A 70,059-nucleotide genomic window follows, 5' to 3' on the forward strand; every position below is an offset into this window, starting at 1 on the left:
TGCCAGATGGAACCTGATTATCTTTTAATAATAATAATAATGTTGGTATTTGTTAAGCGCTTACTATGTGCAGAGCACTGTTCTAAGCACTGGGGTAGACACAGGGTAATCAGGTTGTCCCATGTGGGACTCAAAGTCTTAATCCCCATTTTACAGATGAGGGAACTGAGGCACAGAGAAGTGAAGTGACTTGCCCACAGTCACACAGCTGACAAGTGGCATAGCCGGGATTCGAACCCATGACCTCTGACTCCAAAGCCCGTGCTCTTTCCACTGAGCCACGCTGCTTCTCAACCTCAGTGCTTAGCACATAGTGTTTAACAAAAACCACTACTGTGATTATCATTATTATTAATTGGAATTTTTATATTTCAGTGTTATTACAAGTTTTCATTACACAAAACTTGGCTATGAAAACGATGTAAGAATTAGGGAATGTCGTCCCCCCAGCACTTAGAACAGTGCTTTGCACACAGTAAGAGCTTAACAAATACCGCCATTATTATTATTATAACATAAATTTGTTGTGGCATGTAACATGATCCCCAAATTGGTGCAAATTGATGTGGTATAGGAAGAAATGTGCACACTCGTGTAGGTCGAGTTGTGATGCTGTAATACTTCCTGTGCTGTACTGGACAGATTCTTGTGTTTTATCAATGTCACAGCATGTATTACAGTAAAATAATAATGAAAGCTAAAGATGTAGTTGTCTTACCTCCCTGACTTGTCCTCATCTCATTTGCTGGTTCTTCCACCTCCTCCCCTTATGGGGTCTGGCAAGGCTTCAGCATGGTGTAGTGGAGAGAGTGTGGGCCGGAGAGTCAGAAGGCCATGGGTTCTAATCCTGCTGCTGCCAGTCTTCTGCTGTGTGACCTTGGGCAATCACTTAAATCACTTAACTTCTCTGCGCCTCATCTGTAAATTAGGGATTAAGACTGTGAGCTCCATGTGGGACAGGGTCTGCGTCCCAACCTGATTTGCTTCTATCTACCCCAGTGCTTAGTACAGTGCTTAGCACATAGCAAGTGCTTAACACATACCACAATCATTACTATTTGTTCAGGCTGCTTTATTTTATAGGTCTACACTGACACTGAGGCTCAGGGGCCTCGTCTATTTGCCCGACTTAAACTTGAGTTTTGCACTCTTTGTGTAGAGTTAGGATTTTGGGTTGGTCTCCTTTGGAATTTCACATTGTCCCACTGTGTTCTCTTGGATGGTCTTGGAACAATGAATTCAGAGAGATCACTGTAGTTACAGAGGAAGTGGTGAAACTGCGTAACCCCAAAGCCCCTCCTAGATTAATTTTGACAGCATAGGGAAGAGAATAGGCATGTACTTTAAACTGAGCAGGCATCTATGCCCATTAGATGTGCACCAAGTTCTAACCAGCCTGTAGGACTGTTTAGGATGTGTGACATACCACACTGTTCAACTTAAATATTTCCCTAATCCTCTAGACAGTGTGATTAAACTGGTGTCCAGGAAAATCCATTTAAATCCCGGGGTGTAGTCACTTAGGACACAGGTTACTGGGCATCTTCATCTGAACTAAGCCCTCCTGAAGTTGTCACCCCAAGGCCGAATAAATAGCTAACACACTCGCATTTTGTGACCTCTAAGAATCAATAAATCAATCAACAGCATTTATTGAGTGCATACTAGGTGCGGAGGACTGTAGACTAGGTGCAGAGTGCTGTACTAAGTATTTAGGACAATATGATATTCTTGTCTGCTGTGTGACCCTGGGCAAGCCACTTCAATTCAGTTCCTCGGGTAGGGAAGCAGTGGAAAGAGCTCGGGCTTGGGAGTCAGAGTTCATGGGTTCAAATCCCAGCTCTGCCACTTGTCAGCTAACCGTGGGCAAGTCACCTAACTTCTCTGTGCCTCAGTTCCCTCATCTGTAAAATGGGGATTAAGACTGTGAGTCTCACGTGGGACCATCTGATGACCCTGTATCTACCCCAGCGCTTAGAACAGTGCCCTGCACGTAGTAAGCGCTTAACAAATACCAAGATTATTATTATTATTACCTCATCTGTAAAATGGGGATTGAGACTGTGAGCCCCACGTGAGACTGGGACTGTGCCCACCTCGATTCGCTTGTATATCTACCCCAGTGCTCCCTACAGTGCCTGGCACATGGTGAGCGTTTAATAGATACCATTATCACCAGTGGTCATAGTGGCCAACCCCTGCCCTCCAGAAGTCTGTAACGTAGCAGGGGAGACCTATGAAATGAAGTTACAAGTAGAGGAAGAGGATGAGAGGATGAGATGTTCATCCCCTTGATTCTATTTATTGCTATTGTTATCTGCCTGTCTCCCCCATCAGACTGTAAGCCCATCAAAGGGCAGGGACTGTCTCTACCAGTTACCAATTTGTACATATTCCAAGTGCTTAGTACAGTGCTCTGAACATAGTAAACGCTCAATAAATACTATTGAATGAATGAATAATAATAATAATGTTGGTATTTGTTATGAATTAATGAAAAGAAGGCCACTGGATTTCAAGCAAGGTGCAGAAGGAGCGCCAACCTAAATGTGGATTTCAAACTAGGCGCGGAAGAGACGCCAACCTAAATATGGATTTCAAGTTTCCCTTTCCTCCGAACACAATACCCTATTGTGCCCGGCCTATTTTGGAGGGTGAAACGGTGGGATGGTCCTTGTTGACCCTTTTCCTCAGAACGGTGCAATCTGGGAAACAGACCCGTCTCCCCTTGCTTTCCCTTTCAGGGCCGGAAAACTAATTCATTCAATAGTATTTATTGAGCGCTTACTATGTGCAGAGCACTGGACTAAGCGCTTGGAATGGACAAATTGGCAACAGATAGAGACAGTCCCTGCCCTTTGATGGGCTCACAGTCTAATCGGGGGAGACGGGCAGACAAGAACAATGGCAATAAATAGAGTCGAGGGGAAGGACATCTCATAAAAACAGTGGCAAATAAATAGAATCAGGGTGATGTACATCTCATTAAACAAAATAAATAGGGTGATGAAGATATATACAGTCGAGCGGACGAGTAAAGTGCTGAGGGGGTGGGACGGGAGAGGGGGAGGAGGAGATGAAATGTACATCGCCTTGATTCTATTTAGTTGCCATTGTTTTTACGAGATGTTCTTCCCCTTGACTCTATTTATTGCCATTGTTCCCGATTAGACCGTAAGCCCGTCAAAGGGCAGGGACCGTCTCTATCTGTTGCCGACTTGTTCATTCCAAGCGCTTAGTCCAGTGCTCTTGCACATAGTAAGCGCTCAATAAATACTATTGAATGAATGAATGAATGAGAGGGAAAGGGGGGAGAAGAGGGAGCCGAGGGAAAAAGGGGGGAGAGCTCAGTCTGGGAAGGCCTCTTGGAGGCGGTGAGCTCGTCCCCTGCCTTAACCTGAGGTCAAAATCATCATTTCGCGGGCTTTTCGGGAGCCCTCCAACCTCGGCATGTGTGCGGGGTGGGATCTGGGGGTTTTTTCTTTAATGCGTTTTATTTTCCAACAGCGTGGCAGGCCTTCCTGCCGCCTCGGGGGCGCGGGCCTCTGGGAGGAGACACGGGACGGTTGCAGAGCGGTGGGTGAGAGGTGGAAAGAAAGGAGGGAGTTTGTCGTCCCCCCACCCGCATTTCCGCCATCACGAGACCGGCTCCCCCCGAGGCCGACATTGAGAAAGAGACAATCCCAGGCCTCCTCCTCCCCCCCCCCCCCCCCCCCCCTCGAGGTGGCCGGCCCAGAGGGCGGGAAAACGGAGCGCAGTGCGCCTGCGCCGCGGCGCCCTCCCTCCCCTCCCGCCCGGCGCCCGCCCCTTCCCCTCCTCCCCGCGACCAATCCCCGGCCGGCGGCGCGCGGAAAGCGCGTCACGTGACGGGCGGCCCCGCCTCTTCCTCTCGGTCCCATATTGAACCCGAGTCGGAGGCGGCGAGTCCGGTCGCAAAATGGAGGTAAAACAGCCGCCCGGTCGCCCCCAGCCCGACTCCGGCCGCCGCCGCCGCCGCCGGGGGGAGGAGGTATTAGGGGGAGACGGTGTGGGGGCGGGAGACGGGGGGGGGGGGCCGGGCCGTGGTCAGCGCGGGGGCCCGGCGGGGAGGGAGGGAGGGCTGCTCCCGCGCTCTGCACTGAGGGGGCCGAGGCGGGAAGAACGGGGTCATGGCGGACGCTCGCCTTCGCTCCTCGTCTCCTTGGCGCCGCTCCCGCCGGCGGGGCCCGCCCGATGGCGCGGGGGGCCGCCGCCGCCATGGCGGAGGAGTGCGGCATGGCCGGCGGGAGCGGTTGGAAGGAGACGACGACGACGGCGCGGGCGGGGGGGGGGGAGGGGGGAAGCGGAGACATCCGGGACATCCGGCACATCCGGGACATTGGGCCGCCGCCGCCACATTGACATTGATCCTCAGCGCTGCGAAATGGCGCATTGGCCCGCAATGGCCGCCGCCGCCGCCTGGGCAGCGCAGCGCATCGCAGAGCAGAGCGCGGGAAGGACGGGAGGGAGCGGGCGGGGGGAGGCGGGAAGCGCCGCCATACCGCCTCACTTCCACCAGCGCTCCGCACATACTAAGCGCTTAAATACCAACATTTATTATCCCAATTCACTTGCACTCCAGTCGTCCTCCAGCCCGGATCCTTTTTTTTTTCTTTACTCTCCGAGGCCTCACCTTTGCCCAATTTATTGAATTTCTTTCAATCCACCGACTATTTTCAAACTCCCCCCCCCATTAAATACACCATCCGTTGCTGTTATTATGCCCCCCCCCCATCCATTACTGTTATTATCCCCCCCCCCCCCCCCCGCGTTATTAATAAATATTCGGGTTGCCTCTTGTTGGCCAGAATACGGGCCCCAGGGTCAAGACGTGGGTTCTGAGCCTGCCGCGGGGCCGTGGGCAAGTCACTTCAGCGATGAGTACAGTGCCTGGCACGTTGCGCTCAGCAGATAGCATCAGCGTCGTCCACCGCTCTGGGCCTCAGTTTTACCACCTGGAAAATGGGGATTGAGACGGAGCCCCACGTGGGACGACCTGATTTCCTTGTGGCAATCCCAGCGTTTAAAGCGTTCTTAGCACGTAGTAAGCGCTCAACAAATACCAACTTTTGCGCCTCATTTTACTCATCTATAAAATGGGGATTGAGACTGAGGTCCACGTGGGACGACCTGATTTCCTTGCCTCAATCCCATCGTTTAAAGCGTTCTTAGCACGTAGTAAGCGCTCAACAAATACCAACTTTTGCGCCTCATTTTACTCATCTATAAAATGGGGATTAAGACTGGGAGCCCCACGTGGGGCAACCTGATCAAGGGTGCTTGGCACCTAGTCAGCGCTTAACAAATACCCCCTCAGTTATCTCATCCGGAAAATGGATGAAGACATTGAGCCCCACCTGATGGCTTCATAGCCACCCCAGCGCTTAGAACAGTGCTTAGCACGTAGTAGCCACTTAAGTGCAATAATAATGAGGTGCTTTGCTCCCACCAGAGTTAATTGATGGCAAGGAGGCTTGTGAAATTGATCGTGGAGCCCAGCACATGAGCAGTGACAAGAGGAGTTGGGCAGCCAGGTTGGAAAGCTTTGTCAAAATGAGTTGGCTTTGCGGGTCTTCATGGCCTTAACCTCTCGTGCTTTAAAACCCGCTCCCTACAGCTACCGTTTTTAAAATAAGCAATATCCCGTATCTGCCGCAGGGCTTCGGGAGCGCCCCTCTCTGAACTGGGAGGATTCCCATTATCTCTTAATCCAGATTCCATCAAGAAATTTCCCCGGGATAGGGCCAAGAACCTAAATTGGAAACATCCTGTTTAAAAAGGGACAGCTTAGAGAGAGAGAAACATCAGCCTAATTCCCCATGGCAGAGGCCTTTAAATACAGCTAACCCGTTGCTAGGGCACTGATAGCGGATTTAGTAGCGACTCTGTGAAGTACTGGTCACATCCATTGGAAAATGACAACTGTTGGTCATTACTCAGTAAAATACCGAGCGGTCCTGCTTATATGCATAACAGTCAAAATCCTTGAATGCAAAGAAGACATCAAAAAGTAAAGGGTGAAACTTTGGCCTCTGCAAAGAAATCACGTGCTGCTGCTGTTCGGACCATAGGGCAGACTTAAATTGAAATAGAAGAAAGTGAAAATCAATATTTAAAAATCTCCATTTGGCAGTATTTGCTGAGTTTTGTTCACAAGTGAAAAAATGTCCTTTCTCTGTAGATGCCCCCTCCCGGTTCTTTTGACCTTGACTCCCAGATCTGCTCATCCCAAATCTTTGACACAGACTGGGAGTTCCCGGTCAGGCCCGAAAAGACGAAATGGTGGCTTTGAAGCCTCTTGATTCTCTGACCTCATCTGGCCCCCCCACACTTAAACTGAAAACTTCGTATCCTCTAAACTTTTATATTCTGAATATGTGAACAAAGAGGGAGCTTTAATGGGTTGCTAACAGAAGAGCAAACGAGCTTTTTGACCAAGCACTTTTTTTTTATTAGAAGTGCTATAGTGGCAATTGAGAGGAGAAAAAACTAGGTCCCAAGTAAAAAAACCAGTTTAAATACGAGAATCTTAAAATTAAGTGTCCACTAATTAGAAGTGAAGTTCCTAAAATGCATTAATTGGAATTCACATTTCTCAAGTTATAGGGCTTTTAGATATTGGCATATCTGGATTTGTATTCAAATATATTTGACTCTTAGGCAGCTGTTCTCCATCGCCCCGTCTCTATGTCCAAAAAAACATTGGGGTAATTCAGAGGAAATTAAAATTTCCAGTTATTTGTCATTCCAAATACTAAGTTTAGGTAGAGCATCTTTTGGGTTGGTGTTGGCATAGCTGCACCAGAAGAGTATATACCAAGCTCCAGACAAATCTTGGAAACTACTGCTTTGCTAGAGATATATAAAATATTTGTTAGCGCTTACCATGTGCTAAGCACTGCTCTATACATAGTACTACACGTTTTCTTCATCTTATACTGCCTTACTGGGCAAATTAATAGTATTTGAGTGTCTGCTCTGTGAAGAGCACTTTACTAAGCCCTTGGGAAGAGTGCAATAAATTAGTGCGCAATTCTTGCCCTCCAGGAGCCTTCCTGCCCTCGCTTCCTCCTGGACAGCAAGGACCCTGGATGGCCATTTAGGACCCACCCACCCCCAATAACGGCCTTTCACTGAAGGATCCCGACACCTAGAACCCCAGCCAAGACCAGGACCTCAAAGGCCTTTGGGTCTAAACATGGTCGGGTGGTGCCGTCGTGAGCAGTATTCTCCCCACTTCTGTCAGTCAACTCTTATACTTTTTTTAAGCCCAGCTTTCCAAAATACTGATCAACTTTAAGATAAGTTGTCTGGTCCAATAGCACTTTTTGCAGGTACCATTAGTGTACCACACAGGGCCTCTCAGCTGGTCAGTTGGCAAAATGTAATCTCATCTTTGGAGAAGCTTTTGCCTTTAATCTTAAACACAAAGAATGACACCTTAGGTTACAGTTATTAACTGCTTAGAGCACTTGAAATTGAATTCTAAAGCCGGACAATGAACTGGAAGTACTTTGTAAACAGCTCTCACCTCCTACTCTTCCCAAAAGATTTGTATGTCTACTCTACATTACATTCACTTGACCACTCACAATCCTTACCTCTAATTCTTGGAGGGGAAAAAAAACCCCACCCAATAACGGCAAGTCTTAAAATGTTACATCTCTTTTCAGGGCCATGATCCAAAGGAACCAGAGCAGTTGAGAAAACTGTTCATTGGTGGCTTGAGTTTTGAAACTACAGATGATAGCTTGAGAGAACACTTTGAGAAATGGGGCACTCTCACGGATTGCGTGGTAAGTTGCTTTAAAAGAGGGTTTTTAAGAAAAGAACGGTTAGGGTAAATGGGAAGCTTACCGTTTTTCTCTGCCTTGTAGGTGATGAGAGACCCACAGACGAAACGTTCCAGAGGCTTCGGCTTCGTGACTTACTCTTGTGTAGAAGAGGTAGATGCAGCGATGTGTGCTCGGCCCCACAAGGTGGATGGCCGCGTAGTGGAACCAAAGAGAGCTGTTTCTAGAGAAGTATGTTTACAAACTTGTTCTGTTCACGTGCCTTCAAGGAAAATGCGGGTCAAAGTGAAGTTTTAAACTTCTGCGATTTTATTTAGGATTCCGTAAAGCCTGGAGCCCATCTAACAGTGAAGAAAATATTCGTTGGTGGCATTAAAGAAGATACAGAAGAGTATAACTTAAGAGATTACTTTGAAAAGTACGGGAAGATTGAAACCATAGAAGTCATGGAAGATCGGCAGAGTGGGAAGAAGAGAGGATTTGCTTTTGTTACTTTTGATGATCATGATACCGTTGATAAAATTGTTGGTATGTAACAATTTCCCAGGATTGAGATTAGGTCAATCGGAAATAGGACTAGTGGTTTTAAAAATGATAATACACAATTGGGGGGGTGGTAGGGGGGTGGCGGGATTTGGTGGCTGTTTTTTTAAGCTTATCTAATCTTGTCTAAGATTGCGTATGCACTCTTCACCCTAAGTTTTTAGAGACCTGTGGCCATTAAGTTTTTTAATTTTTTTTTAAAAAAAACCCTTTTCTTTTAGTTCAGAAATATCATACTATAAATGGGCATAACTGTGAAGTGAAGAAAGCCCTTTCAAAACAAGAAATGCAGTCGGCTGGCTCACAGAGAGGTAAGTTAGGAAGATGTAAAATTGTAGCGGTGCTCATGTACCACTCTTGTATGTCGCTCATAACTACCTTAAATTATTTTAAGGTCGTGGTGGAGGCTCGGGCAATTTCATGGGCCGTGGAGGAAACTTTGGAGGCAGTGGAGGGAATTTTGGCCGTGGAGGGAACTTTGGTGGAAGAGGTAAGTTGACTTGGAGAAATTCAGAGCAAAGGCGCCTAAAGAACAAAGGTGCTATACCAAAATTTAAAATCTTTTCTCTCTCTCTTTTTCTCTGTTGTGCAGGAGGCTATAGTGGTGGAGGAGGTGGTGGTAGCAGAGGTAGCTACGGAGGAGGTGATGGTGGATATAATGGATTTGGTGGCGATGGTAAGTGCTAATAACATCATACTTGTTTTCCTTCTTGGAAACTTAGTTTGTTGTAGGCGGACCAGTTTTATTTATGACGTTTGACGTTACACTGGTTCTAAGGCAGAAAAGGAGAGAATAAAGGTAAGGGAAAACTAGGTAGGAAGGAAATTGGTCATACGGTTTCATTTGTCAGTTAAGTGACTAGTCGTGAACAGCAATGACTAGCCCAAATGGGAAAATGTTTACAGGAAAGTGTTTGGGATTGGGGAGAGTTGAAGCATTGAGAAGCTAATTTAAAGGCAATAAAATTCAGTGCTGGGAGCAAGTGGCATGCAGTCTAGAACTTCAGGTGCTCCGTATGCTTCTGTGTATATGCAAGATCAATCAGTGGTGTTAAGCGCTGTGTGCAGAGCACTGTAGTAAGCACTTGGAAGTGGACAGTGCAGCAGCGTCGGTAGGCACATTCCCTGCTCACAAGGAACTTAAGGTCTAGAGGGTCAAAGAGAGTGTACAAGTCTTCTCAACACTAAATGCCCCAAGTATATTCAGTGTTAATCATATACCATTTCATTAACCTTGTAAAAAGGCCCTTGGGTAATTACAGTAATTTTATTAATTGCATTTAAAATGAAGTCGGTGTTACATGTGACTCTCAATTTTTTTTAGGTGGCAACTATGGAGGTGGTCCTGGCTACAGTAGTAGAGGGGGTTACGGTGGTGGACCAGGATACGGAAACCAAGGTGGTGGTGGTGGATATGGTGGTGGTGGAGGATATGATGGTTACAATGAAGGAGGAAATTTTGGTGGTGGTGGTGGTAAGCTACACGTTTTTATTTCCTATGTTATTGTTGGCTTTAAAATGTAACTTCACTGTAGATTCACTTTAAGAGGTTAAAGACATAGTTTCACTTTGGGAATATGGACATAGTTTCTTGAAAATCTACTGAAAGTAGGTATTTCTTCTGTATGGTGCCTAATGACTTGGTTAAGATTAACATCCAGAACTGATTACAAACTGCAGGTTTAAATTTAAGCTAAAATAGAATTGTATTTTAAATTTTCTCTTTCTGCTTGCTACTTATAATAACACGATACACTGTCTATACCTGTGTTGATCCTTACTGATAGCCTGTTTTAACTTTAGGTTCTCTTTGAAAGTGAATAGGTGTGCATTTAGCATGTGGAACCTATTGAAACCAGGAACCTCTCATTAGTGAGACAGAATCCTATGTCTTGCCGAGGTGATGGTTTATACCTAGAGCCCCAAGCATATTTTTAACATCTGGGTATCTGACTCTAGGAGTACAGTGCCATTTCCGCAAATGTCTGTGGACCCCCTTGGACACAATGAGCCCTTCAGGTTCTAAGGAGACAATAGAAATACTGGCCTGACTAGTGATCCTAAGTCCACATAACCAGCTACATCCTGCCCCCATGAATTTCCTATTAAGATTGATTAGAACAGGAGTGGGTTAATAGATTTTTGTCTTTGAAGACTGCCTGCACGGTTCTGAGGAGTGGCGCCTGCCCCTCACCCACAGTTGCCACTAGGATTGGTGTAAACGGAGATGATCTTTTTTGAAGTCATTGTTAACCTCTCCATCTTTATTTCCTCTCCCTTCCTTGAGTTCTTCAAACATGGGGTGAACGTTCATTTTATTTACCTAACTGCGTGTCTACTTTGGGATTGAATTTTGCCGGGAGGTGGTAAAATATAAGAACTGCTCTAACCGTTACAATATCTACTCCGATTTCAGGTAACTATGGTGGCAGTGGAAATTACAATGATTTTGGAAATTACAGTGGACAGCAACAGTCAAATTATGGACCCATGAAAGGAGGCAGTTTTGGTGGAAGGAGCTCAGGCAGTCCCTATGGTGGTAAGTAGTCAGGCTTCGTTTTTCTAATTCCAAAAGTGCCTCTGCCAGTAAGTCTGTACTGATGTGCTTGTCTCTCCACTTGCAGGTGGTTATGGATCTGGTGGTGGGAGTGGTGGATATGGTAGCAGAAGGTTCTAAATACCCAGCAGAAAAGGGTAGGTATCTTAACACATTTATTGCAATGATAAAGAAAAAGCATCTACCTTCACTGAGTGTAATAACTTTTTTATCCTATATTATTCAACAGGCTACAGTTCTTAGCAGGAGAGAGAGCGAGGAGTTGTCAGGAAAGCTGCAGGTTACTTTGAGACAGTCGTCCCAAATGCGTTAGAGGAACTGTAAAAATCTGCCACAGAAGGAACGATGATCCATAGTCAGAAAAGTTACTGCAGCTTAAACAGGAAACCCTTCTTGTTCAGGACTGTCATAGCCACAGTTTGCAAAAAGTGCAGCTATTGATTAATGCAATGTAGTGTCAATTAGATGTACATTCCTGAGGTCTTTTATCTGTTGTAGCTTTGTCTTTTTTCTTTTTCTTTTCATTACATCAGGTATATTGCCCTGTAAATTGTGGTAGTGGTACCAGGAATAAAAAATTAAGGAATTTTTAACTTTTCAATATTTGTGTAGTTCAGTTTTTCTACATTTTAGTACAGATCCTATAACAAAGGTGAAAAATGCAATTTTGAAGGTGTTTCCTTGTGGGTTAACAAGTAGAGAAAGATCACTGCATTTGTTAAATTACTCTTTTGTATGAATTTTTTGCTAACGTTAACTGTAAAGAAACACCTACCGACTTGCAGTCTAAGGGGATCTATTCTCCCCGGACCCAAACCGTAGTTCCCAATGATGTGAATGGGACTTGACACATGTGGAGAGAATAGACATCTGTATGTTTGCAATGTGTGTTTTAGATAACAACTAGAATTGGGTGATTAAATTAGTATATATGTGACTTAAATAGCATCAAGCTTTACATTCAAATGAAAACTTCCAAATTACCTTTTGGTTTGTGCATATATTTTTTAAAAAATGTAATTCTATATGATTTAGTATGTTCCACAAGAGTCCTTGCTTTGTTTATAAAAAAAAACAAACGAACAAACAAAAGAAACCCCAAAAATTCATTCTAGATATTCCAGGACTACATTTGAGCTACTGCCATCATTTGATGTTGGATGTAGGAAATGTCTACATTCTCCTGCTTAAGTTAAAGCAGTAGATTTTTCCCCCCTTTTTCCCCTCTCCCATATTTAAGTGATTTACTGAACTGACCTACAGCAGATAGTGGGTACCAGGGATTTTTTTTATTGGTTTTTAAGGGAGAGGGAAGACCCAAAGACCTTCAAGTACTTGCCTTGGTTTCATGTCTTTAATTTATACAAGCTGTTGGAGCAAGAGAATAAAAAGCACGCATTGTGAAACACTTAGTGGATGGCATGCTTTCCTACTGATTTATTTACCCATAGCATTTGCTGGTTGAATTAAAGGATGGCCCAGGTGTAAACTTGCCAGATCAAATTTTTATTTAAAAAGCTACCTGCCCGTAGTGGCAAAAGAGGACGATTTAGCCTTTCACTTTGGGAGACGTGAACTCAAACCCGGGCTAGGGCCATGAGAGAATAAAAGTGGACTCTAGATACTAGTCTTTGGTCTTGTTTATATACCCACCTACACACTTGATATAATCCACCAGCTTGCTTGAGCAAGCGCCAGTCTAAGTGTTCCTAAGACCACAAACTTGTCAGTCTTGTGGGCACCTTGTACAGAGCCCGCCAAAACTGTCTTGCCCTGGTCAGTGCTTAATTTGTGTTGAGACTGTATATGTGCCTTGCTGTCGTCCTTCCCCTAGAGTTGAACATTGTCACCAAAACCCTCCTTTTTGTTTGCATAAGCACTAGACGCAGCGTGGGGAAGGGAAAGGGGAGACCCGAAAGGTGAAAGGACCGTGGGACCAGGTTGGCATGTGATGGCATTGCCTTTCCTCACTTTGTCATTGCAAGATTGGGAGCAGGCAATACAGATCCGATCCAGAAGTGGGCTTCCACAGGTGTGGCCATGTCACAGACCGTTCAGTGTCACAAGCAACCAACACTGCTTGCTCATGGATTACATAAAACGGGTGCATATTGAAAATAAAAATCACTTGACTCTGGAAGTGTGGAAAACTGAAGGATTACTGTCAATGTTACGAGTTAACCGTTTCTGGGGACCTGCTTCAAAAACACTGTGGAAGATGCATTCTTCAAACGTGGCTCCAGACAGTCACGACTCAAACACACCAATGGCAAATTGATGTGTGTGTGCCTGCTAGGATTTGGGGGTGATGGGGTGAAATTAACCTACTCTTTCTGGTTTGCAAAATGTAATTACTTAAAAGAAAAACCTTGACAGTATCCATTCACCAAGGCATCTGTAGTTAATCGTGATGTATTACCATTGTATTAACATTCAAACTGATTTCGTGATGATAAATGATCAAATGAGCTGTTTTGCAATCTAAGGTTAAATTTGGATGTGTAAAATTTTTTCAAGTGATAGTTTAGCTTTTGTGTGTCATGTGGAAAAATAAGCCACAAGGACAGTGACTTAACCAGCTTTAAAGAAATTAAGATGTACTTTTTAGCACAGTGTGGATCAAAGGAAACTCACTAAGACAGGACTTCCGCAGCCTATTCAGTGTGGACGAGTCAGCATAATTAAAGAATGACAAGGCAACAGCTTCAACTTCAGAGAAGTGAAGGCATAAGATACGGGGCTGATAGTGAGAAGCTTTCCAAAAGCTAGTTAAATCTGCTTATTACTGCTGAAATATCGAAGAAAGTCTAGCCAAGAGTTCTTCGCCCTTTGGAACCTCCTTGAGTGATAGCTACTTGAGTTGGCACAGTCAATAGGTCTAGCGTTTAGACCTGCAAGGAAGGGCAATAAGCCTAGGTAAGGCTTGCATTTTAATTTTTTCACCAATTAAAAAGTAATGTGTTTTTTTTTTTAAGCAAGGTAAGAGTCATCTCTTTAATTTGCAGGTTGAATGACAGCCACTTCATGCCTAAACGAGGAAAGTCTTGCATACCATCTTAAAATTCGAAGGTTTCTGGCTGGGTAAGGTTTGTAGTGTATACTAAAATGTCTGCTCGTGACCCTTTGCGTTTATGGGCCTTTCAATTTTAGCCCTTTATTTCACGCTGGTATTCTGCACGTCTCCCCTATTCCGAAGGTAGTGGGGTGACCGAAGGTCAGAAGGCCTCCTAAAATTACTCTTTTTCTTTTTCCTGGGACCAGTTAACACAGGCAATCGACCTTTGGGTTTATATTCTACAGCCGATCTGATGACTTGTTTATTAGTGCCCTTGCAATAGCATGAATATGCCCTCGAGCAGAATCAAGTTCCACAAGCAGGAGACCATTCCCTCTGAAGAGCCTATGCAAAACACCGTCAATAATCTTGCATTGATGAACTTGTTTAGCTGGGGTCAGTTTATTAATTGGGGTGGTAAAGCTTGGCAGTCTGGCATTCATATTCGTTTGAATGAGTGAGTAAAACATGACTCATTTATGCACTTAGCAGAAACTTAATTTCCAAGCCTCCTCATTTTAGCGGAGGGTGGGAGAAAGGAAAACTACCTTTAATCCACGTTAGACATTCACTCAGCATCAAGATACAAAACAGTTACACTAAAATCACGCATTATCAAAGAGGTTTTTGTTTTAAAAAGCTTATACCTATTTTAGGCTGCTCTCTTGTATTGAGTGGTACTGATCCCGAGGGTTACTTGGTTTTGGAGGAGTTGGTGCCTTTGAGTTCTGCCAGTTATCTATGCAAATGACATCCTGTTGGCCAGAAATATTTACCTTTACAAGGTGATGAGTGTACTACCCGCTTGGTGTTTACCAGCGTGCTTTGGGACACCACCTACCTGTGGAAGCTCAGTGGCATAAGTGCTAACAAAGCGCAGATTCCAAAGCTACGTTTACCCTTAATGACTTCGACTTTGAAGTATGCTGCCGGACCAAATACACGTTCCCTTGAAAAGTAACGTTCTTACATCTTTAAACACCAAAAGCTGTTCACTTGTGGTTGCTGGTTAATAAAGAAGGAAAAAGTGACAGTTAAAGTGAAATTGGTCTCCCTTAAATTTAGCTTTATTACTTTCTGGGTGCCACTGAAATGGGCAACAGCGGTGCCATGCCAAGCCAGGAGTTCCAGCACCTGACTCCTACAGGGTGGGTTCAGGTGTCGCTGCTGCTGTTGCTCAGTCCTGCTGATTACCTATGCTGCCAAGTTCACTGATCGGGCACCTCTGCTGACATGGCAGGGTAAGTGAAAGGTCTAGGGGTGGCAGCCTTAGCAAAACCCAGCTTGCTCCCTCGTTTTTCCCCCAGGCCACCTCACCTGGGCATTGTTGGACACAAAGGAAAAGCCTTGCACTTTGTATAGGTAATCCAAAGTCTTTACAGTGGTGTGAAAGTCAACAACTTCCTAATGTGGATGATCTCCAATCACCAGGGTTGAAAGGACATACTTGATTTCTGACAGGTGCATGGGTGGTGGTTTACAATCCCTAGAATTTAATTTCAGGAGAAATGAGTGTTTTGCTGCAAGGTGCCAAGGGAGCTTTTTGATCAATTTAGCAATACGTCTCCAGAGATACTAAAGAGAAAGCCATGTTTCTGCTCTGGTATGACATTGGAAACGGAAGGTCATTTTCCTTTTCCTGTAGCCTACAGTAAATAGCCAAGTTGGCCTTTATTGCCCATTAATAACGGTAAAACTTGTAAAACAACTGCTTTGTAAGTGTACTTTCACTCATTGGAAATCGAGTAATTGTATTTATTGAGCACTTACTGTGTGCAGAGCACCGTACTAAGTGCTTGGGAAGGGAATGAGGGGGTTGGTAAGAAACCAAGAATGGTAAGCAATTTCCAAACAAAGCATATAGGGGTGAAAAGTTTTTTCATAGGTCACACAGCTAATTGTTTTATTGAGAAACTAAAAACACCAGATTTGAGATTTGATTATCAGCTTTGGTTATGCAGATTGACAATCCTTCCTAAAGCAGCAGTATTCCAGCCGGTGATGTAGGAGATAAAATAAGGCTCATAATTGGGGTAGTAGAAATACTTGTTTGCATCAGTTAACCGAATGTGACCAAGACATTGCCTGTGGTGGATTTGAATGTTCAGTGTTGGTTATTTGTAGGAAAATCAAATATGTACATAAAACTTTTAAATTAAAGTATTTTTGAAAGATGTGTGTTTTGTATTTACACCACTGATTCAAGACATTGTTCCTTCAAGAAGAGCTTAAAGCAAAAATGAAAGAACGGTAATAAGTACAGGTATGTATGTGGGAGAAGGGGACAGAGGCTATCCTGGAATGACCCCTGGAGAAAGTTTGAGAGTTGTAATGGCAAATGTTAAGACTTAAGGAACCAATCACTTGTTGGTAATCTAAAATAGGCAAGACTTCCAATGAATTTTAGAAACTACCCCTGTGGTTTCAAGATATCACCTAAGCATTCTCTCCCTCTAGCAAGCCTTCTGACAATTTTCATCTTAGAGCAAAGGAATTGATGTTCTTTTAGATGTGTGGTGTTTCTGTAATGGATCTTTCAGTTTTTCCCTTAGCTTGTATTTTAATTGAACATGACCATTTTTTAATACATGGCATGTATGGGTATTTTGTGCCACCCCTGGATTTTTGCCTCTCTACCCTGGCCCATGGATTCCTAGTGAGAGAATCTCTCTCTCTGTGTGTGTATGTGTGTGTGAGAGAGAGAAAGTGCTTTGAGTTCTGTCACTACTTGTAACAGTTTTTAGAGAATGTAGTAGAGCAGGGTAAGATCATTTAAGATTAAAATGAGCCTTGGAGGTTTCTCTGTCGGGCTGTTCTCGTCATAAAGCAGTGGTGTGGTATAGTGGCTTTCTCAAACAGGTGACTGTGTAAAAGTTCTAAATTTGCGATCAGTGATTGATTCTTAACGTCACACGTGGTAACTTGTCCCAACTGCTGTACTTCTGTGAATTGAACTGTTTAGTGTGTTTCATTCTGAAAGGACTATAATGGAGAAATAAATGGCTGGAATCAAGTTACATCAACACATGCTGTGTTTCGTTGCCACTCAATGATAGACAATTCTATACTGTACCTAAATTGAGGGATAATCCCCACCGTATCCTATTGAGGCCGGAAGGGACTGGTGGGCAGAGGTAAGCCAGTGCATTTTCGGTTCTGGATGACACCCTTAATTGGTGGTTAGTGATGTGAACTGTGAGCTGAAGAACCCATCCTCATTTTCTCAAATACCAAGGAATTGTTTCATAACGTGGTCCTAGCCTGGGTCTGAGTGGCAGGTGAAGGGGAAGTTTGCGGAGATCGGTGGTGGTTGACTGCCATTTCTATTCTAGCCTAAGATTTGACTCAGATTACTGTTGACGTTCAACACCTAGTTACTGGTTTTGTCTGAATAGGAGAACTGTACCACGTGTCTGGAACCGTTTCACCTTTTAACCTAAGTAATTTTACCAGAAAGCTTTACTGGTCAAGTTTATAATCAGTGGTAATGAGCCCTTGCTGCGTGCAGAGCACTGTACTCAGTGTTCGGGAGGCTACAATGCAAAATAGTTGGTAGACAGAATCCCTGTCCCCAAAGCTTACAGTGAAGGATCTCTTGTCACTTGTATCAACTTCCCAACTGCAGTTTCCACATGAGAACCTGATTTCAGAAAGGGGCCCTGGGTAGCAGAATATTTCAACTCCATCAACCCACCACTTGATTTTAACAGTTCTTGAAAACAAATCTGTTCCCCAAGCCTCGCACCACTACTGGGGCTCAAGGGACATGGTCCTAGTATGGGTCAGAAACAGCTTAAGACAAGTTTCAGCTGTCCCATACAAATGAGTGGCTCTTGAATTCTGTCTGCTTATTCATTAACAGTTGTACTGAGGGCCTACTGCATGCAAAGCACTGAACTAAGCGCTGAGGAGAGTACAATACCACAGAGTTGGTGGACCGGTTCTCTGACCACAGTGAGCTTGCTGTCTTAGAGGGAGAGTAAGTGATTTTTAATTTACAGATGTGTACGTGGATTATCTTGCTGAGCTTGTCATTCTTTTCAGGCAAAGCCAAGGAAGGAATGTAAAGGAACAAGACTGCAGAAGTTGGTTCTGGAGAGAGAGACAGTAGGAGGTATTTCCCTGTGGAGGTCATACTGCCGTCTGAGCTGCTCGAGGAGTTTGAAAAGTGCAAAGGCAGCAGAAGCCAGACAAATGACTGTTTAAGTTGGTTAAGGGTAATGGAATGCAATTAAGGATTACAGCTTGGTGAAGGTAGCAAGGTTTGAAAGTTACTAGTTAATTTTGGGGGTGTGTTTTTTTTGTGTTTTTCTTTGGCGCCATCCTGTTTCGCATGCCTTTGGGCACCATAATGCAGCTGGCAAAAATAAGGACCTAATTAAAAAAGCAGGTGATGTAGGAGAAAGGAAGCTGGTGATCACGGAAGCCCTACTGATACATTTCATCGGGTTCTTGGTCTCCTCCTCCCGACCCGGCTCTGAAGCTTGCATCCTCCTTGCCTCTTTTCAACCCCCTTTATCAGTCTGTCGCCAAGTAATATTTATTCCTCTACAATGCAACAATTTAAAGGATCCACCCAAACGGCTAGTTGGTGGATCTGGCCATTTTACATTCTGCTTTGTCTAGTGCATCATCCTTGCCTCACAGATCTCCTCCAGTCCGTACTTTACTCTGTTCCCCGATCACCTTTCTAAAATGTCCAGCACAGATCTCCCCTGCCCCCAACCTCTTTCCAAGCGTTCAGTTGTATAATCCTTTTCCTTGTCTTGTTTCATGTCTAACTTGTACTCTCCCAAATGTGTAGTACAGTGCTCTGTATACAGGTGCTCAAAAATATTCTTGGTATCCATCCATTATTAATAGTGGTAATATGTGTTTTAGCACTTACTCTGTTCTAGGCACTATATTCAGCCCTGGGTTAGATAGAGCAAATGGGGTTGGACTCTGTCTTATCCTAGGTGGGCTTAGTCTCAATCCCCATTTGACAGATGAGGTAACTAAGGCCCAGAGAAGTGCCCAAGGTCACATTTCAACTGTACACCCGCTCATACCACCAGCTCACACCTTTCCTTTTTCCCAAGATCACCCTTCTCACTGCACCTTTTTCTGGGATCTACATCTAATCCCTGCCTCTTTCTCACCTCTTTCCTACCTCCTCCCCGCCCCCAACCCAAACTCTCCCTCCCAAATCTACCAGAGTTCATCTTTCCCCCTGTCCAAAGCCCTCTGAAATCCATGGGGTTATAGGCTATTTGAATTAAACCTGAGTTACTATCTCTAACTTTTTTTTTTTTTTGGCATTCAACCTACCCACTCTACCCTTTTTTACATAACCTTGTAAACTATTTTAAGCCCTTCTTTCTATCTATAAATTGTCTCCCTAAATTACATTGTAAGATCCTGGGGTCATGTCTCCTACCTCATACTTTTCTATGCACACTAGTGCTCAGTAAATACTATTTTTTGATTAATGTACCTGAGTGCTGTGATCAGGCTTTGATTCTCCAAATAAATTTCACTCCAGAAAAGCCATGTAAAATTAGGAATCGTCATTGAAGCCCAAGAAGGTATCCTGGGCAAGTAAAAATCCTAAAACTTTAAGCACTTGTACTACAGTGAGAAGCAATGTGGCCTAGGGGAAAGAACATGGCCCTGGAAGTCAGGGGACCTGGGTTCTAATCCCAGCCCCTTTTCTTCTCTGTGATCTTTATCTGTGCCTCAGTTATTTCATTCATAAAATGGAGATTAAGACTGAGCCCTGTGTGGGATAGAACTGTCCAGCCTGATTTGCTTCTATCCACCCCAGGGCTCAGTACAGTGCCTGGCACATAGTAAGCACTTATGAAATGCCACAGTAAATATCTTGGATCTACCCCAGTGCTTAGTATAACATCTGGTATATAGTAAGTGCTTAAATACCATTTTTAAAAGCCCAAAAAACTTGGGAACAATTTTGTAGGTAGAGCAGGGGCACTATCAGACAAATACAAAGGTTCACCAGGAGCTGGGATAACTATTTCAAGTTGCTAAAAATATTCATGGCCTAAAGATTGCTTCATGTTGTCAAGCCAACCCTTTAACTACTCACTGAAGATACTACCTTGTAAAAAACAAAAGGCTAAAATCTGCTCTTTTATTTCCATCCAAACTGCTACCATGTCAATCCAATCACTTATCTTGTTCTGCTTGGTTACTGTCTCAGATTCCTTGCTGACTTTCCAGCCTGTTTCTCCCCACCCCAGGCCATACTTCACTCTGCTGCCTGGATCATTTTTTCCACAAAAAGGTTCAGGCCATGTTTCCCCACTCCTCAAGAACCTCCAGTAGTTATCCATCCATCTCCTCATCAAAGGGAAACTCCTCACCATTGGCTTCAAAGCACTTAATCACCTTGCCCCTCCTACCTCACCTCACTACTCTTACTACAACTACACCCAAACACTTTGCTCCTCTGAAGCCAACCTACTCACTGTACCTCGATCTTGTCTATCTCACTGTCGACCTCTTGCCCACATCCTACCTCTGGCCTGGAACGCCCTCCCTCCTTGTCTAGCAGACAATTACTCTCCTTGCCCTTCAAAGCCTTGTTGAGAGCACATCTCCAAGAGGCTTTCCCTAAACCCTCTTTTCCTTTTCTTCAAGCTGCTCCTGCATTGCTCTGACTTGCTGTCTTTATTCATCTCCCCCTTCCCAGCCCTTCAGCACTTATGTACATATCTGTAATTTATTTCTATTCTGCCTCCTTGCTCTAGACTGTAAACTCTGGGCAGGGAATGTATTTGTTATATTGTACTCTCCCAAGCGTTTAGTATAGTGCCCTGTATACAGTAAGCACTCAGTAAATACAACTGGGCCCTCCTGAATACTGGATTACAGTTTCTAGCACATTCAGTATAGGCAGCTGTAATTTTCAGCCCAAGAGAAAATGGCAGGAAAGTGTGGTCCAATTACATTTTGTGGTATTAGTCATTTGTCATTTGGTCCTTATAACCTAAATGATTTAAAAAAAAAAAAAGCTCCTTGCAGGTAGGGAATGTGTCAACCAATTCTGACGCATTGTGCTCTCCTAAGCACTTAATACAATGTTTTAGCATACAGGAAGTGCTCAATAAATGCCACAGATTAATTTACAAGATCATGGATGAGATGCCCGTGAACTTTTTTCCAGAGATTCAATATTTAGACTAAATGGTTCACAGGTACATATAGCCTGCTTGGCATTCCTAGAATAGTAGATGGTTGGAGTTCATAAAAGGCCATTTACCTTTCTGATGTTGAAACTAGAATAATTGAACTCCCAAATCCATTTGGGGGCAAACTCTTCCTGGTAAAGGCCCCAAAGGAAATGTGCCAGATGGAGGGTACTTACTGCCTGGAGAATCAGATCCGGGCTCTCAACAACTGGGTTAGGAATGCTGAGGAACTGAGTAAACACAAGGCAGTGAAGTCTGGTGAAAAGAGCACAGGGAGTGGAGTCAGGAGACCCAGATCCCAATCCCAGCTCTCCTTTGGGTCTGCTGAGTGACCTTGGGCAAATCCCTTAACTTTTCTGTGCCTGTTGTAAAATGAGGGTAAAACAGCTGCTCTGCTTCCCTCTTAGACTGGAAGTCCTGTGGGTGACAGGGACTGTGACTGATCCGATTACCTTGTATCTGCCTCAGCACTTAATGGAGTGACAGACGCAGTAAGTACCTAAAATATAACAGGATCAGTAGGCTTTTCGGGACAAGCAACTGAGAGCTCACGTGCCATGTTTCTGAAGAGCTCTGTATTTCATCTTAACACTAAATATCTCTGGCTTATGGCTGGGTAAAGTTGGTTATCTGGAGAAGGGGGTGTGCTGTAGAAATAGTCTGGATTATTGTTCTGTGATGTGGGGTTTCAATTCAATATCCCCTCCCGGGCTCCCTTGTGAACAGGTGAAACTGTTCAATTTAAAATACTGAGGAGGAGGAGGGCAGCCCTGGGTTAAGTAGCCCAACAGCTCTCTTATCTATCCACTCTCCCACCACACCCCAGTTGCACCCTCCCTCTTTAATGGCCTTGTTTCAGCCTACCCTGCCCTCCAATCACCCAGGTTTGAGGGATTGTATGCCCATTCCCCAACTGTCCCCAGCCACTGTAGTAGGAACTGCGAGGGTGGGAAAGATGAGAACGCATAAAAGCAGAAAAACATTGCCAACTTGCTATTGCCAAGGCAACTTTTTAAACCAATAAACCACAACGGAGTAAGGGCCACCAGAGTTAACGGTGGCACACGGCATACGTTAGAGGCAAGGAAATGCTGTAGAAAAAAATATTTTATTTGTGCTCAAACCATTTTCCATTTTGGTCGGAAGAACTGATTCCAGTGGTTTGTGTGCGGCTCCAGTTCCACTGTGACAGGAGTGCCCGGCCCACAATTATAAACCCTAAGGGACGTGGGGAGCCGAGTGGAAGTGAGTAAAATGTTTTCAGCCACCAGCAGGTAGAGAAGGTGGAAACCTGAGTTCAATCCAAAGTTCATTTGCCATCAACAACTGGCCAGAGAGGTGGCTGTCTCACTGGAACATACACGCAGCGCTACCTGGGATTTTGTCGTACGAAGACCACCTTGTCGAGGGGACAAAAATATGTGAGTGGAAAATATCCTGATAAGGGAATGGAAATTTTGTTAATGGGATTCTTTTGAGCAAATCTACTCGGTGTGTGAGGTCTTGTAGGTGACTCCAAAAAAAAAAAAAATCATTTCAAAGATCTAACTCTTGTATATTTTTATTAATTCCAGCTCTTTTACTAAATTAAAATATTTACTCTCAAGCAAAACAATTTAAGAAAAAAGGGCAGCCAATTTCAATCCGACTGGTATTTATAAAAAAAGTCTCTGCAGTTAGTCTTGCAACAAATTGGATTTAGCAAGCCAAATCATATTTTCATATAAATCTAGGGGTGTAACAAAGGGGGAATAGTATATAAATAAGTTCTGTACTATTTACACTTACAGGAACTAGCCCAAAAAATGCTGTTAAGAAAAGAAACATCAGCTGTTAGAAAAAGGTAACTACTGATTTTTGCATCCTTCCATATGCCTTCTATTACTTGGATGCTTTCATATCTTTAGGTTTGCATTTTCTATACTAGCCTGGGATATATATATATATATATACTCATATGAGTATATGAGCATATATATATATAATACATACACACATACATATATATATATATGTATATTTGCATAGAATCACTTAGAAAACATGAGTTAATCTGCCTTTCACATCACAGTAGGAGCTCTCAGTCTAACAGTACGAAAGAACACTTGGTCTGCGGCCGGCGGAGATAGCGGGAGCAGCACCGTCCTACCAAGACGCCTTCCCGCTCGCCTGGCCTAGTTTCCGTGTTGTCCACCCGGCTTCTTGCTCTTGGGGACGAGGAACACGTGGCCGTCGCGCGTCTGCTGCAGGGAGTAGTCGGCCGGCGAGTAGGGCTGCCCGTCCTGGTCACGCAGCATGCTGAAGACCTCCAGGTACAGGCTGCTCAGCTGCTGCTTCAGGAGGCGGAGGCTAAGGTCGTGCTCTCCCTTCTCCTTGAGCAACTTCTCCTTCTCGTCCTTCAGGTGATCCAGGTCCTGCTCCAGTTCCACGATGTTTTCCAGCTTGCGTTTACGGCAGTTCTGGGCGGCCACCTTGTTCTTGCCCCTCCGGCGGATGTCACGGATGAGCGCCAGCTGGGCTTCGCTGAACTGCTCCTTGGACATCATCTCATTGAAGTCATCCACGGGCAGGTTGATGATCTTTTCCACAGGGAAGGGGATCTGCAGAGCCTTGGCCCTCTGCTCATCCCGCGTGAAATGCGCCTCCAGCCGGCCCGCGGGCCTGTCCCTGGTGCCTGGGGGCGGCCCCCGGCCGGCCAGCACCTCCTTCTTGGGTGGGTCTGCCTGTCTCCCGCCCTCGGCCCCCGCGTGCGGCCGGATCTTGGCGCCACCGGGCGGGCCGCTGTCCACGTCGTCCGTCTCCGAGTCACTGGAGCCTGGGGCAGCATCCCCGTCGACGGAGTCAGCCAAAGGCTCGGGGGAGGCTGCAGCAGGGCTCGTGTTGAGGGAGATGCCTGAGTCGGCGTCGTTGGATTCGGGCCGGCCACAGGGCCGGGGGGTAGCGAAGGCTTTGCACAGGGCCAAGTCAGCCAGGTCCACAGGCTCGTTCAGCAGGTCCGTGAGCGACCTGCTCGGAGCCCCCGCCCCCTCTGCCCCCGGCTCCAGCTCCACCACAAATGTGGTGTAGAAATCCTCACAGAAGTCAGGGCCAAGGGAGGGGCTGGGGGGCTGGGCGCAGGCGCCTGATACACTGAGGTCTTGCGTGGGAAAGGCACTGCCCTCAAAAGCGCCAAGGAAGGCGGGGCTGCTGTCGCTCATCTCTTTCTCAATGGTGCAGGCCAGCGGGGAGAGCACGTCGTAGAAGCCATAGGGGCGGTCTGCAGCGCCCGATTTGGGTTCGGGACTCGGCAGTGGGGCCGCCTCAGCTTGCTTGTCATTTTGAATGTTAAGACACTGTGTGAAGAAGGGCAAAGGTGACGAGAACGCTGAGCAACTGAAGCCCGATCCTAACGCTCAACCCATCCACCCTGACAGGAGTGCAAGGAGGGCCAGCAGGCTTTCCATCTCCTGCTCAGCCAGCCGGCCCTCCCCGGCTCCTGACTTTTCCCCTGCCATCGAGCACGCCGCACCAAGGGAGTGTAGGGGAAAGAGGAGCGAGGCCACCTGCTCTGTGGAGCGGGGCTTGGTGGTGTCAGGCCTAGCCCAGGTGGAGGGTTTGGGCCCCAAGGGGGCTATCTACAAAGGAGCCCACCAAGCGATGAGTGAGCGATCAATCCCCTCACTTCTCTTGTACAGAAGGGCCTGAGTTCAGATCCTAGGTTTGCCATGTACTTTCGCTTTGTGAAAAGCAAAATGACCGCGCCTTCACCTCCACCCAGTCCTCCCCTGTCCCCACTGGCATGAAGGGAGGGGGCACGTGTTTGGGGTCTCTGCTTGGGCCCGGCGTCACCTGTAACTCTGGAATGGACAGCAGCTCCTCCCACACTTGCTCTATGTCTTGCATAGCGGCTGAGTCCGTGGCGGCCGGCTCCAGGATAGGGGCTTCGGCAGGAGCTGGAGTCGGGCTGGGAGGGACGAAGACAGGGCTGCTCTCGGCAGGGGGTGGACTGAGAGATTGAAGTGTGGCTGGAGCAACCTAGGACCAAGCACGGAGACTTTATCACCCCCCCACCCTAGGCCAAGTCCACCCAGGGGCTCTCCCAGTCAGCGTTAATGAGGAGTAGGGCTGGGCTGCCCCACTGCCCCCAGCCTCAAAGCTCTGGCCCAGAGTTGCTCTTCCATCTGGCAGTTGGAGAGAACCAGAAAGGTTGTGCTTTCCCAAGCTCTTAGTACAGTGCTCTGCACACAGTAAGCGCTCAATAAATACGATGGAATGAATGAACTCCAAATGCTGCCTTGAGCCCCTCCGGTTACTTGGGTTCCTGTTCTGGTTGCGGTTGGGACCTGTGCGCTCTGCCCTGGCCTTGCCAGCAGGAACCCTACCTTCAAATTAATGTTTCTGGGACAACCCCCTCTCCCTGGGGCCACCTTTCTGCTAAGGCTCTTTGATCAGAATAATGAATTTCAAAATCGTTATCTTTCCCACCCTAGGAACCTGGTTTCGAAGTCTCCGGTGAGCTGGTCCTGCCATTGTTTTGCACTTTGGCAACGGCAGGGCTCCTGGGACCTTATTGCTTTTCCCACTGGAGGCCAGAGCCCTGGCACTGGAAGTGCCCACGCTCCCTTCCCTCCTCCAGCCAAGTGTGGCAGGAGAAGCAGAAGAAGTAGAGAAGCAGGGTGGCCTAGGAGTAAGAAGAACCCGGGCTTTAATCCCAGCTGTCACTTGCCTGCCGTGTAACCTTGGGAGAGTCACTTCTCTGGGCCTTGGTTCCCTCCTGTAAAATGGGGATTCAGACTGCGAGCCACCTGAGTAGCTCATATCTACCCCAGTGCTTAGAACAGTACTTGGCCCATAGGAACCATTTGACAAGTACCATTTGAAAGAAAAAAAAAAACCCAAATCCTGTGGGAGTCCAGAGCCCTGGAGCTTCTGAGCCAAGCTGAGTCCAGGAGTTCCTCTCCATCCCAGCCGGCCCGGGATCTCCCTTCCCTCCCACCGGCAGCTGGTGGAAGCTCATGGCCTTGGTGACAAACCCCTCCATTGGGCTGCCTTCTCCACCCCTCAGCCCTGTGCTATTGCAGAAGCAGGTGAGTGAACCCTAAGTGTGGGCACACTGCTAGATTCCCACTGGAGCCCAGCTCTTCTTCCAGTCTAAGCTCCCGGTAGGCAGGGAATGTGATGCCAACTCTGGTGTATCGTATTCCCCCAAGGGCTTAGTAAAGGGCTTTGCACACACAATCAGCACTCAAATACCACTGACAGTGAAGAGCTTTACAATTAACCCCAAAAGACCCCAGGACTCTGATTATTAAGTTTGCTACAGCTTTGACATTCCCATTAAACACTGGCTGGACTCACCTGTGTTTCCCCCCAGCCGGACCCCCCCCCCCCCCCCCAATTCTAGTCTCCCTGCCTCCTGTATTTGAAGCAGGGGAGAGGGAGGAAGCCCCTCCAGGCATGTGGCCAGCGAGGCCCGGGGGGCAGTGACAGGTTGCAGTGGGTTGTGCCTGGGTGCCTGGGTTACAGGCCCCTGCGGGGATGAGATGGATGAGTTGACGCGGTGGGGGGGTGGGGGGAATGCCCCGGCCAGACTTGGAGGCCCAAGGGCTGCATCTCAGTGGCCAGTCGAGGCCAGGCCCCTAGCCGGCTAGGCCCCACTGCCCCGTGGCAGCCGTGAGGGGGCTGCGGGCGGGCCAGCAGCCCAGGGACTCAGTGCTGCTTCTTGGGCCGGGAGGCGGGGCCGGATGTCGACGCTCCCGGCGCCCGGAGACAGGCTCTGACCTGATCCGCCGTGTCCGCGGCAAAGCGGAGCGTTGGTCCTGGCCCCTCCCAGGCCGGCGCACGCAGGCCCAACTAGCTGGCTGGCAGAGTTTGGGGGCGGGAGAGTCTTGGGGGGGCCCCGTTCCACAGGTGCTGGTGGCAGCCAGGGAGCCCCAAGCCCGGCAACCAGGCCGTCTCCCTCCAAAATGCCTAAAAGGAAACCTGAGGCTGGAGCCGCAGCGGGAGGACCGATTCCCGGGGGGGGGAAGGGGGGGGGGCGAGCCGCGTTGGGCAGGCATGGGGAGTATTGCAGCGAGCCCCATGGCAATGGCGGGTGGAGGGGGAGCCCGCTTACCTCATTGTCGTCCACGAAGGGGAACGTCTCGGTCAAGAGCTGCATGCAGTCATCGAAGGTCAAGGCATCCGGCTTAGGGGTTGGGGGGCTCTGGGGGGAGAGAAGGCGCAATTGGGGTCCCGTCCGCCTGCCCATTCCCTCCCAAGATGTGGGCAAAGCCACATGACTGGACACAGAGGCCCCCTTCCCTCCCCCCCAGCCCCGTACCTGGGAGAAGGCCGCGGGCCCATCCCCGCCTTCAAGTTGAGAGGGCCGCGCGGGCTGGATGGGGAGGAACTCGCCCGTCTCCTCGTCCAGCTGGAACTGGGCTAGCAAGGCCTGCTCCCGCTCTTTCTGCAGCTGCTCTTGCCTTTCCTTTTCCAATTTCTTCTGTTTCTCCAGCTCATACTCCTTCTGCCGCTGGCAGAAGTCAAACACTTCCCGGCCCGCCCCGAGGTCGATGTCCTGTCTCCAGAGTATGTCAATCAAGTTCATGTCCTACATGGGAGAAAGAGAGAGAGGAAATGATGCTTAAGGACTTCCAAACTTCTCACTGACCAATATTCGCTGGGAAGGGAGACGAGTTATAAATCCATAAGGGCTTCTTAATCGCCACGTTAAACATTCACAACCCTTCGCACGACAGGTCTGATTCCAGCCAGCGAACCCTATGCCTCCAAAACCATCCCAACTCACCAAGCTGGCCTTTCCATAAATCGGGGGTGGGGGGAGGGGCAGGGGGAGACCGGAAGAAGAAAATAGAAAATCTGGTCATTGGTACTGTGCCAAGCCCTACGCAAAGCACTGGGGTAGATACAAGAGAATCAGTTCAGGTACAATCCCCGTCCCGCATGAGACTCACAGCCTGTGGAAGCACAAATACTCAGTCTCCATTTTACGGGTGAGGAACCTGGGGCACAGAAGAGTCATGTGATTTGCCCAAAGTCACATGGCAGGCAAGTGGCAGAGCTGGGCTTAGAGCCCAGGTCCCCTGACTCTCAGGCCTGATGCTCTAGCCATTAGGCTGTGCTGCTTCTCAAAAAAAAGAAAAATTGCCCACAGTAGTGCAAAGTGAGGAACTTTTCCTGGGGAGACGCATCAGACCACCTGCGGCCAGCAGCCTGTGAACAAATCCTCCTGGCAATTAGCGGCTAAGAACCATGGCTGCTCAGGATAGAGATGAGAGGCGGGATGCATCGTTTAAGAAATTTCCAAACAAGTCACCTCTCCTGCTCCCTGGTTCTCCTTCTCTCCCCTCCACCCACTTTGGCTTAGAGTAAAAGGGTCACCAGGAGAATTTTTACCGAAACACCTGATACGGGCCTACACCCTGGGTTTCCCCTCATGCCTTCTTTAAATAGAGTTTTCTTTGGAAAGGGAATAACTAACATTCAGTCAGCAGACCCTCTCTACCCTATGGGTAGCTGCCCTTCCAGTCAGGAGACGCTGCAGGCATAACACTGACTTACGGCCAGGGCAAGGCCAGACCCCTGCCAAATGGGCAGCTTTACTGGTCAGCCTTACCTCAAACAATACTTTTCTGCTCTGAAGGAACTGCCATTCTAAATGGGGGCAGGGGGAGCGTCAATTAGAGTATTGATTCCCTGCGGTTCAGTGGAAACTGCCTCCTTGAGGTCACTGCAGGTGGCCTCCAGGCAGCAGAGGCTGGAAGGACCAGGCCAGAAGGCACGTAGGCAAGTGGGAGTTGGGGGAAGCCAGGGAAGTAGGTGGGCCAGGATCCGAGCGCCTGGAGCCGGGATGGCCAGGAGAAAGGGACAGCAAAGGGGCAAAAGTGGGAGGGAGGAAGAGCTTTGCTCCTGCGGAAGCCGTAGCAACAAGGCACAGGGATGTCCCGCCACAAACGGAGGACGAGGGAGGGCTAAATCTACAAAAATCCCTGCTATCTCTCGGGTGCGTTTATTTTTCCAAAGCCCGCTCACGTCAATCCTCACTTGGGGCCTCACAACATCCCTGTGAGGTGGGAAGAGACAGGCATCATTAATCCCATTTGACAGTTGAGAAAACCGAGGCCCAGAGAAGTTAAGTGACATTCTCCCCCGCTGAGGTTACCCAGCGGGTCGGTGGGCGAGCGGGTCGCGAACCGGAGTCTCCTGAATCCAGGAATGGCAATACCGCTTCCCTCTGAAGAGAAATACAAGATCCACTTCTACCCATGGATTCCAGGGATAAATACTCTGAAAATACACGTGCGCTGACTACTGTCAATAGTTTCTCAAAAGTAATAGGAGCCAGCAATAATTTAAAGAGCTCTACCTTCATGTCAACAAAGCTTCTTGCTCTGGACTAAAGCAATGAACAATGCAGGGAAGCTTTGGGGGCTTGTTTTCACAATAAAGTAGTGGGCATTAGTAAATATGAAAACCATCTACAGTTTGGAGATTGGCCCCGGGGGAGATAGGCACAAACCTGAGATGGTTGAAAATCGGTCCTGCCTTTTCTAGACGAGTCGTGGCCGAGGGTCCTCTGAGCCCCATGGGATGTGGGGACTGGATCTGATTTAATTGTATTGTATCCTTCCCAGCGCTTAGTACAGTATTGGCCCATAATAAGCGCTTAACACATACCATTCTCATTATCAATGCCTCTGATTAACCGACGTGGGGAATCCATTGTTCACAAGTGTGCACACGCACTTTTGGTGCATACCACACAGGCATCAGGTTTTTGGGTTTTGCGGTATTTGTTAAGCATTTACTATATGCCAGGTGCTGTACTAAGCGCTGGAGTAGACACAAGCTAATCAGATTGTCCACAGTCCCTGATCCCACATGGGGCCTGGCCTTAATCCCCATTTTCCAGATGAAGGAACTGAGGCCCAGAGAAGTGAAGTGACTTGCTCAAGGTTGCACAGCAGACAAGTGGCAGACCCAGGTCCATTTGACTCTCAGAGTTTTAGGTTCCCTAAATTCCTCCAGTAACCCCACCCGCTGCAAGCCAAAGGGGCTGTGCTTGCACCCTGTGCTCTGAGTGACCACCAAGCTGCTCCCACCAAAGCCCCCTGCGGGCGGGGACCCTTCCTGCCCCCTCGGGAAGGCTGGCCGGGACCTCCTTTTCCCTGGCCTGGCCACTGTCAACTGTCGAGGCCCAAAGAGGCGGGACTCCCACCAGGCGGACAGTGGGTCCAAACCTCCTCACCCGCCAAGCCTTCAAGGCTACAGTGCCGCCAGTCGGGCAGGCTGCCCTGTCTGCCCATCCACCCGTCCAGCAGCTAGTCCATCCGTCCGTCCTGCTGCCTTTCACCTCAGGACCAGGGTGGGGCTTGGAAGTAGCACAGCGGGCCCGGAGCCGGGGCTTCCCCTTCGACCCCCAGGCAGGGGGGCAGGCATAAAGCCTGCAACTACGGGTGAGCCTTCTGGCTTTGCCCCCTCCCCCCAAAAGGGACAGAGTGAGGTGACGCAGCTCCTTTGGCCCCAAATCCCCCAGTCTGGGAGAGGGCTGCCCGCTCGGGCCTGGCCACCTCCTCCCCGGGATTCCTTGTTTAAGTGGGCCTCAGTTCATTTCCGCTTCCCAAACCGGGTGCTCCTCTCTAGCTGCCGGGGGTTTCCGGTGCAGAAGAGTCATGTGAGTCAGCAGCCCACGCAGATTCCCAAACAGAAGGAGTCCCTCGTGAGGGTGGACAGATTCCAGTTTGCCACTTGCTGTCTTTGCCCACCTGCCCGCCCGGAGGAGGCCAGCTGTGGCCACTCAGATCTGGAACGCCACCGCCTGCCCTCCTGGTTGTGGCTTTTCTGACAAAGAGGAACGCGACGTGTTCTAAAGCCCTGTTTTACAACATACATTGGGGCTAGATCAATTTAACCTTTCATCATCACCATCATCCAGGGTATTTATTACCGTGTGCAGAGCACTGTACTAAGTTCTTGGGAGAGTATCGACGCTTAGTACAGTGCCTGGCACACAGTAAGCGCTTAACAAATATCAAAATTATCATTATTATTACTACAGTACAACAGAATCGGCAGACATGTTCCCTTTTCGTCATGAAGAGCTTAGTCTAGAGCCAAAGAAGCAGAGTGGTTTAGTGCATAAAGCACGGGCCTGGGAGTCAGAAAGACCTGGGTTCTAATCTCACCTCTGCCACATGTCTGTTGTGTGACCTTGGATGAGTCACTTTACTTCTCTGGGCCTCAGTTATTTCATCTGTAAAATGGGGATTAAGAGTGTGCACCCCATGTGGGACAGGAACTGTGTCCAATCCGATTAATTTGCTTAGAATGGTGCTTGGCACATAGTTACAGCTTAACGAGTACCGTTATTAATTAATTACCTTAGGATGAGGCAGTACAGTCTAACAAAAAGACCCTTGAATTGGGATTCAACGCTTTAGTTCCAGTTCTACTCCAGCCTGCTGTGTGACCTTGGATCAGTCACCTAACCAATTCTGACTTCAGTTTCCTCATCTTAAATTTAAAATGGCAACACTCGCCCCTTGTCCCTCATTAGAATAACTGACTTGGAAACATTTTGAATACCTCAGAAAATACTATATAAAGACAAGATATTACAGACTACTTCGAGACTATCCTTAAATGCCGAGGTAGATCAGGTCGGACAGAAGGAGCACATGGTGCTCACAGCCTGAGAGAGACGGAGCACGGGAATTTAATCTCCACTTTACAGAATGAGGAAACTGATGCACCGAGACATTAAGTAACTTGGCCAAGGTCACACAGCGGGCAAGTGACAGAGCTCAGATTAGAACCCAGATCCTCTGACTCCCAGGCCCGGGCTCTTTCCACTAGGCAACACTGTGTCAGTGGTATTCGCAAGGCCTTGATTTTCTTTTCCCCCCTCCATGAAAACAATATCTCTGGGTCGCTCTCATTACATGAGACCTGGTTTGAATAATTTACTTGGCTATCGAGATTTGGCAAGGGCACCCGCTGAATTATAAACGGAAATTATACACTGTCCTGTAATACGCCTTCCAGTAAGATAGAGACCAAATTCCTTGTTAATGGATGGCAATGGAGTTGTGGGCATAATTAGTGTCAGTTGGTCTCTCCGGATTGGCAGGGCAAATGAACTAATTAACTTAGCCACAATTGGAGCTCCAGCACCATGGTAGAGTTTCATGACGAGTAGCTAGTTCACCAGCTGCTCACTCTCTCCACTTTTAGCAGATCTGAAATTGCTTCCGAGCCCTGGAGCTCCTGCAGTAGATGCTCCTGGTAAAACTGGTATGATCGAGGTGAGGTAACTCAACTACGTGACCCACTCACAAATAGCAAAGGAAATCCCCCAAAGCACTTTCCCAAGTGCTCTGCACATTGTAAGTGTCCAATAAATACCATTGATTGATTAAGATAGGGTTCGGGTGCTGGGAAATTCACCGGGAAGACCCGTTTGAGGAAGTGGGATTTTAGGAGGGATTTGAATGCGGGAAGAGCCGTGGTTTGTCTGACGGGGTGGAAGGGAAGGTTTCAAGCCGGGGGAACCACCAGGGTGAGGGGACTGAGGAGGGAGAAACGAGCCTGAGGTGTGGCTGGAGGATTGGTTTGAGAGAAGCAGAGTCGCTGAGTTGGGGATAGCGGGTGAAGAGAACAGATACTAAAGCCAGAACTGCATTTACCAGAAGGCTCCGTCCATCGCTTTTCCAGAAATGACTCTTCTCGCCTCAGAACTATTACTGACCCAAAGAGGAAATACTGATAATGGTTAAACACCATAAAACAAACCCGGAAGGGTGAAGGAGAGAAAGACAAGGCAATGGTCCATGGATGGGGATGATAATATATAATAATAATAATAATAATGATGGTAGCATCTGCTAAGCGCCGATTATGTGACAAGCACCGTATTAAGCAGGGTTGATACAAGATAATCAGGTCAGGCAGCCCCTGTCCCACAGGGGCCTCACCAGCCTAAGGGGAAGGGAGAACAGGTAACGAATACCCCATTTCACAAATAAGAAAACTGAGCCTTGGAGAAGTTAAGTGACTTTCCACTAGGCCACGGCTGCTCCTCTGATGCAGTAAGTAGTCAGGGTGGGGTATAAGACGTGTTTGGATCGGTGTAATTGTGGTTTGTGTGTCCTGCAGTTCAAGCTGAGAGCTAGGCCCGGCCAGGGTGAGGAGCTGATGCCAAGAGATCCAGGGATCTGTGGCCTAACTCCCGGCTGCTGCTCCTCCCCAGAGGATGCCCTGAGGTCCCAGGCAGTGCAGCCCAGCACCCCGCAGCACAGACGGCGCCACCTTCGAGGCTGGGCTCCGTCCTACGTGGAAGAGCTGGTTTGCTCCCCCACATATGGAGCACTGAGGAGATGCTACAGGACTTCAGAGATGCCACCGTAATCACCGTCTTCGAGAAGACTGTGAACCCATGTCGGGAAGGGACAGTGTGCTGACCTGATAAGCTTGTATCTCTCCCAGCGCTTAGAACAGTGACTAACACACGGTAAGCACTTAAATTCAATAATAATACTAATGACAATCTTACTACTCCCGCTGAAAATAATACTAATAGTTACCTTCTGAGTTGTCCCAGTCCCAAATAATTATTATGGTATTTTTTAAGCGGTTACTATGTGCTAAGAACTTTCTAAGCGCTGGGGTGGATGTGAGGTAATCGGGTTGTCCCATGTGGGGCTCACAGTCTTAATCCCCATTTTAAAGATGAGGTAACTGAGGCCCAGAGAAGCTAAGTGATTCGCCCAAGGTCACACAGCAGACAAGTGGCAGAGCTGGGATCAGACCCCACATCCTCTGACTCCCAAGCCCAGGCTCTTGCTGCTAGGCCATGCTGCTTCACGAGAATGAGAAGCAAATGAGAAGACAGGCTCGCCAGCAATGAGGCAATAGTCATTACAACACAGCTTCAACAAGCAGGATATGTGAGAAGGGTGAGTAAGACAGCCACCGTGCCACTGAGGCCGCCCATTAGCCCACTGTGATGAAGCAACAGCTTAGAGCTGGAAGACGAAGACAGAGAAAGATAGCAGACCCACTAGGCCCAGCAGGCAGACATCGGGCCAGGGGCCGCTCTCTTTGAGCTGAGGACTTGGGGGAAAAAAAAAAATCAAATCAGGATTCTGAGATGTTTAGAAAAAAAGCAACGAGCTTTACTTGGCCAGGAGCAGCTGGACTGTAGGCTCCCTCTAGACCGTGAGCTCGCTGTGGGTAGCGAATGTGTCTGTTATATTGTACTCTCCCAAGTGCTTAGTACGGTGTTCTGCACACGGTAAGTGCTCAATAAATACAACTGACCGACTGACTGACGGTAGCCCGGGGAAAGACATGAACGCAGCCCTTTTGGCCGAGTGGCTAGAGCCCAGGCCTGGGAGTCAGAAGGACCTGGGTTCTAATCCCAGCTCTGCCACGGGTCTGCTGTGTGACCCTGGGCAAATCACTTCACTTCTCTGTGCCTCCGTTACCTCATCTGGAAAATGGGGATTAAGACCGAGCCCCATGTGGGATGGGGACTGTGTCCAACCCAATTTGCTGGTATTCACCCCAGTGCTTAGAACAGTGTCTGGCACATAGTAAGTACTTAAAAACCATAATTATTATTTCGCAGATCCGTGGCATAGATGGGATTGTCAGTCCCCCAGGCGTCTTTTCGGTCAGCCACCCAGGGGCTGGGATCCCTCCATCAGAATCGGGAGGGGGGTGGCACAAAGACTCGGCACAGATGATTTCTGTGGCCCTCCTTCCCACTTCCTCTCCCTTCTGAACTTCCTAGTCGCACCTCCAGCCCCAGCCCCTCCCCGCCACACCAAAGAATCAGACACTTTTTCAGAGGCTGAAGCCGGATGGATTGGGCAGGGATTGTCTCTATCTGTTGCCAAATTGTACATTCCAAGCGCTTAGTACAGTGCTCTGCACATAGTAAGCGCTCAATAAATACTACTGAATAAATGTATCTTGAATAAATCCGGGCCTATCTGACCACATATTCTCCCCTCTAGAGCCCCAAGCTGAACACAGACTGACTCCTAGAAACTTGAAATGGAGAAGTCACAGGCTTCAAAGATTGATCACTGGGCTTGTGGCTATCCAACACCTTCCAGACCACATTTCACATTCCTCCACTTGCTGGAATGTCTAAAGTAATAGCTTCAAACAAAAACAGTTTCCCCTGGGGCATGAAGCTACACCTTACAGGTGCCCCAAATATGAACCATTTTCACCTCCAATTGAAAACATTATTCCTCCAGTGGCCTTTTGAATACTCCCTAAGCACTGCCTCTCTCTAAACTGAGCCCATGAGTCTGCCTATGTTAGAACGGCTCTCCCACAAAGTGTACCCTTTATTCAATAATCATTCCCTTCCTTTCAAACTATTTTCTCCAACCTTGAGCCAAAAAGCTCAAATTCTTGCTCATCTCCTGGGATGATCAGATCTCCAATTTAATTTACTTTACTCCTTCATCTCTCACATAAAAGTATCCCCAAATGATTCATGACTCAATTACATTCAACATGAAAATGCAAGGGTAGGTAGCATAGGCGCTTTACAGCCCCTTCACACAAGAACATGTAGCAGCAAACAGAATTTGATTTCATTAAACAGAGATAAACCAGGGAGGCGCTCTTCCCCCCATCTAAGGAGGTGCAGCGTGGCCTAGTGGAAAGAGCATGGGCCTCGGGGGCGGGGTGAGGGTTAGAAGAACTGGGTTCTAATCCAGACTCTGCCAAGTGCTTCCTGTGTGACCTTGGGCAAGTCACAACTTCTCTGTGCCTCAGTTATGGCATCTGTAAAATGGGGATTAAACCCTCCTCCCTCCAAGTTAGACTGTGAGCCTCACGTCCAACCCTATACACTTGTATCTCCCCCGGCGCTCAGAACAGTGCTTGACACAGAAAGCCCTTAAATACCGTAGATAGAGAAAATGTGCTGCTCTGACCACTCTTGCACTGGCAAATAGAGCAAGTGATTCAACGGCAATTATTACAAGAAGCTTCAGTGGAATCGTCATGTTTATTACAATGTAAACACGACTCCATTTTGAAAGCAGCTTAGCAACCATCGCAGAGGGAAAAACCCACGGTACCTAAGGGGCGGTCTGCACTAGGTTCTCCTTCCGGGATGACTTTCAGGCCTGTGAGGTCTTCCGGAGGATGACGACTTTAGCGGTGGCAAAATTAAATCTGACTCCAATTAGTCTGTATCGAAAACCATTCTGTTGTTTCTCAAAGTTTCCTTAACAGAGAGAAACTATTTTTGCCCGTCACCAAATCAGTCAATAACCGTGGGGGACAAAACCAAGACATCGCACTCCCATTTCCTCAACTACCCACTTCTGTCCTCCTAAAGGCGCTGCCCTTGTTAGAAGGGGCACAAATATCACTGTGCTGGGAAGCTTAGCTTCGAAACATTTTCATGGGCTGCTTCCTGGCTGATTACCAGTAAAGATTCGCTCCTCTGTGACATACAATCCACCGTAGTAGAGTTACAGGAAGGCTCGGGCATCGTACTGTCGGGGAAGCCACGTGACAGAACACAATGCTCAAGACGTCATCAGCCTCGGCAACCGAGCTGTGCGATATCTTGGACTGTTTATTTTGGGAAGGTGACACACCTCTCGACCAGAAATGGGAAAATTAGATACGGCAGGTCGATTGTGAGACGACAAGTCTGGGCCACCTGCGATCACAGATGAATCGTTCTCCCGGACGTCTCGGTCTCTACGTGGGGCTTTTTCTGACCTCCTGGAAGCCTGACCGTTCTCAGTGTTGGAGAAGGCCTCGCAGCCAGGGTCCACGCTGGAGGGCCTGTGGCCTCAGCCGGCGCCTTGTGAGACCTCTCTGATCCCCCAGGCAGTTGGCGTCTATGGATGCTTTTTCTGGCCTCTTCCCCATTCTGGAAGGGGGAGCAGTGCCACTCCTAAATGGGCCTGCTCACACACACACACACACACACACACACAGGGTAAGGGGGATGTTCAACAGGGACTCTCGCTCCACTTCTGAGATACCAGCATCCCGGGATACCGACAATTGCACCAGTCTCTGGACCGCCCATCCCTGGCAGACTGACCACTGTCCCACCTCCGGACATCAATGGCACCGCCCAGGCGGAAATGGCAAATGTGGGAATGGGGTTCAGACCTGAGCAGGGGCTCGGTTCCCTTGGGAGCAGTACGTGGCTGGATCCTGATCCGGCGGGTCGGTAGATGAGGATTTACCGTGGACACAGCACACGGTAAATTACAATGGAGAGGATAGACACGATCCTTGTCCCGAGGGGGAGGCCGAACTGAAATGAACTATGGATGTGTATATAAGTGCCATGGGCGGAGCCCAGGGTGACTACCATGGGTCTAAGGGGTATGTATCCAAGTGGATAGGTGATGCAGAAGAGGTGTGTGGGGCTGGGGGGGGGGGGAGTAGGGGAAATGAGGGAAGGACTCTTGGAGGAAATGGGATTTTAATAGGGCTTTTGAAGGTGAGGAGAGTGTTGGTCTGCCAGATATGAAGAGGGAAGCTGCACTTAAAAGCGTTATGGAGGGCTAATCTCCTCCTTCCCAGACTAAGCCCCTCCTTTCCTCTTCTCCCATTCCCTTCTGTGCAGCCCTGACATGCTCCCTTTGTTCGCCCCCCCCCCCCCCCCCCGGCCCCCGCAGCCTCACAGCACTTATGTACGTATCTGTCATTCATTTATCTGTACTGATGCCTGTCTCCCCCACTCTAGACTCTCAGCTCATTGTGGGCAGGGAATGTGCCTGTTTATTGTTGTGCTGTACTCTCCCAAGCACATGCAGTAAGCACTCAATAAATACGAGTGAACGAATGAATGTGGGTGACGGGTCGGCGGCGAGATAAACGAAATTGGGGTACAGTGAGGAAGTTGGCATTGGAGGAGAGCAGTGTGCGGGCTGGGTTGTAGTAGTTCGGTGAGGTATGGTAGGAGGGGGTGAGCCAACAGTGATTGGGAGTGAGCTACCCTCATCTACTCTAGTACAGAGGCTTAGGCAGTGGCTGTAGTAACAGCCACCAAGAAGCAGCAAGGTCTAGTGTAAGAAACATGGGCCTGGGAACCAGTGAACCTGGGTTCTAATTCAGATGCCACCACTTGTCTGCTCTGTGACCTTGGGCAAGTCATGTAACTTCTCCGTGCCTCAGTTTCCTCATCTGTAAAATGGGGCTATGACGCTGAGCTCTTGTGGGACAGGAACTGTGTCCAACCTGATTAGCTTGGCTCGACCCCAACCTGATTAACTTGGATCTATCCCAGTGCTCAGTACAGTGCCTGGCACATAGCAAGCACCTAACAAATCCCAGAAAACAGCAAAACAAAAAAAATTTCGTCGCCGGGTATCACTTCACAAGTGTGCCGACGTGGCATCTGAACGGCCCTCTGATCCCGGGGTGTGCACATCTCCAACCACTGGTAGTTTCTGTGATTTCCCAAGACCTCGGCCTATCGTGTGTGCCCTGGCTTTTCTTCTCCTTTCCATTTTCAGTTCCCTTCCTTATGGACTGTTTCTTCTGTAAACAGAGCCGTTGGGATCCCCTGGCTATGGAAATATCTTGTCCTGGAATATCTTATTATCACTGATCATCTTTCAGGGCCCAAGAACTACAGCCAAAAGAGTAAGGGACTTACCCTTCTCAGAGATAAGACCGTGAATTTCCTGATTTTTCACTTTAGAACCCAGCCAAGTGCAGTCAAGAGTCATAGACTTCTCTCCCTGTCTGGCCAAAGTCAAGTAAATCTTTTCCAGCTCCGCCTCCTCCCGCCCAATATAAAGGTAGCAAATCTGAAACACAGGAGCCTCACTCAAGTCCTGACACTACGCACCTCTAGGCAACCGGCATCGCTCCCCAGAGCCTTCGACGCTACGTCATTTCAAATCTCTGCCCGCATCATTATCTTTCACAATTAAGACTAAAGCTGAGGGGCATAAGAAACCTCAAAACCCCAAGAAGCAATTAATCACCAAACGGCTCCGTTGACCTACTGATCGTGAACACCCCTGGAGCCCAGCGCCGAGCCTGAAGGTGGATGGGTGCAAGTCAAACCCAGGCTTCTGCCTCTGGGCACCCGCACTGAAAACAGGCAACCAGGAACACCAAGCCAAGCTAGCCAGAGCCTGAGAATACACACCGCCAGGTTCGGTTGGAAGTTTCCGATTGGAGAAATTCCACAGCCCAAACTCTTTCGGGCAGCAGGTGGAAGACTGGCTCATGGAGCTTTCCTTCTTTGGCCCCCGAACAAGTATGGGGTTCCTGAAAGACGAGTCAAGCTAGATAAAGCTGCCAAAAGCGAGAGAGGCTCGTCAAGGACCCCCGTTGCCGAGGAGCATGCTATTCTGGGCTCGGGACTGCGTTTGGTAACTGGGTCAACCGGGGTTCGGAGAGGGGTCACGCTCTCCGTACAGATGCCCCGAAAAGCTAAAAAACCCTGAAGGGCCACCACTCACTCTTGACTTACCCAGAGCCCGGATCCCCTAGAGAAGGGCTCCCCAACTATTCACACGCTGACTGTCTTGTCTAAAACTCTGCCCCTACGACAACCAATCCCTCTTCAGCGCAACTCCCAGCTGCTGGAACGCGCCTTCTTAACAGTGACTTCCCCCAAAGCAAGGCCCCATGGCACAGTTAGCCGCCTTGGCCCCTTCTCCGGGCGCCGTGCAGTTGGTTCTGCTGGACAGGCCACAGCCAAGTAGATGCCTAAGGATCGAATTGGCTTCTGGCTGGGGGACTGGACGGGGGGGGGGGGGCAAGGAGGGGGATGGGGGACGGGCAGGGTTGAGCCTTTTCCTCAACTGTAAAATGGGGATTAAACACCCGTTCTCCCACCTACTTAGACTGTGAGCCCCCTATGGAAAAGGGACTGTGCCCAACTTGATTATACCACTGGTATCTACCCCAGCGCTTAGAACAGTACTTGACACAGAGTAAGCACGTAACAGATATACTATTACTGATAATAATACCAGTGAGGGTTCCAGGCACTGGCCCGGTAGGTCTTACAGAGAGCCCTGCCACTGAGTAGTGATTGCTTCATCAGAAGCAGTCGCAGTATTTACTGCAACCTCCCTCTGGCGCATGAGATCTCTCTGATCGTCCATGACAGTCTCCTCCTTTGAGGTTACCCCACGACTGAAGTCTTCCATTCCTCCTTCTCGTCCCCCCAGAATCAATTAAGGGTATTTTCGAGTGCTTACTCTATGTAGAGCCCTATACAAAGTGCTTGGGAGAATAAAACATAGCAGAGTTGGTAGGCAAGTTTCCTGCCCGCAAGGAACTTACTTTTCGTTTCCCGGGGTATAAGGGAAGACACAAAAAAGGAATGCTTATGTGTCAGGTCACCCAAACAGGTAACATGAGACTGTAGCCACTTGCCTGCTGTGCAAACTTGGACAAGTCACTTAACCTCTCTGTACCTCAGTGTCCTCATCTGTAAATGGAGATGCAATACCTTTACTCCCTCCTCCTTAGAATGAGAGTGCAATGAGGGGCAGGGACTGTGTCTGACCTGATTAACTTGTATCTACCCCAGTGCTTTGCATAGTGCTTGGCACATAGTAAGTAATCAACAAAATACCACCATTGTTAATTGCTTTCACCTTGAAACTTCTGGAAAACACTTTCACAAAGCCCTTTAAAAAAGCAATGTCACAAGCAGGCCCCAAGTTTATCCAAAGGGCAGGGCACATCAGAAGTGAACCAGGAGGAGAAACGGCCTCCCCACACCAGTGGTAGAAGCAGGGTGGAAAGACCCTGGGCGTCAGGAGCCTAAATTCTAATCCCGGCTTCGCCACTTTCTTGCTGTGTGGCCTTAGACGTGTCACTTCACTTCTCTGGGCCTCAGTTTCCTCAACTGTAAAATGGGCATTCAATACCTGCTCTCCCTCCTACTTCCCCCTCTTCCCCTCTAGACTGTGAGTTCGCTGTAGGCAGGGAACATATCTGTTATATTGTTATATTGCACTTTCCCAAGCGCTTAACACAGTGCTCTGGACAAAGTGCGTGCTCAATAAGTACAACTGACTCCTTAGATAGTGAGCCCCATGGGGGACAGGGACTGTGTCCTGCCTGATTATCTTGTATCTACCCCAGCGCTTAGGTCAGTGTTTGGCACATAGTCAGTGCTTAACAAATCCCACAATTATTATTATTACCAGCGTAGAACAACACCAAGCCCCAGGAGCTTCAGGAAAATAAACGGAGTTCAGCAGAGCCCCAGGAACAATGCCAATGTGGGTCACCGACCTGGCAAAAACTTAAGCTTCAGAAGGAAAAACAGAGAACTGCCCAAATACAACCAAATGAATGGTGCTCTCCTGGGTACAAAGTGACCCAGAGCTCATCTGGAAAGGTGCTTTTTTCCCCCAAATATTATCTATTCCCAATTTATGCATCATCTAGATTTCCCACAGGCCTTTTCTATTACCCAGGAAAACCACCAACTCAAGAGGCCGGCTTCTACGTTCCTGGCACTCTGAGATACTCTGATCTCTCTGGCGCCAATTACAGCCCGGATCCCAGCACTCCACAGTACTCAAAGTGTGTGAATACAAAGAAAAACTCACTGGGGATGAGTCACATGGGGTCGGATTTTCCCGGTTTGCAGTTCCTCCCTTATTGTAGAGGAACATTCATGAGGGCAACAGGCGAGGTGCAGTAGGGAGGACACTTTACCTCAGCCAGTCCCGCCAGCGGGGGGTGGGGGGACGAACCAGTTAATCCCCCCCGCCCAGACCGACCAGGTTTTCCTTTAAAATGGAGTAATTACAAACTGGAAGGACCTGGCCGGTTGTTTCCCAGGGCTCACGAGGTCTCCAGGCCCGGATCGCAGGAGGCAGATGAGGCAGATGAGACTTCGGCGAACCCTGGCTCGCTGGCAACGAGGGCAGCGTCGGCTCACGTGGCCTGAGCTGCCGGCCTCCCGCCTCGTCCCCCGGCTCCTGGACGCCACGCGGTCTCTCTCCTGCTGGCCTGGGGTCCCTGCTCCGGAGCCAGGCCCTCCACCATGAGACGTGAGCTGGCGGCCTCCTGTTGTTGTTGTTAATCGTTAACTGGTATTTGTTAAATTCTCACTGTGTGCCAGGCACTGTACTAAGCGCTGGGGTAAACGGAAGAAGGTCAGGTTGGACACGGTCCATACCCCACATGGGGCTCAGAGTCTTAATCCCCAATTGACAGATGCGGGAACTGAAGGCCAGAAAAGTGAAGTGACTTGCCCAAAGTCACACAGCAGACAAGAGGTGGAATCAGGATCGGAACCCAGGTCTTTCAGACTGCCAGGCCCATGCTCTATCCACGAGGCCATGCTGCTTCTCTGGCGCCCGCTACCCTGGGGTCCCTGCTCCAGAGCCAGGCCTTCCATCACGTGGCCTCGTCTCGGCACGCCTCCTCAGCGGCCTTTTCGGAAGCAGGGCATTGGCCCCGAGGGAGCCAGGGGAGGAGGGAGGACTTCACAGTGGCTGCAGCCACCCCAGTTGGGGGTTAGAAGTAACGGGAGGTGTCCAGGAAACGGGAGATACCCGGGAGAGAAGGCACTGCCTGCTAATGACCCTGGCTACTGTAACGGCATTAATCAAAGGAGAATAACCCAAGAGGTTGGATTTGCAAAGCCAGATCCGTAGCTTAGGGCTTCAGAAGGAAGTTTAAAAACAGAACAGATGCGTGAGGACATCCTGGAACTCGGGGTTTCGACGTCACCCCCCTCACTGCTAAGAATAAAAAAGGAAGCCTCTAATTCCTCAAGTTGTCGATATCAATTTCAGAAGCCATTTTCCACGGCCTGACCCACACCGAGTTCTCTTACATCGTTCCCGGGGGAAAGAAGGAATTTAAGGAAGACTCTCCCGTTCTGGGTACGCGAGCTCTGAGATGGACCACGGCCACTGCTCCGACAAGGCGCTGTGTCCTAGCGAGGGGGAGGCATGCTGTCAGAAGAATGCTTCCTCCTCCCTGAACAGCGTTCTGGCCAAAGCCCGGTGGGAAGACAGGTGTTATGGAAGAACTGAGAAGGACATCCTCTCTCTCTCTCTACACTGTGCCATCTGACCTCTACCCTTCCACCAGGCCAGATCTAAGCCCCCAAACTTGAAAAAGACCATGTGCCAACCAGAGCAAAGATTTGGATAACCATCTTTCCAAGTGAGAAGCAGGGTGGCCTTGTGGAAAGAACACAGGCCTGGGAGTCAGAGGACCTGCGTTCTAATCCCAGATCTGCTACTTGACTGCTGTGTGACCTTGGTGAACTTCTCTGGGCCTCAGTTTCCTTACCTGTAAAAGGGGAATTAAATCCCACTCAACTCCTACTTGACTGTAAGCCCCCCATGGGACGGGGACTGAGTCCAACTTGAGTATCTTGTATCTACTCCAGGGCTTAGAATAGTGATCGGTACAGAGTGAGCACTTAGAAAAGACCATTAAAAAAAAATCATATCCAGGTGAACTAAAAAAAGTTTCAATACATTTTAAGGCCCTGTGTTTTTTATTTTTTACTCCTGTATTAGAGCAGACACCTTCTGTACAACAATGTACATCTTTTCCTTTCTCTGGGTGTGTCAGTACTGGGCAGAACTGTGGCAAATTTTGCTCTCTGTAACTCCCTGGAGCCGCCCAGTCCAGCAGCTGCCCCTTGGACAGAGGACCCAGTCTCACAGCACTTATTGCCTGAGTAAATGTTCTTATACTCAACTATTCCCCCTAATCTTAATCGGATTTTATGTCTCTCTCCCATGAAGACTGTGAGCTCCTTGTGGGCAGGGAAATACATCTACCAACTCTGTTGTACTGTATTGTTCTAAGCACTTAGTACAGTGATCTGTATGCTGTAAAGCATTCAATAAATACCATCGATTGAGGGCAGGGGGCAAAATGCTAGAGGAGCAGGGGCAAGGGGAGCGGGTGAGAGGGCAGGACGGAGAAAGGGAGGACCATTTGTGACTCCGCCCAGACAAAGCTATGAATGAAAAAAGGAGTTGGAACATGAGGACTCCAAAGGCCCTGAAGTTCCAGCTGGAATGTGACAGAATTGTTGAGGAACAAATGCAACATCCACCAAGGACACAAACGGCCACGAACTCGGTCTCTGGTGAGACACAGCAAGAGAGAGATGAAAGGAACCGGTCCACAGCTTCCTAGTGTAGGTCAAATGGACCCAATCCAGGAACGCTGGCGCGGAGGCTGGGCAGCAAGGATGACAGAGCCTTCTGGGAACTATTGTCCTTCACCTGGCAGGTGGAGAGCAGATGGAATTTGTTACCGCAGTGATCGGTGAAGCCAAACCTATCATAGGCTCGAGAGGGGTTGGATAAATTATTTTTAATGATAACAGCAACAGTACTCATGGTATTTGTTAAGCACTTATTATGTAAGTAGATACCATGCGACCGGAGCAGACCCAGTACCCATCCAACATGGGGCTCACAGTCTATGAGAGAGGGAGGACGGATTCTTCATCCCCATTTTACAGTTGAGAGAACTGAGGCCCAGAGAACTGAAGTGACTTGCCCAAGATCACACAGCAGAGAAATGGTGGTGTCGAGATTAGAACCCAGGTCTCCTGACTCTCATGGCCTGTGCTCTATCCACTAGGCCAGGCTGAGTTTTCTAATTATGGATGAGACGCCCGTAATGGGTGTGATTAAATGTTGGTTCCCCCTGCACCAATCATTTATTGAACACTTCTTGTGTGCAGCGCACTGTACTAAGTGCTTGGGAGAGTTGGTAGACATGTTCCCTGCCCACCAGAAGCTTACAATCTAAAGGGAGAGGCGGACAAAAAAATAATGGAGAGTATTTGAGTGCTTACTGTGTACAGAGCAGTGTACTAAGTGCTTGGGAGAGTGCAATATAATAATATAACGGGTACTTATGTACGGTAAGAACTGTGTGGCTGAGGGTGGGGTGAACGAAGGGTACATATCCAAGTGCAAGGGTGAAACAGAAGACAGAGGGAGAAGGGGAAATAAGAACTTAGTTGGGGAAGGCCTCTTTATTTTAAAGGGCATTTGTTAAGCACTTACAGTGTGCCAAACACAGTTCTAAGTGCTAGAGTAGACGCAGGAGAATCGGTTTGGATTCCCGGGTTTTGGGGAACAGGTCCGAGAGCTCGCACCGTGCATTCCGCCGTGGGGTCTGATGCCCGAGCTGCTTCTGCAATGCCGGGAGTTCTAACGCACGGAAGCCTCTTGCCATCCAACGAGAAGGAAAAGAGAAGCCCTATCTGGACTCTCCGGAATGGGCGCTGCTGACTGTGATCTTTCAAAAACGGTCACGGCCACGGCCGGGTGGCCAACAGCCCTTGCTGCCCTGGGGTACCGCACCTGGGCTTCCCTGCTGGCATGACTGGTAGAACTGTTGGTCAAGAAAAGAAACCTTTGGCTTAGCTCTTTCCGTGTACATTGATTTTGTTAGCTGTAATGAAATCCAATTTGCACAACTCTTGTCGTTATTGGGTCAGGAAAGGTAAGAGAAGTGCACTAATAGCCTAGGCTTGGCTTTTTAAAGATCGATTTTTATTATACTGAAGGTGTGCCTCTTCCGTCATTAAGATACTCCTTCTAGTGGAGAGTCATTTTCGAGCTTGTTACTAGGAATGAAGTTAAGCAATCTTTCCGAGACCAGTTCATAAACGATTAAAACAGAAATCTAGTCGTGACGTAGTCCTGGAGCTCAAATGGCCCTTTGGAGCCCATTTCTAGAGTGGGCAGTCACCCTATCAAATACTTCTAATCATACACTTAGGGTTTTTGACATACTGGTAGGCCCTGCACAAGTACTGTGTGAATTTGCACAGGAGAGATTTTCCTTCTCCTCCTCCCCAACTCCAGTTCAAGAGAACGACTCGGGTGCTGGAGACTCTAAGCCTTCTCCCCACGACATATCGGGTGGCTTGCAGTTTTGCTCTTTATCGCTTGACTTAAAGGCCGGCGTCCGCCAGGCGGGAGATCTGAAGGAGGCATAATTCCCCGTCGGATGGAAACCCCAAGGAGGCCACTACTCCGCTCACGTCGGGAGGGGGAATGGTAACCTGAAATTAATTGAAACCGGTGACCTGGTAGTGGAAGGGTCAAAGGTCTCTGTCCAGAGTCTCGACTCCCTCATTAAGGGTTTCCGTCTCCCAAACCCCTCCACCTGGGCTGGCCGATAGGAAATGGGGAGCGGAAAATGTTTAAAGTCAAAAGAGGGGCTGTGGTCAACCTGACCGCGGCTGCTGAAGGCAGGGGCCGGAGGGGGCTTTTGGTTCAGTGGCGCCTCTGCGACCCAAGAACCGTCGGTTCTCCGATACCCGGCATTGGGTTCTGGCTGAACCTCGCACCCAGGAAAACCGGTGCGGTGGCACTCGCGCCTGGACTGACACCGGACGTGTGCACGCAACATTTCTCCCAACCTGTCACCGCACCCTACCTGGAAAAAGACGCATCAGAGGGATGTTCCGCAATTCCCCATTCTACCCAAAAAGCAGAGTGAAATCACATGATTATGGGAGAAACGACGCTAGACGTCGACAAAATATCACGATCGCTGCACATGATCTCTTTTATCATGGGAGAACCAATGATAGACGTCGACAAAATGTCACGATCGCTGCACGTGATCTCTTTTCACTTGGCTAGAGGCTGGAGCCGTGATATTTTTCAACCTTCTAAGGCAACTAGCATAATTTTAAAAAGCAAGATTGCGAGCGTTCAGGGACTGCTGGTTGTTGTAAAATCTGGGGCCTTTAACCCTAACTTCCTAGAAGTTCCTAAACAATTGTGTTTGGCTGATGTGCAGGAAGCGGGCCCCCTCAGTTGAGCCCCAAGCGAGGCGAAGCCCTGGCACTTCCTGGGCTGTGAGAGCCCTTCCTGCGATGCGAAGAAAGAGCAGGGCGGAGGGATAGATGGCCCCGGGGGTCAGTGGCAGAGGAGAGGGCAACAGTGCTGAGCACCCCTGCCCAGACCCACAGCAGAGCTGTCGCTGCCACCACCGGCTCCTGCCCCTTCCGCCTCCACGGCACCTGAGGGGCTCTGGCAGGGCGACAAACCCCTGCTCCGGACTCGGCCAAGGGAGCGGTGGAGGCAGACGTAATGGTCCCGCCAGAGACAGAGGGTCTGGAGGAGCAGGCTTCCCGGATGCAGCCCCAGGAAGGAGCTACACGACGGCCAGCCCGGAGGAGACGGTCCTTCAGCCTCCCGCTGCCAGGGCTCCCGGGCCCACAGAGGACTCTCACACCCCCTTAGGACCCTAGAGCTGGAGCTCCGATAGTTTCCAGAGGGGCAGCAGCAGGCTGGATGCCCCGTGCTCTCCAGTTGGATGCTCACACCAGTATGCTACATCTCCCTGGGCCTCTCACCTCTCCTCCAAGAGGCCTTCCCTGACTAAGCCCTCCTTTCCTCTTCTCCCACTCCCTTCTGCATCATCCTGACTTGCTCCTTTTCTTCATCCCCCTTTAAGCCCCCAGCACTTATGTCCATATCTGTCATCTAGATTTATTTATATTCACATCTGTCTCCTTTTCTAGACCATAAGCTCATTGTGGGCAGGGGTCTGTCTGTTATATTGTACTCTCCCAAGCACTCAGTACGGTGTTCTGAACATGGTAAGCACTCAGTAAATGCCATCGACTGACTGACTCTCACCTCAAACACCGAATAACGCCTTGGCATTTTCTTCTCTCTGATTCGGTAACAGATCTGAAACGGTCTACTTGGGCCCCCTAGGCCTTTAAAGAACCGACTGAGGCGTCTATCAGTTTGCGACACATTTAGGGGCATCGCTCATCGAAGGCAACAGTAGAATTCCAACCGTGGAGCAGATTTTTCTCCCCGCACTCTTGTGCGTGTGTTTTCAAACAAACGGAAGAACATCGAAATGTATTTAGGACTCAAAGACACTGATATTGGGAAAAAAACCAACAACCAAGAACCTTAAATTTTCAAGTTAGTACTGCAATGCTGGGGAGAGCATATGCTTTCTAGACTATTAAAGCTACAAAGGGTATCAACTCTAGAAATACCTACCTTTGCACGGGGGGTGGGGGACAAATGACACCACCCCGATAGAATTAACATCGTTTTAAAAGCGACCGGTTCGGAATGCCGGGAAGAGAAAACAATAAGCAGCCTGTTTCAACTTCGGCTTCCTGCATGGGAGAGAGCGTGAGAAAGGAGTCAGGGATGGGAGGCCGGGAGCGCGGCGGCAACGCTCGGGGGATGGGGCGGAGGGGAACCATGCCCCTTCGGAACTGCGCGGTGCCGCGTGAGCTCAGCTCCACCCCTCCTGGGCGTGGGAGGCCGGGGCCCGGTGCCCGCTGCATTAGCCCCAACCCTGTTTGCAAGCCAGGCTCGCTGTGGTATGCCAACTTAAGATAGCTCTTGCATCACACCCTGAAGATCCACAAAGCAGGGCTCCGTCGAATCAGGGTAGGTGACGGTCCCGAGATAGGGCCGATCAGCCTCTCGTGGGAACCGGACCCCTCTAATCTCATGTTTTCCCTGGAAATGGTCCCCACAGCCATCGCGAGCTCTCCCCCTTGGCTCCCTTCTCCCTTCTGGCTGGCGAACACCAACCCCCCACCCCACCTCCGCTCACCCAGAGAGCTACTCGCCGGCGCCAGACCACCCGGGGGAAGGAGACAGCAGCAGCGGCAAGCGACAGATGGAAATGGATCGTGTCGGCCTGAATGCCCGCTGCCCTCTGCTGCTGGCTTATCGTCCGTCTCTGCGGTTGTGGGGCCTCTCACGGTTGACGTTATCTGGTCCCACTGTCTGCCCGAATGGCTGAACCCTCCGACAGGGACTCCAAACTGTCAGGGGATCCCAGCGACATACACCCTCCCCGCCAAAGTGTCCAGTGTAACTCTGGGAATCCCTGGCCCCTGCCTCCCGGCTGAGTTTTGTACCTTAAAAGTAGCCAAGGCCCCTAAACCAGATCAGCTGGAGACCAATTGTTAAGGAGCGGAAAGGGGAGCAATGATGGCCAGGAAGCCACGCTGCACCACCTGGACCTTCAGGGAGCGCGCAAGTAAATCCAGCCTGGAGGGGACCGAGTCTTGGAACCCGGCCGCACTTCAGCATAGACGACAACGGGCCTGAATGCGGATGACGGAAAGGGCTGTCCGTGGTCACTCCAGCTTCTAGGGGAAACGGCAGATCTTGCAGTACTGACTGCAGTCAATTACGACGTAGTCGACGGGCCGAGCCACCTGGCACCAAACATCAAAGACGTGATCCCAAAACACGAATGCAGAAAAACCCGAGTGCACGTGTCAGTGGCAAAGCACGTCATCTGGACTAATGGGCCGGTTCACCCTCACCTCGACAACTGACGATAACAACTAGTAACGGCTATTTGTTACGCGACTTCCATCGCATCACTCCCATTTTTGAAAAAGAAACAGCCACCTGATGATCACCAGTCTTGTGTGATACCCCGACCCAGAAGTCTCACAATTCCTATTCCAAATCACTGGACGCAGCATGTGAAAAGGCTACGAACCATCTCTCTCAACATTACAGGTTAACCTAAACCTGCTTGGGCCTGGGAAAAGAGAGATTGTCACCTCGGCTTTTTTGAATGATACCTATCGATCAATCATTGGCATTTCAGTGTTTCCTCGCAGAGCACCGTACTAAGTGCTTGGGAGAGTTCAATACAACGGAGTTGGGAAAACACGTTCCCTACCCACAAGGGGCTTATACTGATTTGTAGTAGCTTTTCAGAGTCCCTCACTAATGCTGAACTGCGAGAGAGGGGCTTGGTCCAGTAACTTCACTAACGCCACGATTTTTTGTTCATTAACAGAAGCTCCAGTCAAACAAACCTAGCTTAAACTAACAAAAGCAGCTAAATTTATGGATTAGGCTTTCTCTTCACACCTAGGTATTAAGCACACATGTTCTGGAAATTATCTTCCATTCTCAGGATTCTTGGTATGAATACTTTAAGTTGTAATTGACTGACAGAGCAGAAAAGTTTCACCTTGGGTGGGGTGGGGTTAAACCCAGCAGGTACTGAAACTGGTGCATTCTACCCTTTTGGTAGGCTTAAGGGAAAGAGGGATTTTCTAGGACTTCTGTGCATGTCAGAATCAGCAGCTTCATCTGTTTTGTGATGTTTGAATGCCATTTCTACTGAAACTACCCCCCACAAACACACATACACACACACAACACTCTAGTCCTCAGATTGATTTTTCAAACTCTGCAAGGTAAGAATTCAACTAACGCCACCCCCGGTGCTAGCAGCCCCAACAGATACATTTCACATTGGGCTCGTAGCAACGGGAACAGAACCATCAACTGACATTTGTTCAAAGGCTTCCTCCTATGCTCAGCACATGCCAGAAGTTCAAGTCCTTCCTCCCAACCCCCACGAAACCAAACAAAAATATGGGAAATCTGTCCTTCCACTCCATCCCGCCCCATAGGCAAATAGAATCTGTAGAACCTAAATAATTGTGTTGACTAAAGGACATCAGATGAGCAGATATGTTTTAAGACTGTTTACTTTTGAAACAATGAATGATTTGGGATTGAAATGTGGTTGGTTTGTTGTTGTTTTTAAAGTCCCCGACTTGAAGATTTACAAGGCCTTATGTTGGATGAATGTCAAGGGCACCATGGGGGGGAAGGGGGGTGGTGGGTGGGTTGTTCCTGCTCATTTTGGGCTCAGACATCTGTGTTGGGGCTTGTGATTGACTCAAATTCAGCCAATACACTTATTCTAACTCCTTCCCACTTACATAACGTGGCCAACTTTCCACCCAATCCTAACCTTGACTCCACGACTCTCACCTGTCATTTTTCAAAGGGAAATAAAGGAAGACACTTTTTCTCCTCATTTATTCACAACTTCAAAAACCGAATTTTTTTTCTGCTTTTTGAAGGCACCAGAGAGTAACCCTAGCCTATTAAAGTTGTGCTTCTCTTTCTGCTTATTCTTTGAAAAGAACCCTACAACCCTATCCATCCACCAGATAGCGAGCATTTTTCTTAAGCATCAGGAAAGTAAAAATCCCTTCAGGTTGCTTTTAATCTCTCTGGAAGGTGTCCCCTCCCAGAATATAAATCCCCAATTTCATCATGAAAGGACAACCTGCTTGAAAACGAACCCCTTAGTTCCTGCCCTTAGTTCCTGGCCAGGTGAAGTACTTGACCCCCTCCAGGTTTCACTCTTAAAACAGAAAGAACCCTGACCCTGGGGACAATGGAGGAGGAGGAGGAGGAGGAGATAAGGAGGAGGAAGAAGAGAAAGAGGGGGAAGGGCTAGCAGAAAAAATTGTGAAACGCAATCGCTCCTCAAAATTTCTGCTGGAAAGGCTCCGGTCAGAGTTATACAGTTGAAAAAATATTCTCCCTATGAATGGGATCTATACGCTGGTGTTCTAAACAGGAATGATCACAAATGAAAAAAATAAATCAATGTTAAAAACTGTTTAACCGACTCAGTGTCAGTTCAAGCTTTCTGGAATTCATAACGAAAAAGGGCTCTTCCCTGTTTGCAAGTTTTATCAAGGAGAAGGACAAGCAGAGAGCCAGATTTATTTTTGCTTTGGAAATGTTGATGGGAGTTGTGCATTTTACCTCCCACACAGTGTTTTCAAAATGTCTCATGAGATTTTTCACATACTCTAGAAAGTCCAGTTGCTTTATGCCTCGCACGAAGTTTCTGCCTGAAAACAGGACTGGCCTCCACGCCTGCGGCCCTCTTCCCCCCCTCCCCCCAAATTTTTCTTTTGGCACTGGTCTTCTGTCTCTCAAGGGATGTGGACTCACATGAACTCACAGACCCTCATCCCACCTCCCAAAATCAGCTCTGGCAAGAACCTCTAGGATGGGGATACCGTGGGATGTTACATCCACAGAAAGACGGTGGGTGCAACTGCCAAACATGCCAATAAAATTAGGGAGGTTTTTAAAAGTTTCTTCCTCCCAAGAAAGAGCCCCCCCCAAAACAAAAATTGTCCATGATACCCTCGGGTACCGTTTTTTCATTCTCTCAGCCTACAAACAGGAGAAAAATTCCTTCTTCCTTCCTCTGATGTTCTATCAGACACGAAGCATCAAACTCAGCCGGAAAACGAAGAGTGAAAGCCATCTAATCAACCGGAGTTTAAGGACGGGCACCCAATTTCCCATCGCCAGGCCCTCTCCTATTTCAGAAATGAGTCGAGCTCAGAGGGTCGGACATCAAACTTCACCTAAGGAAATTACCCTCCACTCACACCTTACGCGTTTGTATCCAAGAGGCACCTGCGTGGACAGGTCTCTGGCCAGAGATGAGAGAGAATTTTAGTGGAGAAGCAAGCAGCCTCCCCAACTTTCCCAGGGAAAGATCCAAGGCTGCACATGACACCTCTTAGCAGGAGAAGAGAGGGTGGAACGGGTGGCGCGTTTACGTAACTGACACGATCCGATGAGACATATTCTTAGGTTCCCAAGGTCAGTTGAGGGCTTCCGACTTTAAAAACTCCAGGCCGCCGGTCGTGACAGTCCCCCGGCTCACTTGCAAACACACAGAGAAAACCCGTTTTTGAAATACCAAGGAAACTCCGGGGACCCCGGCAGGCTGCGTGCTCTGCCGACATCTGACGGTCTCAAATGGGCTCCGAAGAATGAAAACGACGACACTTACTTTCACTTTTCCAGTTCTCCCAGTTTCCACGACTTCCCTCCCAACCCGGAGGACCAAAAGGCCAGCTTTTGCCCATCTCTGCCCGCCTCCTAATTCTACTTATTTGTCCTGAGGTCTGTCCGATTGTCTCGAGATCTGTCGGCTTGTTTCGATTTCTGTCTCCCCGCTCCCCACTCTAGACTGTGAGCTCGTTGCAGGCGGGAATTGTAACCCTTTGTTGCTGTATTGTACTTTCAGAGCATTCATTCATTCAATGGTATTTACTGAGCGCCTACCGTGTGCAGAGCATTGTACTAAGCGCTTGGAAAGCGCAGTTTGGTCTCTGTTGGTGTTGGTTAAGCACTTATTATGCGCCAAGCACTGTCCTAAATGCTGGGGTCAATGCAAGGTACTGGCTCTGGGCACAGCCCCCGTCCCACACGGAACACTGTGCTGAGCGCTTGGAGTAGAGTAAGCGTTGCTGGGGTCAACAGAAGGTACTGGCTCTGGGCACAGCCCCCGTCCCACACGGAGCACTGTGCTGAGCGCTTGGAAAGCGCAGTTCGGTTTTTGTTGGTGTTGGTTAAGCGCTTATTATGCGCCAAGCACTGTCCTAAATGCTGAGGTCAATGCAAGGTACTGGCTCAGGGCACAGCCCCCGTCCCACCCGGAGCACTGTAATGAGCACTTGGAGCAGAGAAAGCGATGCTGGGGTCAACAGAAGGTACTGGCTCTGGGCACAGCCCCCGTCCCACCCGGAGCACTGTGCTGAGCGCTTGGAGCAGAGAAAGCGATGCTGGGGTCAACAGAAGGTACTGGCTCTGGGCACAGCCCCCGTCCCAGCCGGAGCACTGTGCTGAGCGCTTGGAGAGAGAAAGCGACCCCTGCCCCCCATCCATTTAAACAGGTCTCAAGCGTTAACCATCCTCTTTGGGAAGAGATTAGAAAGCAGTTGGAGAAAGAGAGGGAAGGGCAGCCGTTCGGCTGACCCCTGGGCGAGGGCCTGGGGGCCTGGGGCGCATCCCTTACCCTTGGAAGCGGCGAGGAGGCCCTCCTGGCTTGCCCATCTTGGCAGGGCCGGGCGAGGGGCTGGGTGCCAAGTCGCGGCAGCCCCGGGGGGAGGGAAAAAAAAGGGCGATTGCACAACGGGCTCGGCCGCTCCAACTTGTCCCCGGCCTTCGGCACGCAACGAGGCTCGCACGCTACGGGAGCCTCCTCCCTCCCTCCGGCCCGCCTCCTCCGGCCCGCCCTCCGGGACTGCCCTCCGACCCTGCCCATCGGCGGGCCGGGGTCGGGGGGGGGGGGGTGGGGTGGGGTGGGGAGGGCGTCGCCGAGCTGGACTGTGACCCCCCTCCCCGCCCGTCCGGGGGGCGGGGATCGCCTCTGGGCTGGATTGGACCTCCCGAGCGCTTAGTACAGTGGTGGGGCTCGCGATGGGATGAACGGACGGATGAACTGAGCTGCAGCCTTTGCCCCCGTCCTCGGCTATGGTGGTGGGTCCGAGCCCGTCACCGGGCAGGGACGGTCCCGCTCTGTTGCCGAATTGCTCATTCCAAGCGCTTAGGACAGTGCTCTGCACGTAGTAAGCGCTCAGTAAGTACGATCGAATGGATGCCTGAATGGTCCTGGGCGGGGGGAGGGGGAAAGGCTCCGACCCCCTTGTTGGGTGGGGATTGCCTCTCTCTGCTGCCTTACTCTACTTTCAGCAAGCAGCGTGGCTCAGTGGAAAGAGCAGGAGCTTTGGAGACCGAGGTCCTGGGTTCGAAGCCCGGCTCGGCCACTTGTCAGCTGTGTGACTTTGGGCGAGTCACTTCACTTCTCTGCGCCTCAGTGACCTCATCTGTCAAATGGGGATGAAGACGGTGAGCCCCACGTGGGACAACCCGATTCCCCTGTGTCTCCCCCAGCGCTTAGAACAGTGCTCTGCACAGAGTAAGCGCTTAACAAATACCAACATTATTCTTCTTCTTATTACTTTCCCAAGCGCTCAGCGCAGTGCTCTGCACAGAGTAAGCGTTCAATAAATACCATCGAACGATTGAAGGATCTTCCCCCGGGCGGCCGCCAGGGGGGAAAGGGAGGAGAAGAATTCATTCAGTAGTATTTATTGAGCGCTTACTCTGTGCAGAGCACTGGACTAAGCGCTTGGAAGGGACAAATCGGTAACAGAGAGAGACAGGCCCTGCCCACTGACGGGCTCACAGTCTCATCGGGGGAGACGGACAGACAAGAACAGTGGTAAGAATGACGATAATGGTATTTGTTAGGCGCTTATTAGGTGCCGAGCACTGTTCGAAGCGCCGGGGGAGACACCAGGTCGTCAGGTTGGCCCACCTGGGGCTCCCGGACCCGTTTGATCGATTAGGGAAGCAGCGTTGGCTCAGTGGAAAGAGCCCGGGCTGGGCAGTCGGAGGTCCTGGGTTCGAATCCCAGCTCTGCCACTTAGCTGTGCCACCGTGGACCAGTCACTTCCCTTCTCTAGGCCTCAGTTCCCTCATCTGGAAAATGGGGGTGAAGACTGGGAGCCTCACGTGGGACCACCTGATGACCCTCTATCTATCCCAGCGCTTGGAACAGCGCTCTGCACATAGTAAGCGCTTAACAAATACCCACCTTATTATTATTACCCTGTATCTACCCCAGCGCTTAGAACAGTGCTCGGGCACATAGTAAGCGCTTAACAAACACCAACATGATCATTATTATTATTATTATTATTATTATTATTATTATCACCCTGTATCTACCCCAGCGTTTAGAACAGTGCTCAGGCACATAGTAAGCGCTTAACAAATACCAACAGGATTATTATTATTACCCTGGATCTCCCCCAGCGCTTAGAACAGTGCTCGGCACATAGTAAGCACTTAACAAGTAAGCACTTAACAAATACCAACATGATTATTATTATTACCCTGGATCTACCCAGCGCTTAGAACAGTGCTCGGGCACCTAGTAAGCGCTTAACAAATACCAACATTATTATTATTACCCTGGATCTACTCCAGCGCTTAGAACAGGGCTCGGGCACCTAGTAAGCGCTTAACAGATACCAACATTATTATTATTACCCTGGATCTCCCCCAGCGCTTAGAACAGGGCTCGGCCCATAGTAAGGGCTTAACAAATACCAACATTATTATCATGCTGAGAGAGCTGAGGCCCAGGGAGGTGAAGCGGCCGGCCCAGGGAGGGGAGGGGGCGGGATTAGAACCCACGACCTCGGACTCCCCAGCCTGGCTTCTTTCCACCGAACTGCGCGGGGGAGAGAGAGAGAGGCCGGGCCGGCCGGGACCCCCGGGATCCCGCCCCATTCTTATTTCCCGAGCGTCAGCAGAGGCGGGGCGGGTCACGAGGCTGCGGGGGACACCGGGGGAGGAGCGGGGACAGCGCCGATGCCCGGCCCGGGGAATCCCCCCGCCCCCCTCGCTCCGCACTGCCGTTTCCCCGTGCCCGCCCTGCCCAGGCGGGGGAGGGGGTCGCCACCTTGGCCGACACGCTGTGCCCCCCTGCACCGGGCCGGGGGAGTCCGTCCGGCCGGTCCTTCCCTCCCCCCGCCCCAGCACCCCCGGGCGGCACCTGTTGCGACGGCTGCCCCGGCGGCGACTCCAAGTCCATCATCGTGGGCGCTGCCCCGCCGGTGGCCGGGGGGGGGTGGAGGGGGGGGGGAGGGTCCCGGCGGCGGCTCCCGGCTCCCGGCTCCCGGCTCCCGGCTCCCGGCCCGCCCACTCCGCCCGGGACGGGACGGGACGGGACGGGACGGGACGGGACGGGACGGGACGGGACGGGACGGTCCTGCCGAGTCCTACCGAACGCGGCCGAGCCGGCCGTCAATGGGCCGCCCCGCCCACCTCCGCGGGAGCGGCCGAGCCCCCTGTCAATGAGAAGCCCCGCCCCCTCCCCGCCCACCTAGGGGCGTGGCCTAGCCGACCGCCAATAGGATGCTCTGCTCCCCGAGGGGGGCGGGGCCGAGCCCAACGGCTCCGCGACGCCCCGCCCATCGAGGGGGCGTGGCCCGAGCAACGGCCAATGGGACGCCCCGCACGCTTCCGGGAGGCGGGGCCGAGCGGGCCAGCCGAGTCTCTCCGAACGCGGCCGAGGGGGCGGGGCTTAGTGGCCCGCCAATGAGACGCTCCGCCGGCATCGAGGGGCGTGGCCGAAAGGGCGAGCCGAGTCCTGCCGAAAGCGGCCGAGCCGAACGTCCGGGGGCCGCGCCCGCCCACCGAGCGGGCGGGGCTTGGTCGCTCCCTGCCTGCTAATTATAATAATAATGTTGGTATTTGTTAAGCGCTTACTATGTGCGGAGCACTGTTCTAAGCACTGGGGTAGACACAGGGGAATGAGGTTGTCCCACGTGGGGCTCACAGTCTTCATCCCATTTTACAGATGAGGTCACTGAGGCACAGAGAAGTGAAGTGACTTGCCCACAGTCACCCAGCTGACAAGCGGCAGAGCCGGGATTCGAACTCATGACCTCTGACTCCAAAGCCCGTGCTCTTTCCGCTGCTTCTCTAATAATAATTATCATCATAATAATGGCATTTTTTAGGCGCTTCCTATGTGCCAAGCACTGTTCTAAGCGCTGGGGGGAGGATGCGAGGCGTTCAGGTTGTCCCACGTGGGGCTCACAGTCTTCACCCCCCTTTTTACGGATGAGGTCACTGAGGCCCAGAGAAGTGAAGCGACTTGCCCAAAGTCACTCAGCTGACAAGAGGCGGGGGCGGAATTAGAACCCACGACCTCTGACTCCCCGGCCCGGGCTCTTTCTACTGAGCCCCGATGTGCGGGCGGCAAGGTGCCCGCCCCCATGCCCTTGCGTGGGAAGCTGCCCCCGCCGCTTTCCTTTCCTCCCTGCCCCGGCCATGAAGCCGCTGGGCCTAGTGGCAAGAGCATGGGCTTGAGAATCAGAGGACGTGAGTTCTAATCCCGACCTTGCCACTTGTCAGCTCTGTGACCTTGGGCAAATCACTTAACTTCTCTGGGCCTCAGCGACCTCATCTGTCAAATGGGAATTGAGACTGTGAGCCCCATGTGCAGCACTCGTATATAGATGTACATACTTATAATTCTGTTGATTTATATTAATGGTGTGTATGTAGCTATAATTCTGTTTATTTATATCGATGCCTGTTTTGATGCCTTCTAGACCCTTAGCCCATTGTGGGGAGGGATTGTCTCTATTTGTTGTTGAATTGTACTTTCCAAGCGCTTGGTAGAGTGCTCTGCACAAAGTAAGCACTCAGTATATACAATTGAATGAATGAATAAATGAATCTGATTACCTTGTATCAACCACAGTGTTTAGAACAGTGCTTGGCACATAGTAAGCACTTAATGAATGCCATTATTATTATTATTGAGAAGCAGCATGCCTCAGTGGAAAGAGCCCGGGCTTAGGAGTCCGAGGTCATGAGTTCAAATTCCGACTCTCTCACTCGTCAGCTGTGTGACTGTGGGCAAGTCACTTCACTTCTCTGTGCTTCAGTTACCTCATCTGTAAAATGAGGATTAACTGTGAGCCTCATGAGGGACAACCTGGTTACCCTGTATCTCCCCCAGCGCTTAGAACAGTGCTCTGCATATAGTAAGCGCTTAACAAATACCAACATTATTATTATCATTTAAGGCCCACTTGGGCCAGTCATCTGGATGCAGGCAGTGGGTCACTCAGCAGGCCGAGGGAAGCGGCGGCCCCAGTGCCCATCGCACTGCCCAACTCCGTCCTGACCAGCCCCAAGGGGGAAGGGACCGCCAGCCAGGCTGCCCACCGGTCCCGGCCGCTGTGCTGGGCAAGATGTTTTAATGAGCATCAAGAAAGCAGGTCTCTGGGTAGTCTGGTAGGCCCACGTCTCGCAGCCGTTAAGAAGGAATATCCCCAAATATTCATCACAAGAGATTTAGGGGAAGCTAAATGAATCCCCTCCCAGAGGCAAGTTTTGTCAGGCAGAAACTGAACAAAACTCAGCTGCCTGAAGGGCCACCGAATCCATCAGTACAGCACCTACAAGCATTTTATAGAGTCAAGAGTTTTAATAATAATGTTGGTATTTGTTAAGCGCTTACTATGTGCCGAGCACTGTTCTAAGCACTGGGGTAGACACAGGGTAATCAGGTTGTCCCATGTGAGTCTCACAGTCTTAATCACCATTTTACAGATGAGGTAACTGAGGCACAAAGTGAAGTGACTTGCCCACAGTCACACAGCTGACAAGTGGCAGAGCTGGGATTCGAACCCATGATCACTGACTCCCAAGCCCGGGCTCTTTCCACTGAATCACGCTGCTTCTCGTGGCTCAGTTTACAGTATCTCTATTTACAGAGATACCCGAGTCAGGATCATTTCAGCACACATCCAAGACAAGGATATATTTGCTCTATTTGTAATAAATTCCACTTGAACATGTCCTGAACAACATGACTTTTACATTAAGCAGCAATATCATTTGGTAGAAGTCCATCTGTCCAGTTCCTGTACAGTACATATTTTCATCAGGAAGAGGGTAGGCAGGATATGCGCTGGAGCATGTTGAAGAAGCATAAACAGCAGGGAGGAAGACAGATTGTTCATTGTGGAGCAAGAGAAGAAAGTGTTGTAGAGTAGGAAATCATTTAGAAAAGGGAACCTGAGATGTTCATTCGCTGTAGGAATGCCTCAACTCTTCATCTTCATCATCAGCACCACCACCAACAGCATCTACTGAGGTCTATAGTTGGGGAGCACTGCACCGGGCGCTTGGAAACCGACAACAGAAATACCTACCTCACCTCGTTATTCTCCTACTACAACCCAGCCCGCTTCCCTCCTCTAATGCTAACCTTCTCGCTCTGGGGCAGCCGACCCCTAGCCCACGTCCTGCCTCGAGCCTGGAACACCCTCCCTCCTTTGCTCTGACAGACAATTACTCTCCCCCCGCCCCCCAGCTTCAAAGCCTTATTGAAGGCACGTCTCCTCCAGGTGGCCTTCCCTGACTAAGCCCTCCTTTCCTCTTCTCCTACTCGCTTCTGCGTCGCCCTGACTTGCTCCCTTTCTTCATCACCAAGCCCGCCTGCCGAGCCGGTCAGCACTTATGTACATATCTGTACTTTATTTATTTACATCAATGTCTGTCTCCCCGCCCCTCAAGACTGTAAACTCGTTGTGAGCAGGGACTGTGTCTGTTTATTGCTGTACTCTCCCAAGCGCTTAGTTCAGTGCTCTGCACACAGTAAGTGCTCAATAAATAAGATTGAATGAATGAAATAGTTCCCAACACCCGCTCTCTGGGTAGCTCCCTCTAGATTTTCTTCATTCCGCGGATTGCGAATTAGTTCTTCGTTATTTCCACTGAGTTCTCTCTTGCTCAAATCGAAACCTGATTCCTCTTGTTCAGTCCCCTGAGGATTTGGAGACTAGTCAGTGAGCTTCTTCCTGCCCAGGGCCCTGCATATACTGGAAGAGAGTTAATAAGTCACTCCTTAACTTTTTCTTCTCTCATCTAAACAATCTTAATCTCTTCATCTTTTCCTCATAGGATTTGCTTTCCATCCCTTTCATAATCTTTGTCACTCTTCTCTGGACCCTGTCCAGTTTCTCCACATCTTTTTCACTACGGTCATTGTATTTTTAAAATTGTATTTGTTAAACACTTACTCTTGCCAGGCACTGTACTAAGGGTTGGGGTACATACAAACTCATCGGGTCGGACACAGTCCATGTCCCACGTGGGGCTCGCAGTCTTAATCCCCATTTTACAGATGAGGTAACGGGCTCAGAGAAGTGGAGTGACTTCCTCGAGGTCACATAGCAGACTTGCGGCAGAGCCGGGATTAGAACCCGGGTCCTCTGACTCCCAAGCCTGTGCTCTTTCCACTAGGCCACACATAATTGACCATAATAATACACTATAAAGGATCTGGTCAATGCAGAATAGAGTGAAGGAGTTATTTCTTCACTCGTGCATGCCCTACTCTTGCTTGACTGCATTCCAGAATTGCGTTTACTTTTCAAGTACATTTTATTTCTGACTCATATTCAGCTTGTTTTTCTGGTTGTCTATTATTATTCATTCATCCAGCTTCTTTTCTATTTGCTTTTCTGGGCCTCTGTTTCCTCATCTGTCAAATGGGGATTCAATACCTGTTCTCTCTCCCTCTCAAACTGTAAGCCCCAGGTGGGACTGTTTCTGACCCGACTGTCCTATACTTACCCAAGTGCTTAGCACAGAGCGTGGCACAAGGTAAGCTCTAGCAAATACCACCGTGATTATTAGACCTGTTCATTCATAAAAGACTAAATTCCAAGGGCTCCTGGCCTGGGGTCCTCTAGTTTATAAGCTCGCTGGGGGCGAGGAATGTGTCTACCAACTCCGTTGTACTCTCCCAAGTGCTCTGCAAGCAGTAAGCGCTCAATAACTAGGATTGATTGATTGATTGGAGAGGTAGTTGGGCCTGATGAGGGCCTTTGTAGTGCCTATAAAGTTATGGTGATAGCTATAAAGTGATGGTCTCAGGACTCCAAGGGACAGTTGCTATATTGATGCGCCGATGGAGGAATATAAGTACCAAGAGAATCTAACAATGGCACGAATTCTACTAGGTAACTTGTAAGCTGGTTTTGGGCAGGGAACAGGTCTACCAACTCTGTTGTACTGTAATCTCCTAAGTGCTTAGTACGGTGCTCTGCACACAGTAAGCGCTCAACAGATCCCACTGATTGATTGATTGATTGATTCATTCATTCATTCATTCATTCATTCATTCATTCACTACTGAGGAAGTTTGTTGAGTGTCTGTTTAGCGAATTTGAACCCGAGGCTCATTCTATCCAGAGAGTAAGTTGAATTTCAAGACCCTGGAATCCCCCAGTATTGTCATTTTAAATCCAAAGCCCACCACCAACCCAACTTCTTGGTGTGCGCACCTTCCCAGGCAAATTATTGATCCAACATTGCGGCCATTCATCCCAGGGCAAGTCTGAACTTGTGAGGGGCTCCTCTCCTAATGGACCAGCAGGACCCTGCAGGGGATTGCCGCTGATGATTAAAGGGGACTAATCACGAATTTAGAAGCTCCCAGTATTCTCAAAGCAACAGTGCCTTGCACTTGACAATTACATTTTAACTGCCATCCCGGCTTTGTGAATCATCCCTTTTAAATCTGGCCGACTGCATCTGGAAGAATCTGGGAAGCCGATGTTCTAGTAGGAATAAAAGCTAAAGGGCCTTTGCCCAGCTTCGTTCAGTGCAATGGGAGGGTCTCCTGCCATTTTAATTCTGGGTCTGCCACTTGTCTGCTGTGTGACCTTGGGCAAGTTACTTCACTTCTCTGTGCCTGTTACCTCATCTGTAAAATGGGAATTAAGTCCAACCTGATTAGCTTGGGTCTACCCCAGCACTTAGTACAATGGCTCGCACTGTATAGTAAGCGCTTAACAAATACCATTAAAAAAAATTGGATGTGATGGCCTGGAACTAGGGTTGCATTTACAGTGACTGGATGTCCCAATATGGGTGGGACTGTCAGGGTGTTCAGGTTTCCATCCCACCACCCACTGAGGTAGTAATAATAATAATTATGATATGCATTAAGTGCTCACCAAGTACCAAACCCTTTGCTAAGCACTGAAGAGATCAATTAGGGTTTCTGACTCACCTGTGGCTCACCGTCTAAGAAGTGGGAAGAGCAGATATCAGGGTAGACAGCATATCCCCATTTTAAAGATGGGGAACCTGAGGCCCAGACAGGTTATCTGACTGGCCCAAAGGCACAGAGGAGGCCAGTGGCAAGCCAGGACTAGAAAGAACCCTGGGCTTTCAGCCAGGGTAGCAGGAAAAGACCCCTCAGGCTTGGGAGATATTGAGATGGGGGGGTTTCACCACCTCTTCTCTCCCCCACTTCTTTTTTATACTTTTTTTTTGAATGGCATTTGGTAAGCACTTCCTAGGTGCCAGGCACTGTACTAAGCACTGGGGTAGATACAAATTAATCAGGGTGGGCCCAGTCCATGTCCCATATGGGCCTCACGGTCTTAGTCCCCATTTCACAGACCACCTAATTTAGGCACAGAGAAGTTAAGTTGACTGGCCCAACTTCTATTCTCTTTCCCTTTACCCTCATCTCACCCCTGCTTTCTCCCTTGCATCCTACTCCATTTTCACCTCTCCCCCTCCTTTTCCCCTCTGTTTTGCCCGGCCCCCATCTGCCTAAGGTGACCAGAGTAATCTGGGCTGCTGCAGATGGGGCTCCAGCAAGTGGCACACCCCAATTATATGCCCTTGCCCCAGAGCAGCTGATATGGGAAGCCATAATGACAACAATAATAATCATAATCGTGGTAATACTAATGATAATAATTGTGGTATTTGCAAAGTACTTGCTTAGGGCCAAGTCCTGTACTAAGCACTGGGGTAGATGCAAGATAAGCCGGTCAGACACAGTCCACACCCGACACAGGACTCACAGTGTAAAGGGGAATGAAAGCAGGTCCGTGTCCAGACGGACCCCGCTTCAGCCCAAAGAGGCCGGGGGTTGAGCCTGGCCCTACTTAGACTTATTGGAACTCAATCTTCCTTTGGATTTTATTCACGATTCCTACTCTGACAAGTACTACACCTCTGCCTTTCCGCAGCGGTGGCTGCACTTAACACACCTTAGAAATAGGAACTAACGATCCAAAGAAACTCTGTGAGCTGCTTGCCGTCGGCCCCAGGGAGGCGAAGGATGTTCGGGATCCCAACGGTCAACTGGCAGACATGACGGAGTGCCCGTCTGTGTGGTGCCCAGGCCCTGACTGGACTTTACCCGTCCTCTTCTGAGCATCCCTGCTTGTGTTTACAGATAGGCCAGCACCCCAGCTCCCAGCAGCCCACATTTTTCCACACTCTCTGTAATTAATTCCCTAAAGGGCTTTCTTCCTCAGGGAGGTTTTCCAGTAAACAAATATGCACAGTTAGAGCCAATGACTTGAGAAAGTCAGCGAGTCACCTTAGGCCTTTTGGCGGACACTGCTTTGGCAAAACCGATAACAATGCTCTTCTGCTTTTTGAGGAAAAGTTTGATGATGTGTTAGAAATGTGCTGACCTTTAACCACCCTTGCTCTTCTTCACTTACAAATGTGAATCTGTCTCTGGCAGTCTCATGCCTAATGAAGACCAAAGACGGAACTAGCATGTTATCAGTGCTGGAAGTAGGAAGCAAAATGGAGGTCTTAGTTTTTAGGTTGTCTCTGGAGGAAACGGATTAGGAAGTTCACAGTATAGGGAGAAAGGTGGCACTATTGAAAAAAGTATATATCTATATCTATAATATATAGGTAGAATAAACATAGAAAATGGGAAACCCAGAAAAAGAAAACAAAAGTTTTAATCATGTCCCTGATATTAATACTTATCCAATTCCATTTCAGAGTCCTCTGGAAATAGAAAGAGAAAGAAATATTCACCACTAGGGCCTCAGTTTCCTTATCTGTAAAATGGGGGACAAGATACCTGTTCTTCCTACCACTTAGACTGTGAGCCCCATGTAGCACTGTTTCATCTGTTTGTCCTGAATCTACCTCAGTGCCCAGTCCAATGCCCTTAGTAAGCACTTAATAAATACCATTATCATATTAACCCAAGTAGATTTGTTCCTTTCATGTTTGAATGTCTCACCTAACTTGGACCAATTTTGTTGTCAGCAAATGGCTGACCCACTGTGACTTACCTGCTGTGGATGGAGGCCGAGAGGGATGGATGGGGGTGGTGGGAGGCACTTATCTCCATGGGAAGCACATCATGACCTGTGAGTGGGAAGCACATCATGACCTGTGAGCTTCAGCTGACCACGCAGAAAAAGTCACTGTGCTGCTGGGTAACTTCCCCTTCTTCTCCTCTTGGGAATCAGCTAAAAAATTTCCCAAATCTCTCCATTAACACACTGATAAACAAACCGTGGTCTTCACTGAGCGCTTACTCTGTGCAGAACGTTGTACTATGGGCTCAGAAGAGTATTATACAACAAAGTTGGGAGACATGTTCCCTGCCCACAAGGAGATTACAGTCTAGAGGGGGAGACAGACCTTAATATAAAGAAATAAATCATGGATATGTACATAAGTGCTGTGGGGCTAAGGGGGGGGGTGGATATCAAGTACTGAAAGAGGACAGATCCAAGTGAATAGGCAACACAGGAGGGAGAGGGAATAGGAGGAAAGAGTATTTCAGGGAAGACCTCTTGGAGGAGATGTGATTTTTTAATAAAACTTTGGAGATGGTGAGAGTGGTGATCTTTCAGCTATGAAGGGGGAGAGAGTTCTACACCAGAGGCAGGATGTGGACAAGAGGTCCACTAGTCTTTTTATCTGCCCCTAGGGTGGGGTTCACTTAGAAGAGCCAACCCATTTCAAACCCAGTCAGAGATATCTTAGTGACTATTTCCTAAATCCTTCCATAGCTCAGCTCAACCCTCTACCTTCCTGCAATGACACTCTTCCTGCCTTCCTGTTAGCACTACCAGAAATCAGTTCTAACATCCCACAACCTTCCCTCTCCTTTGTCCCTGCTTTGCTGGTTCCCCACAGGAACTATGAACCAAAAGCATACAGAAAAAGACAACTTAGTAAATGAAAAGCTTGTAAAATGGTTGGCCCTGCCAATCAAGTCAAAATATGGAGGCGAGGGCAGGGGTTTGGGGGATTTACCAGAAAGTTCACTCTTTTGCGAGTAAAGATTGTGTGTCCACCCTTCCTAATAATAATGATGGTATTTACTGTGTGCCAAGCACTGTTCTAAGTGCTGAGGTAGACCCAGAGTAATCAGGTTGTCCCATGTGGGGCTTACAGTTTTAATCCTCATTTTACAGATGAGGTAACTGAGGCACGGAGAAGTTAAGTGGCTTGCCCAAGGTCACACAGCAGACAAGTGGCAGAGCCAGGATTAGAACCCACGTCCTCTGACTCCCAAGCCTATATTTTCCAATAAGCCACTCTGCTTCTCCTATACTGGAAACCATTAGAAACCACTGGGTTTGTTGTGGCCTGGGAATGTGTCTACCAATTCTGTTGTATTTTACTCTCCCAAGTGCTTAGTACAGTGATCTGCACACAGTAAGCACTCACTACATCCCACTGACTGATTAACTGAACATTTACAGAAAGAAAATGGCAACCCTCTTTTCCCCCCATTTCCCTCTGCTCCTCTCCCTCTCCCTTCCCATCCCCTCAGCACTGTACTCGTCTGCTCAACTGTATATATTTTCATTACCCTATTTATTTTGTTAATGAAATGTACATCGCCTTGATTCTATTTAGCTGCCATTGTTTTTACGAGATGTTCTTCCCCTTGACTCTATTTATTGCCATTGTTCTCGTCTGTCTGTCTCCCCCGATTAGACTGTAAGCCCGTCAAAGGGCATGGACTGTCTCTGTCTGTTGCCGACTTGCTCATTCCAAGCGCTTAGTACAGTGCTCTGCACATAGTAAGCGCTCAATAAATACTATTTATTGAATGAATGAATGAATGAATGAAAGAATCTGGGTGCCCAGTATTTGCTGAGGTAGGTATGTGTGGTCTATTTGTTCACAGCTCCAGAAGGTCTGGAAAGAGGAAGGACCTAGGAGTCAGAATAGGCCTGGGTTCTAATCCCAGATCTGCCACTTGTCTGTTGTGTGACCTTGGGCCAGTCACTTCACTTCTCTGTGGCTCAGTGTCCTCATCTGTAAAATGGGGATTAAGAATGTGAGCCCCATGTAGGACAGGGACCATGTCCACCCCGATTATCTTGTATCTACCCCAGCACTTAGCACAGTGCCTGGAACATAGTATGTGCTTAACAAATAACACAATTTTATTAAGATCTTGGGCCAGATCTCAGTTTCATGGTTTCTGAGAGAGTCCGTGGACCAAAATAACTATGAATAGATTAGTCAGCATCAAACTCACTATCCTGATGTATTTATGAAGTGCCCATCATGTACAAAACAATCTACCCGGCCTTGGGGAGGAAAAGGAGTATTAATAAATGATAATAATAATAATTGTGGTATTTGTTAGGTGCTTATTACATGCCAAGCACTGTTCTAAGCACGGGGGTAGATACAAGATGATCAGGCTGGATTATCCCAGTCTAAAGAGAATGCACATTCCACCTCCCCTTCCCGCCTTCCCAACATCCTCAAAGAACTTATAATATAAGGAGGAAGTTGATGAACATAAGACACTTTGGCAACTATTGACCATGAAAAACCTGAACAGGAAGAACAACATGAAAAGGGGAAGTGCTGTAGAAGCCTCCTGTAGTGGCTGGGTAACCCCACCCCACTGTAAAGTTGATTCCATATCAGTCAGGAGAAAATAGCTTTTTCTCCAGTGGCAGTTAAGTCTCCGTTCTGTGAATTCACTAGGAAAGTGGTCTCTTCTTTCCTTCCTTCCTAGCCATCCCCTCCTCCCCTGTCCTCGGGGCTTTCCTAGCCTCCTTCTCACATACTGAACTCTCCCCACTGTCTTCCTGACCTCTCGTGTCCCTCTATTCTACTTTCCGCTTTATCCAATCAGCCTTGACCACGCTGATGCAGGCAGCTTGACTGAGTACGGCATCAACCTCCAGTCTTTTCCCTCTCCCGTGCGTAGGTCTCTCGGCTTCCTGGATCATTTTTCTAATGCGTTATTCTGCAAACATCTCTTTCCTCCTCAAAAAACCTCCAGTGGTTACCCCTTCTTCTCTGCATCGAGCAGAAACTCTTGACCTTGGGCTTTAAAGCACTCCAACGGCTCCCTCCCTCCCTCTTACCTCTCTCCCTCCCTCTTACCTTTCCTTTCACTTCTCCTGTTCCACCTCGGCTCTCATTCTCCATTCCATCTAAACTCCCCTTCTCTCTCTTTCCTGTTCTTAACTCTCCTGCTTCTGCCCCTAGGCTCACGCCCTTTCCCCCTGCCTGGAATTCCTTCCCCTTCATATTCACCAAACCACAGCTTTCCCCACCTCAAAGCCATTGTGAAACCAGATCTCCTCCCGTGACCTTCCTCAATTAAGGTCTGATTTCCCCAGGTTACCTGCACCAACTGTCATTTCAGCACTTCGGTGCCACTTATATGCACTTGTATATTCACAATGACTCTATAGCACTTGTGTGTTGGAAAGAGCATAGGCCTGGGAGACAGGAGTCCTGGGTTCTAGTTCCAGCTCTGCCACTTTAGGCCGCTTAACTTCTCTCTGCCTCAGTTACCTGCTCGGTAAAATGGGGATAAAGTACCTTTTCTACCTTCCTCCCATATGGATCAGGGGCTGTGTCCAATCTGATTTATCTTGTATCTACCCCGGTGCTTACTATATAATGATCGGCACCTAGTAAGTATTTAATAAAGACCATCATTATTATCTTCCCCATCCTATTTCTTAAAACTGGGAGGTGAGTTGCCGGGGGGTGGGGGAGAGCAGCTACAGAATCCTGGGGAGGGATGGAAGGCAGGGATGGGATAGCGGTGTGTAACTCGGCTCTGCCACTTGTCAGCTGTGTGACTGTGGGCAAGTCACTTAACTTCTCTGTGCCTCTACCTCATCTGTAAAATGGGGATTAAGACTGTGAGCCTCACGTGTGGGATAACCTGATTCCCTGTGTCTCCCCCAGCGCTTAGAACAGTGCTCTGCACATAGTAAGCGCTTAACAAATATCAACATTATTATTATTATTATTAACTCGACCGGAAAGAAGTTCACACATGTCACTTAGGCATGGATTGTGTCTATTGGGTCAAGTCAGTGGTACTGTACTCTCCCCAGTACTTAGCACAGTGCTAAGGCACACAGTAAGCGCTCACTAAATACAAAGGTTACCAGAGACGGATGTTGGGTTGATATGACTGGGGTTGTTGAGAACGAATCACGGAAGACTTGCCGGAGGTGGTGGGATTTGAGGAGGGCTTTGATGGTGGGAAGGGCCAAAGTCTGGTTGGGGGAAAAAAGAGCCTCAAGTTGGGGAATGGTGAGAAGAAGTTATAGGCAGGCAAGTTGAGAGTGGGTACAGAAAACAGAGCTGCACACTGGGTCAATCAATCAATCAATCAGTGGTATTTATTGAGTGCTTATCATGGGCAGAGCACTGTGCTAAATGCTTGGGATTGTACAGTACAATAGAATTAGCCGATGTAGGGAAGGAGATTGGTGTCAGCAAGCGTCACTCTCTCTGCCACGTGGAGGGGGAGGGAAAGGGAAGGGTAGCAAGAGAAGGAAACAGGGTGGGTAGTGGATAGAGCACGGGCCTGGGAGTCAGAAGGACCCGAGTTCTAATCCTACTCCGCTATTTGTCTGCTGTGTGACCTTGGGCAAATCACTTCACTTTCCAGAGCCTTGGTTCCCTCATCTGGAAAATGAAGATTATGACTGTGAGCCCCATGTGGGACAGAAGACTGTGTCTGACCTGATTAGCTCATATCTACCCCAGTGCTTAATACAGTGCCTGGCATGTAGTAAGTGCTTGACAAATACTATATTCAGTGGAAAGAGCCCGGGTTAGGAGTCAGAGGTGCCATGGGTTCTAATCCTGGCTCCGCCACTTGTCAGCTGTGTGACTTTGGGCAAGTCACTTAACTTCTCTGTGCCTCAGTTACCTCATCTGGAAAATGGAGATTAAGACTGTGAGCCCCGATGGGACCTGATTAACCTGTATCTACCCCAGTGCTTAGAACAGTGCTCGGCACATAGTAAGCGCTTAACAAATACCAACATTATTATATAGATACATATAAAGAGGCAGGAGGAAGTGTGGAGTGAAGAGTGCCTTGTTCAGGCTTGTACAGAGCTGGGGCCACTGGGGCCGTTCATATGGGCAAGTCTGGGGCAAGCACCTTAGATTCTGCCGCCTGGGTGGTGACAGTAGAGATGGTGGCACCGGAGGGTAGGCCCTCTCCTCTACTCTTCCTCTCTTTCCCTTTTCCCCCTCCTCCCCTTTCATTCCCCCTTTCTCCACTGACCTTCCTATTTTTCCTGTAATTATTCACATTACTATGGTATTTTTTAAGCACTTACTTGGTGTGAAGTACTGTTCTAAGCGTTGGGGTAGACACAAGTTAATCAGGACATACACAGTCCCTGGTTCACAGTCTAAGTAGGAGAGAAAATAGGCATCGAATCCCCATTTTCCAGATGAGACTACGGAAGCAGAGAGAAGTGAAATGACCTACCCAAAGTCCTCCAGCAAACAATGGGCAGAGGCAGGATTAGAATCCAGGCCTTCTGACTCCCAGCCCCATGCTCTTTCGACTAGATCACGCTGCTTGTCGATCCTTCTTTCTTTATTCCCTTTTCTCAACTTCCCTCTCCTTTCCCCCTTCCTCCTTGGCCATTTCTCC

General features: G+C 49.0%; 2 protein-coding genes and 1 long non-coding RNA gene across 9 annotated transcripts; 2 read left to right on the top strand and 1 right to left on the bottom strand.

The window, feature by feature from the left end:
* The first annotated feature begins 3,864 nt into the window (after positions 1-3,864).
* Positions 3,865-16,991, top strand: HNRNPA3 (heterogeneous nuclear ribonucleoprotein A3). Of its 5 annotated transcripts, none has more exons than XM_029071694.2 (11): positions 3,865-3,943; positions 7,692-7,814; positions 7,896-8,042; positions 8,129-8,339; positions 8,576-8,665; positions 8,749-8,844; positions 8,947-9,030; positions 9,679-9,828; positions 10,771-10,893; positions 10,979-11,048; positions 11,141-12,323. In XM_029071694.2, the coding sequence occupies exons 1-10, from the start codon at positions 3,938-3,940 to the stop codon at positions 11,029-11,031; spliced, it is 1,083 nt and encodes a 360-aa protein (XP_028927527.1). In that variant the 5' UTR covers positions 3,865-3,937; the 3' UTR covers positions 11,032-11,048; positions 11,141-12,323. The 5 variants fall into 5 exon arrangements, with proteins under 5 accessions (XP_028927527.1, XP_028927525.1, XP_028927524.1 ...); XM_029071692.1 differs by lacking the exon at positions 11,141-12,323 and adding an exon at positions 13,917-16,991 and having other exon boundaries at positions 3,894-4,009; XM_029071691.1 differs by having other exon boundaries at positions 3,894-4,009.
* Positions 16,992-21,610: 4,619 nt separating this feature from the next.
* On the top strand, positions 21,611-25,419 carry LOC114814213. Its single transcript, XR_003761960.1, has 4 exons — positions 21,611-21,650; positions 22,424-22,580; positions 22,950-23,002; positions 23,231-25,419. It is a non-coding gene; the product is annotated as an uncharacterized LOC114814213 (long non-coding RNA).
* Positions 22,254-56,407, bottom strand: NFE2L2 (nuclear factor, erythroid 2 like 2). 3 transcript variants are annotated; one of them, XM_029071690.2, is made up of 5 exons: positions 56,335-56,407; positions 27,461-27,730; positions 27,254-27,343; positions 24,988-25,173; positions 22,254-24,491 (listed from the first exon to the last, which is right to left on the bottom strand). In XM_029071690.2, the coding sequence occupies exons 1-5, from the start codon at positions 56,374-56,376 to the stop codon at positions 23,334-23,336; spliced, it is 1,746 nt and encodes a 581-aa protein (XP_028927523.1). In that variant the 5' UTR covers positions 56,377-56,407; the 3' UTR covers positions 22,254-23,333. The 3 variants fall into 3 exon arrangements, with proteins under 3 accessions (XP_028927523.1, XP_007669465.2, XP_007669464.2); XM_007671275.4 differs by lacking the exon at positions 56,335-56,407 and adding an exon at positions 53,785-53,924; XM_007671274.4 differs by lacking the exon at positions 56,335-56,407 and adding an exon at positions 48,162-48,260.
* Between the last annotated feature and the right edge of the window lie 13,652 nt (positions 56,408-70,059).

The sequence above is a fragment of the Ornithorhynchus anatinus genome, chromosome 9 (genome assembly GCF_004115215.2).
Source record: "Ornithorhynchus anatinus isolate Pmale09 chromosome 9, mOrnAna1.pri.v4, whole genome shotgun sequence".
Classification (NCBI taxonomy): Eukaryota; Metazoa; Chordata; class Mammalia; order Monotremata; family Ornithorhynchidae; genus Ornithorhynchus; species Ornithorhynchus anatinus.

What these genes read in the sequence shown, in the direction of transcription:
- HNRNPA3 (XM_029071692.1), top strand. Translation starts at nt 3,938, where the DNA reads ATGGAGGTAAAACAGCCGCCCGGTCGCCCCCAGCCCGACTCCGGCCGC. An exon ending in GCACTCTCACGGATTGCGTG is followed by an intron (nt 7,815 to 7,895) that starts GTAAGTTGCTTT and finishes TCTGCCTTGTAG; the next exon opens with GTGATGAGAGACCCACAGAC. An exon ending in GTCGGCTGGCTCACAGAGAG is followed by an intron (nt 8,666 to 8,748) that starts GTAAGTTAGGAA and finishes AATTATTTTAAG; the next exon opens with GTCGTGGTGGAGGCTCGGGC.
- NFE2L2 (XM_007671274.4), bottom strand. Translation starts at nt 48,212, where the DNA reads ATGTTAATTCTATCGGGGTGGTGTCATTTGTCCCCCACCCCCCGTGCA. An exon ending in GGCCCGCGGCCTTCTCCCAG is followed by an intron (nt 27,344 to 27,460) that starts GTACGGGGCTGG and finishes CTCTCCCCCCAG; the next exon opens with AGCCCCCCAACCCCTAAGCC. An exon ending in CCTTCGTGGACGACAATGAG is followed by an intron (nt 25,174 to 27,253) that starts GTAAGCGGGCTC and finishes GCTTGGTCCTAG; the next exon opens with GTTGCTCCAGCCACACTTCA.